Source organism: Artemia franciscana, chromosome 13, assembly GCF_032884065.1.
Source record: "Artemia franciscana chromosome 13, ASM3288406v1, whole genome shotgun sequence".
In the NCBI taxonomy this organism is placed as follows: Eukaryota; Metazoa; Arthropoda; class Branchiopoda; order Anostraca; family Artemiidae; genus Artemia; species Artemia franciscana.
In genome coordinates this window covers 4,550,736-4,622,824 of record NC_088875.1, presented here as the reverse complement: position 1 = coordinate 4,622,824, position 72,089 = coordinate 4,550,736, and the positions used below count along the sequence as shown (strand labels likewise).

General features: G+C 34.7%; 3 protein-coding genes and 1 long non-coding RNA gene across 13 annotated transcripts in view; 1 reads left to right on the top strand and 3 right to left on the bottom strand.

Annotated features, from left to right (window-relative positions):
- The window catches only part of LOC136034420 (uncharacterized), a 16,147-nt gene extending 3,650 nt beyond the window's left edge, over window positions 1-12,497 (bottom strand). Inside the window, exons 1-2 of one of the 4 annotated variants that reach the window (XM_065715591.1) lie at window positions 12,363-12,497; window positions 1,072-1,252 (exon numbers count right to left, since the gene is read on the bottom strand). In XM_065715591.1, the coding sequence (XP_065571663.1) occupies window positions 1,072-1,239 (168 nt within the window). In that variant the 5' untranslated portion in view covers window positions 1,240-1,252; window positions 12,363-12,497. Of the gene's footprint in view, window positions 1-1,071; window positions 1,253-8,991; window positions 9,030-11,948; window positions 11,969-12,252 lie in introns of those variants that run through there. The other 3 variants (XM_065715592.1, XM_065715590.1, XM_065715589.1) reach the window with 3 other exon arrangements.
- A 16,570-nt stretch (window positions 12,498-29,067) lies between these two features.
- Window positions 29,068-33,900, top strand: LOC136034419 (uncharacterized). Of its 7 annotated transcripts, none has more exons than XR_010619181.1 (3): window positions 29,068-29,175; window positions 30,828-30,998; window positions 33,271-33,900. XR_010619181.1 is itself a non-coding variant. In XM_065715588.1 (3 exons), exons 1-3 carry the CDS (start codon window positions 29,333-29,335, stop codon window positions 33,312-33,314), a joined length of 261 nt encoding a protein of 86 aa, XP_065571660.1. In that variant the 5' UTR covers window positions 29,288-29,332; the 3' UTR covers window positions 33,315-33,900. The 7 variants fall into 7 exon arrangements, 2 of the variants coding, with proteins under 2 accessions (XP_065571660.1, XP_065571659.1); XR_010619182.1 differs by having other exon boundaries at window positions 29,167-29,290; XR_010619180.1 differs by lacking the exon at window positions 29,068-29,175 and adding an exon at window positions 29,271-29,326.
- Window positions 33,901-35,084: 1,184 nt separating this feature from the next.
- On the bottom strand, window positions 35,085-47,229 carry LOC136034418 (uncharacterized). The gene is made up of 3 exons (XM_065715586.1): window positions 47,098-47,229; window positions 45,149-45,285; window positions 35,085-36,149 (listed from the first exon to the last, which is right to left on the bottom strand). Exon 3 carries the CDS (start codon window positions 36,075-36,077, stop codon window positions 35,118-35,120), a length of 960 nt encoding a protein of 319 aa, XP_065571658.1. The 5' UTR covers window positions 36,078-36,149; window positions 45,149-45,285; window positions 47,098-47,229; the 3' UTR covers window positions 35,085-35,117.
- A 24,554-nt stretch (window positions 47,230-71,783) lies between these two features.
- The window catches only part of LOC136034417 (uncharacterized), a 6,042-nt gene continuing 5,736 nt past the window's right edge, over window positions 71,784-72,089 (bottom strand). The window contains exon 2 of the long non-coding RNA XR_010619178.1: window positions 71,784-71,894. This is a non-coding gene — a long non-coding RNA (uncharacterized LOC136034417). The remainder of the gene's footprint in view (window positions 71,895-72,089) is intronic.

The following is a 72,089-nucleotide window of genomic DNA, read 5'->3' as shown; positions in this document are numbered from 1 at the left end:
GCAAATAGGTGTGACGTTTTTTTAAATTTTATTTTATTCGAGTCTAAATATATTTCAATCCAAAACCACCATCTACAAAATTATGTTTTTTGGGGAACAATATGATGAAATATTTGAAAGGAATTCAAATATAACATGGAGTGGGAGGGCAGGAGGATTTAGGAATTTTTTCGGCCAGCTTTGAGCCTTCTAATTACACAGAACGAAATTACAATGAAATAAAAATCCGTATTGGTAATCCGACATTTTTTTTAACATGTAGGCTCAATGATGTGTTGTTTTAGGATGACCACGATGCAACTTTAGCCCTATGTTTCTTGGAGTAAAATTATCAAAAACCCCCATCTAAACTTTAATTTGAAATTATCTATAATTGGTAAATGGTAATGTTAATTGTCAATGAAGACTAACCACTGAAGCAGTAAACATACATTTTTTATAGAAAAAAAATTATAGTCACAAAGTTCCAGAATAACAAAAAAATCCAAAGATGACAAGCTACTACAGTGGACCGGAAGAAATTAGATTGCAAGATCATATAAAGGGGTTAGGGTTTTTGACCCCCCCCCCTCAAGATTTTTGTCCGACTCGTAAAAACGTAGCAAAAGTGAATAAAAACAAATTTTTGATGTTTTTTGTGACCCCCCCCCCCCCCCCCCCCCCCGAATAAAAAATCCTGTGTATTGCCTTGTTAGATTTCCTTAGCGGTTAATTCCAGAATAATTGTGACAATCACATAGTAATTTGCGATTTTCTTCTTTTTTGCTCTTTTAAGTTTTGCTATTTCCTGACAAACCATTTTTTTGCCCTTAGTGTTTTGACGCAAATTTCCCCATTTTAATCCCTTTTTATTATCTTTTTTTATTTCTTTAACTTTATAATGGAAAGTAGAAATAAGCACATAGCAGAAAACAGAAATGAAAAAGTTTGACAACTTTCCACTGTGCAAAACAAATAAAAGAAAAAATGAAAAACAAAAGAAATTAAAGGTAACCATACATTAGCAAGACAAAAAAAAAATACATTTGCCAGTTTAATTTTCACAAAATCATGATCAAATTGCATACTTACTACATTTTTATCATCACCCGAGGTCGAGTATGCTAATTCTAGACAAATATCAGTAAGCAATGAAAGAAGCAAAGATTTGTCCTCTTCTTCATCTGTATTTGTTGCTGGTCCCTTTTCGGTTTCTTTTGTCTCTGAATCTGACTTGGGGCTTAGTTTTTCTTCTTTCATATCTTCATACGGTCTGAAAAAGGGGGGGAATTCTTTTTTATTTATGAACTGTTCAGACGAAAGGGAAAACCGATGAGAAAGACAAATTGGTACGAGGGGAAAACAATTCTCTAGGCCAAGTGTATTTCTTACCAAGTATCTCCCTTTTCATGCTAGTTTTATAAAAATCATTACTTGTGTTGGACGATTCTGAATAAGAACCACCATATCTCGAACTTTCACGTGCTCAACAGTTGACATGCTTTCCACTTTCCAAAATACTTGCTCAGTTTTGCTCAACAATACAAAAATATCGATAGCTACCACAGAAGAACTAGAAAAAATTACTAGCCCCAAAACTCGTTGGTACCGACCGGTTTTAGAGCGTTACCCCATGCGTCTGAACGGGCTATTATTTAATACTGACGGTTTCACAGCTAGAATCGAATATGTACACACTCTTGCAATCTGTGTTTTTTTTTTCAAATTTCAAAATTTGTTCAAACAATTTGCCTAGTTTTAGTGGCATTTCAATGTGTAGATCCCTCCCTCAAAACCAGTTCTTGAATACCCACGTGGCAGAAGCTTTCCATACACAAAATCACCCATAAAAAACAAGTGCAACACAGAGCTAATAATATACAAGAGAAAAACAATAAAGAACAATAATAAAATTGAATGAAGCTTAAGGTGTCACTAAACAAAAAAAAATAACAGCAAGTAAAGAGCAATAATAAAACTTAAAACGAACAAAAATAATTTCGTATATGAGGGGAGTTACCCTTCCTTAACCCTCTTTCGTTATGCGCTTTAAAAAAATCTTCTTATTCCAGTTCAACAGCACTTGTATTTGACCACCTATTCTTAAAGAATGTTGACAAAAAGTATAACCTTATCATAAAGAGCAGTCTTTCTTGAAGGACTGAGACAAAAAGTCAAACATAGCATAAAGAGCAGTGTTCCTTAAAGGATTGTGACAAAAAGGAAAACTTTATCAAAAAAAACAAGAGTCGAGGAAGGTGGTCCCCTCATACAGAGTAATTTCTGTTCCTTTTGAAGTTTTAATATTATTCCTTAATTTCAATTGAAAAACAACTTGTTTTTTTATAATTGATGACTATTTCTCAAGTCATATCAGGAAATCCTCTTACCCCCCCCCCCCTCATGGGTAAAATTTCCTTCGACCCCCCCCCCCTGGACACTTCTCTCCCACGGAAAATCCTCCCTTTCCTTACAGCGGAAAATACAGACCTTTTCCCGGGGGCTATGGGGGTCTTGTCACTGTCAAGTGATGAAAGTGTACAGATGCAAAAGGGGAATAAATTGCTATGTGGATGGTGGGGCTTTATCCTTGCCAGATTCCTTGCATTGGCTTTCAGTATGAAACTGTACAAAATATACTCACAAGCAGTAAGATATTCTCGCTTTATACTGGGAATCTTTTAATTGAAAATCCCCCACATGTGGATGACCATGTAAAAACTCTGACTTACTTGACTTAGTTCTCTTGTAAACTTGGCACCAGGGTTAAGAGAGCAGACGCCGTCCTCCTCCAGGACACCCAGTCTGGAGCAACCGCAGGTGCACCTTCAGGCGTTATTCCTACCTTGCTTAGGAGCTGATGTGGACTACCAGGCCATATTGTTCTAGGGCGACCAACTGGTCGTTTTTACCTGGCAACCATGGGGTTGAAATCAGAGAAAGGAATGAATCCTATGAAGCCTTTTTACATTCAAATAACTAGGGTAAAGGCACAGATGATTCAACAGTGAAATTTTGGAACCACTGTCGAAATTTCCCTTCAAAATAGGACAACTCTGCTTAGTCGTGACTTGGAACACCATCTCTTGAAGCTTCGTTACATTTTCACAATGCAAAACGTGGATACTATATCCAAGACGCCCAGATAAGAAAAGAATATTCAATTCAATCAGTTTCTTATTTTCAACACAAAATAAGCTCCTGACGATTTTTTAGCCATGTAATATTCAAACCATCATTACTTTTTTTTTTGCAAAAAAAGTTGGGATTTACATCAGTGCATCAAGATGCATTTGATCTTCTCTAAAATGTAGCCATTTTGGCTTTTTCTTGATAAAATTAAGCTAAAATGGCAGCTAATATTGTATTGACGAAACTATATTCCAATTGTCGAAATTTCTTGTCTGATGTAGGGGAATACCAGACCGACTCAAATGTAGATATTAGCTTCTATTATGAGATTCATTTCTTTTGAGAATATCTTGTAGTAATCTTGTCATAATTTTCGACAGACAGCAACAGGCCCTGTCAAAATATAGGTGACTCTGTCGAAACTCCACTGAACATGTAAAACAGATGAGAAATAATTGGTGTCAAAAGTCAAGGGCTCTCTGTCAAAAACATAGTTGTCAAATTTGCAGGTACTTTCTCAACAACGAGAGGTTTTGATGATAATTATTTGTAATAGTATTTCACATGAAAAACAACATTTTTTTTTAATTGTAGTTTTACAGGTTTGATGCAAGATGCTAGATATTCCATCATCTGTGGAATGCTGCCTGGCCTCATGCTATGTTCATATTTTTAAGCATTCAACTTGGTTGACCACAACAGCCTAATTCGTTTATCCTTGAATAAATTTGAAATTTAAATTCAAATTTACTTTCTTAGTAAATTTTATACATGTTTTTTTTTCAAATGGATCCCAAATGATTATGTAAAATACAAAATATTCTCTAAGAGCCCCCCTCCCCCCTAATTAGCATGGAATTCTTATCCCAACCGAAATGCTAATGAAAAACGTTAAACTTCTTGGTGTCACAAACTTCTAGTAATATTAGTTATGACATATTATATTTACATACATATTTAAAGAATTCTGGACTTTCCAGACAAAGGATATTCAAAACTAAAATTATTTAAAGGGGATTAAACTGGTAGATTAACATTGAATGGTCAAATGTTAGCCCATAATATGATTTTCAAGTATAGGTCAAAGTCCTATTGCTAAGTTAGTAGTTTTGCAATAGGCAAACTTCCCAGCTAATTCTATTTTGTCTTCCTGGACTTGGCCAATGATAATCAATGATATTCAAAATGCCTTTAACTTTGTAGCTTTCATTTATAAAATTGGCCAGGGTCAATCCAGGGTCCACCCTTACAAAAAGTTCTATGTATAGAAGTGGTGATTTTATTAAATGTATGTATACGTTTTATTGAAGATGTTAAAAGTTTACAAGTGAGTTATTTTCTACAATTATGTTAGATGATTTTCCACATACCCAGGCTGAGTAGGAAAAGAGTTCGCGAGAAATATCATCATTAGTATATCAACAGGGGACAGGGGCATTTACCCCCAAAGAAATAGCTAGATATATTCGACTGTTCATTCACGTTACTATACCTAACGAAACCACCAGCATTGGCCCCGGATATATTTGTGGTACCAGCAGTGGTCAATTCATTACAGTATTGGTACCAGTGGTGATTCCACTCCAATACTACCCCTTTGGGCTCAACACTACCCAATACAACTTTCTAAAGAAAAATGGAAGTCTTTTAAAAACACTAATCTGGATCTTATAATCAATGACTTTGTTATTTGCACTTTTGATGACAGCCGAAAAATTATGCTGTTACAGAAATGTTATTAACTGGCAACAGCAAGTAGCTTGAAAAACTTTTAGTTATGCTGAATTTTTTAATACTAAAATAGCTTTTAGTAATTACTTATCAAGGTACATAATGCTATTATCATCAAACAAAAGCCTGGGATAGCTGACACATGTTGCCTTTTGCAGGAACTTAGTATACTTTGACCTGTCTGAGTGTCAACGATCTTACCCTGGGATCTATCAATTCATTCATGGAGATTTCAATGTCCTAGCACAACCATCTCCCAATATATGAAACAGCCTCTCGCTTAGAATTTATCAAAATAAGTAAAGTATCCAAATTTAAAATATCAGCAAATTTTGGTATATAGCCTAGTGCTATATCTGCAAGTTGGGGGTGGGGTTGTCTGGGATACAGTTGTAACAGTACAGTAGGCCTAGGATAAGACTAGTTGGGATTGGCTGACTAGAATCTGATAGGCCTAAACTTTTTTTTTATATTTGAGTTTGAGCAAAAGTTACCCTCATAGCCTACTGTATTGTTCTTTATGACACTTATTTGGGTTGGATTTGTCTGTCATTGATCATATCTGCGATTGAGATACTTTTTTCCAACTTTAAGGTCCTATGTCCAATTTTTTAGGCAAACTTTTTTTAAAGATTAGGCTCAGGGGTTTATATTTTGATTGGACCCCACTACTAACTGTGTATAGGTCCACTTAAAATACAAGGTAAGCAGATAAGTTAGTGATCTTTCTTTTTAATTGAAAATTTATTGTGTAACATTGGTTACAAATTCAATGTTCAAAGAATTCAATATTACTAGCCAAAACTTCTTCCTATCGTTTTGGCAATTTGTGGATAATGTCTCTGAAAAATTTTACTGGTATAGCCACTATCTATGAATTAATCCATCATAATTGGAGGAGTGCTAGTCAGCCACACCATGTTGCATTAATAAGAAGAGACTGTAATCAGAAGGAGCAATGCCTGAGCCTGGAGTACAAAAGTGAGGTAGCATAGAAGCTGTGCTACTTGGCAGTTTTCATGACCTAGTTAAATTTGTTGGCAGATTTTGTCAGAATATGCTAGTGCTTCCACTATCCCTGAATATGTCAACAGCTTTTGAAATTTCGTTGAGTTCTGCTACTGGCAGCTTTGGAGCTTTTCCGTACCTGGTCTTGACTATATGATGGGTGGGGTAGGACTTCTCGTTTGAACATTTCAAAGTATGTTTTAATGGGCACTGCACTTACATTGCTTCAAGGGATGGGTATTGCAACATGTAGCCAAGTATTCCCATGTTACAACATAACTTTGTTGTGTCTATTGGCTTACTATGGCCATTCTTCTTGCAATACTTGGCTCAAAATCAGGAGACATCTTACATGATTTATTAACTTGGATTCAGGAGTTCATAATAAACTATGCCAAGTTGTTCCCACCAAACACATAGCCTGACTTTCTTGGCTCAAACAAACAAAGCAGCAATGGAATAAATTGGAGAACTAGGTCAACTGTTTTCTGATTTTAACCTTTGCATTTCTCAAGGATACCCTTTGAGACCTAAGGGGTTGATGATATATTAGATTATGTGAAATTAGACTAATTTATTCTTAAATCACCTGAATCTCTGTCCAAGGCTAGACCTAAATGTCGGTATTTATATATTTCAACAGCTTTTGTGTAGTGCTGGACATTATATTGGTCATGCAAAATTAGCCTAGCTTGGTTAACTAAAACAGTATGGTCTGGATATTAAATATGTGTTCTGAGAGGGCAAAGTCAAAATTTTATGTTTTTTTCTGCTTGTTAAGGGTGTTATTAATTGAGGTAGAGTGCTGAGTTAATCTATGTGTAAGTCATTGATCAGTTATTCTGATATACCAAAGACCACAAGAGCAAGGAATTCTGTAGACACCAGAGTTTTCACCTATTGGGATAGGGTCTTCACCTCGGTAGATTTGGGAACTGATACTTTTTCTGGGCCTATAGTAAGTGAAAATATTATTTTTCCTTAGATTTTTCACAAAATGATATATGCTTCGAGTTTGGAGTCTATAGAAAACCCACACATAGTGACCATTACTTAAATTATTCCTCTAATCATTCTCCTGCTGTGAAAAGAGGAATGGTCACTTATCTAGTTGACAGATCTTTGCAAATTTGTTCTCCACATTTCCTGGATTCAGAGCTTAACCACCTTAGACATATTTTATTTGGGAATGGTTATTTAATTAGTTTAAAAAATTCTGTAACTGCAAAACATATTAAAAAATTATCAGATAGTGACACAGTAAACACAAATCAAAGGGAAAATTCAGTTTATCTTGGTCTCCCATATGTTAAAGGGGTTTCAGACTGCATTTCCAAAAATCTAAGGAAAAATAATATTTTCACTTACTATATACCCAGAAAACTATCAGTTCCCAGTAAAGGACACATTTAGCATATATGGAAGGAGCATAAAAAGACACATTGACTGGTGCATTAACTTATACCTACCTAAGTAGTGGGAAAAAACTTGATATTTAGGTTTTATGGTGATTAAATTGTTGAGATGGTGATCAGCTTTCCAACTAGCATAATGCCCCTGGTACTCTGTCACCTAATGTTAGACAAATACTTTGATTAAAATGTATCCCTCATAAACATGACAGTAGGTCCCTAATCTTGGACATGATGAAGATACTTGGTATTTGCTGATGTTGGGACTCAACAAGTTAGAATTGGCAGACTAGAATCAAGGAAACTTTTTTAATGTTCAAACTTATAGTTACTAATTTAATCAATTCTGGAATCTGTTGAGCAACAAACAACAAAATGTATAAGAGGTTTGTTAAGTTTGCTATATTCTAACTGGCTCCAAAGGCTCATAATAGTTGATCCACAACCATGATAAACCTGTTCCAGATAGATAATTCTTCAAGAACAACAATGCCCTGGTGTACAGCAAGCCATCATGTACAGTTTGGGATGTCCCAATGAGCTGAGTCACCATCATCATTTACTGGCATCTACAGGATTTTTTACTGGCAAGTTTGATTGAAGGTAAAAAAAAAAGTTACATTTACATCCTAGGCTAGTCTATCTAAATACAATTATTTTGCTTCACAACACTTACCTTAGATTGAGCGTATCCATGGTAGTCTATCTGTGATTTAGATAATTTGTTCTAAACTTAGACACTAACACTCAGGATTTGACAGTATTTTCTGAGTAATATTCAAGCTAATCATGCACTTATTAAGAGAACTTAGACAAATCCAATGGTTGAAGAATCCACTTTCTAAATAATATAATAGACATATTAAAGCAATTTAGGCAAACTTGGAAATGTTTCCATTACTCACAGAGAGACAAGAAGAAAACATCATTTATGCTTTTTTATTATGTTTCCAGATACAATAACTGTTTATCTAATTTAAGGCCCTAAAAATGGACCCCCTAATTCGCTTTTTCTTAGCTTGAAATAGTTTAGGATAAGTGCTTAAAAATATAACATTCAATGATTCTAGATTCAGAGGTGGCAATCCAAACTATGTCTTGAAGGCTTAGCATCCTATTGTTTGTCAAACCAGGGGGAGAATAAAAGAATGTACCAAAAAAGGCTGGAACACAAGCTAAATTAAACTAAAAACATAAGCTGAATTCCAAGGAGTCAGCCAACAGTGCCAACACCTTGGAATGTTGAGGGGGGCATCTCCCCTGACCCTGACTCAAACTGTTAAAATCACTGATCACTTTAGGCAGAAAATAATCTTGGTTGATTAAAAGGTTTACTGAGGGCTTATGAAGCTTCTTTGAGCAACCTCAAGTTGGTCTTTGATTGTGAGCTTTGTAACAAACACATTTGGTTTGCTATGAATCAATTTTTTCCAAGTCATATATTTAACTGATATTGATTTATTATAATCAAGTCTAATCAACTTAGCAATATATAATTTTGTTAATTCTGCCATTTCAATTCTTTCCTTATTAATTAAAGGTAAATTTCCTGATTAGTAGACTTTGTTATAAAATTGTTGCAGCTGTTGTTGTTTGTTTTCCATTTTTTATTTAATTTATTCATTTGTTTTCACTTTTTCAATTTTGTTGATTAAAGTAGTGTGTAAATTAATTTGTTTTCTGTCATTTTGTTGAAGGAAAATAATTTGTAAATTGTTCACATACTTACTTCATCTGCTCATAATGTTCCATCTAGGGCTGTCTTGTATGAGGGGGGAGGGGGATATTTCCCATATGTTTTTGGGAACTCAGTAAAAAAAATCAGTAGAATTCTTGTTTTGTTAAATAAAGACCATAAAAATACTGGGATGTCATCTACAGAAATCTTTAACTTGGACAGTAAATGCACCTCACTACCCCCCCCCATCATTTTGGATAGCAATGACCCTGGTTTCATCTACAGTCAAGCCTAGAGTATCTTCAGAATTGGGTGGCATGAGCACCACAAATAATTGAATTTCATGAATAATCCATATATTAAAAAAGAAAAACAAAATTACACTTAATGAATGTGTGCTTAAAACAAAACGACAGGAATAAGTAATAAATGGAATGACATTATAGTATCAATAAAAAAAAAGATGAACAAATCATAGTATTATTTACACTTTTGAAGCATGCAACATAAGTTCAAAGTCCTAATTAAACTTTCTGCTGAAAGTAGTCACTCACTTTATTTTTCTCTGAATATTTATTTGTAACAAAAGAATCTTCTCCAAACTCACAAACAACCCTAAGGGACATTCACAGGCAAGACATATTTTTGTAAAATATATATACATAATTTATTGTTACAAGCAAAGTACCTTAAAATGATTTTAAAATTATTATGCCTTTAAAGATGAAATAGATATGTTTTCTTTATATTTTTCACAATTTTTGGACAGTATCTATAACTTTTTTTTTAAATTTACATTGTTGTGGTTAATATGTATTGCAGATAATCAAACTGTGGATAATTGGGAGTCAACTGAATTTGTAAATTTAACCACTCAGAGAATACATCCTTTATTACAAGGAAAATAATTAAATTGGTATTACTTTTGGCTCATTAACTGTTATCTTTTCTGTATTTGATTATCATAGATCAATGCCTTGGCTATAGCTTGAAAATAATTGATTTAAAATTGATGGTATTTTTTAACCATATATTTAACCCATTTCTAGAGCAAAAACATAAGGAATTATGAGTCACTTAAGGGTACATTTATTTAACTAATTATTAAATCTAAAAAGAACAAAGAGACTAAAAAGAAATCAATTATTGTATTTATCTTGTCTCTAAGTAAGTAATTAAATTATATTTAAACTAACAGATTAATTTAAAATCTTCAGCATGCCCTTTTCTTCTATAAAGCCTAGGGCTTTACACAGATACACAGGGAGGGGGTTCACATTTGGAATGGTTAGCAATTATTATGGTGAAGTTCTAGTTTAGGGCCTTTTTGTGATCTTGAAAAATAGGCTACTTGACTAAATGAAACTTTCAGTAATGAATCCAAGGTCAAAAATATAATTGTCAAGCTACTATATCAATGCTTTTCTCATTTCTAAGGCTTAGAAATTGGTAAACATTGAGCAGTCCACATTTCTAATCTACAAATAAAGTGAACACACCACTCAATGCTCTTTTTTATGCTATTTCTCAATTATTTGCCAAAAAACTAACTGAAGAGAAAGAAACATGTTAAGAAAAAAAATAATTACTTCATATTATTCAGGAGAGACATAGTTAACACATCTTGCATGCAGCCTTGCTATACTTCACCCCCAACCCCTTAATGTGCAAATATATAGCCCAAATTATATATTTCCTATCTATATCTATCTATAATATGCAGAATAATCATGATTGACAAATTTTGTATACAGCCCTGCTATATTTTACCCCCTCTCATAATTTGTAAGTATATATCCCAAATTATATATTTCTTATCCATTGTCCCATTGTATCTTAGTTGTTTCAACCTGTGTACCAGAAAATTGAGCCAACTGTGGCAAAACAAAACTGGAAAAACAAGTTACAGGTGGCAGAAAGCATTAAAAATATATAACTTGGGTTATATATTTGTGTAAAATTATGGCAGTTCATATAACTGGCTTACCAATAAAGTGAACATATCACTAGATAACTTTTTTATGCTCTTTACAAATGTATTAATTGCTTCTACCTTAAATTCAAATTTAAGCTCTATTTAACCTAACCTAAGCTTATTATAAATAATTTTAGCACTGAGAAAATGTAGCATTATTTTTCAAAAACAATGTGAAGGATGGCGCTGAGAAAACATAGAATTACTTTGTGGAAAACAAGCAATAAGTCATACTTTAATTAAAAGTTGTCATTTTTAAGAGCTCAAAAAGTGCTTAAACCTCAATTTAAGGTAGAAGCAATTATTATATTCATAAAAAGCATAAAAAAGGCATTGAGTGATATGTACACTTTATTAGTAAGTCAGTTATATGAACTGCTATAAATTTACCTGTATTGCTGCATAAAAATGTGTTAACTAAAAATTATTCAGAATATAATGAAGTAAGAACTATTTTCTTCATATGTTTCCTTTTCTCTGGTTAGTTTACTAGGCAAATACTCTTTCAGAACATAATAATTCTTATGGTACAAATTTAATTTTCTAACCCTATTGAAATATAGGCTATAGTCCATATTATACATTTCTTGTGTGTTTTAGATTCTAAATTCTGGAACTATTGATTCAATTTAGGGTAAAACTGGTTTTAACAAGAGTAATATAAACAGAGGTAGGCTACATAGGCTAGACTATATTAAAAATAAGAGAAAAAGGTATAATCTTAGAGGGTTTACTTTACTTGTAGGTCAGAGATGTGAATCTGGTCTAATATCTACCTGGGTCTACTTCACAAGTCTATTCCCAATTGAAATTAAAAAAAAAAATGCATTGGGCATATTCCTTAATTTTCAGTTTCTTTTTTCTTTGGCTTCAGTTTTGAAAATGCATTCCTGTTACTTCAGTAGAATTTTAAGCCTTATCAATGATTTTTTTTTCCTAATTAAAAAAATATAGGCTAGGCTATTAGAAGATTTTTGAAACCTGATAAATTTGGATTGAGCAAAGGTGTGAATTTAAAATCCTTTTCTTGTACCTCATTTAAGTAGAGGATCTGTTTTACAAGGTTTAAATTTTATAACACAAATATTTTTTAAGCTCACTAATGGTCCGTGCCTTTTAGGCTAGAGGGAGGACTGGGGCAAATAATTCAAAAAAGGTTACATTCCAAGAGATCATGAAGGCTCTGGATACATTCCTGAGATATCTATTCACCTAAATCAACTACTTTTTAAAAAAAAAGTCACAAAACTAGAATTCTACCATTATTACAAAATGGTTGGCTTATTCTAGACCTAGGCTAATTAGGTTCAACTAAGCTGGTCTAATGTAGCAGGTACCTTTTACTTGGATAGTCTATAAAATAATTCAGTTGAGGATATTTATAAGTTAAAAAACAAATTTATAAGAAACGTAGTGCCTATAAAACTAGGCCAATGACAATTCTTACAAGAACAATTAATTTTTGTTTGAAGCGGGACTATTTGATTGAATTTTTCTATAAAAGCAAGTATACGGTACGGGGGCAGCGCTGCCGGTCTTGATAAACGTCTTTCTAAGGTCCTAGTGGAAATTTGCAATAAAAGAATGAGCCAAATTACAAATTTGAGACAAAAGGCACCTAACGAGAAGAATTAAAGTTAAAAGGAGATGAATCTCAACACTTATTAATTTCAGACGAAAAATGCCTGGAATTTTGTCGAAGAATCGAAACTGAAATATTCCAAATATACTCAAAATTGTTATTTCCCAAGTAGGGGTGGCTCTGTGCTGCGGTTTGTTGAGTAAATACCAAAGGGCTCAGCCCCTGGGGTCCCTGACGCCAGTATACTCATTTTGTTGTGCATTTTTGCAAACTCAACTAGAAAAATAAAATTCGGTCTTGCTTTCGACTCAGTTTCCCGAACCTATTCTTCAAAAAGTTTGGTTTTCCTTTTCCATTCACAATCTTAAAATTAATGATTTTTTGCCATTTACAAATTTCCATTAAAATCAAAGATCTATTGTGACCGTTCTGTTAAGCTTCTAATCAAATTAGCCAGAGCGCCAGAATCTGTGTCTCGCTTATTTCGATTAGTATCCATGTCGGAAGGTACAAAATGTTAAGGGTGGATCCCATGATAGTCAACCATGCTAAAAAGGAATATCGTAGGGCGCATGTTCGCCGTTGGGGTGTTTCTGAGACATAGGCCAAAACACCAAATTTGGCCTCTAATGGGGTTGGACAATTCGAATTTTTTTACAGATAAAATTGGTCAAATCCAGCGTACTCTCACATCAATAGAAAGAAGAAACTTGGGGCTACATGAATATGCTTTTTGTTTGTAAAAAAAATAGTACACTTTTTACTGTAGTTTTTTTTTAATCAGATTTTTGTCAACGGATTTCTAACAGAAAAGCTAAAAGCTAGAAATTTTTTCTATATTAAAAAAGAAAGCCCGTTTAATACCGAACACATTGAGCTAAGAAAAAAAGTTTAAATTATTGTATCTGGGGGGTCTGCAACTTTTTAGCGAGTGTACCTGATAATAGGAATTTTGTTTAGTAGCCTGCTACCTAGCGGGAAGTTGATTGATAAGCCAAGCAGAACAAATTGATAAGCAGATGATGAAACAGAAAAGTGAGTCAGGTAGGCTAAGATAAAAAAAAAAGTTACTTCAGGTTGATTCAACATGTGATTCTCACGCAAATACTGATTTGCTGATTGATGATAATGAAGAATAAGACACAAATTTGGAAGATAAAAGAAAAAAAAATTGAAAGAAATAGAATTTTTAAAAGCATTTATGGTATTTTAAATTGGCTGGCAAAAGGAGTGTAAAATTTTTTACACTTGACAATACAGTGGTCACGCAAGATCTCTTCATTTATCAGCTAGCACAGGGAGTGAAAAGTAAATACCCGGATGACTTCAAAAGCGTGATCCTACGGATGAAAGGCTTTCACCTCCTGCCCAACTATCTCAAGGCAGCTGGTGAGATAATGGACAGCTCCGGAATCAAAGAGATTATAGTGCAGGCAAAGCTGCTGCTTCCTGGTACTTACGAAAAGGTATTTCAAGGGAAATGCTACTACCAAGCTATCAATGCCTACTGAATACTGTACGAGGTCTTGCTAGCCCTCTACTGGGAGTCCTTGGAAAAATATTACTCCGAAGCACATGAAGACTTATCCTGTATGGACCAGCTGGGTAGTGTCATTGAGTTATTCAGGACTTCACTGGCAAACGGTGCTAACGTGCGAACTGCACTTCAGAAGGCAAACGATACCTTAATCTCTTTGGCTCCCATAATGAATGACTTCGACACCCTGTGAAATGCGTCGCCTATGCTTGCTTTCTGGCGGCAGTTCTTGGAAATACTCGAAGTAAGCGATGCAATCCATTCATGCTGAAAGAGACTGTGACTGGGAGAGCGTGTCCGAAAGCTCAAGTATGCAGAATTAATTTCGCATCTGTCTGGAATTCTTCGAAGAATTCTCAGTCCGGACTAGAATTTCATCTGTAATTATTGCAGGGTTATGACGTCAAAAAAAACCTACGAAAGATTCTACGAAATTGCAGCATTTATCTGAGGTTTGTCAGAAGAAACTAAAGAAAGATAGTGGGGATCCATATCTAACCCCGTGTTTGTTTACTTGTCCGATTACTAATCTGATTAATCCAAGCGTTTTTTGAGACGCATATGACATCAGAGGTTAGTCGGATTATCTCCTCGAACGCTCAGGATTACTTGTCCGTGGGCTGGCACTTTATAGCCCCCAAATAAAAAGATTATTTGAAGATTGTGACGTCAGTCCCGTATATTTTTAAAATGGGACGACCATGTGCACGTGACTCCCCTGGAAAAGCGTTTAAGTTCATACTTTCACATGATTTGCAGATAGAGAAGAAAAAGCGGCAAGGAGAAACTCATTACAGGAGAGCAAAACTTTGAAGAAAAAAAGATTAAAGCAAGTTATTGAATGTGAATTTTAAACAGTAAGAGTTATCCAATTCAATCGTCACAGAAACAATTCACTGGCTGAGCTCTGGTTTAACCAGAAGTGAACTGTCGCCGCATTGTATTGTTAGAATATAGCCTATCAGTTGGTTTTAGATGTTTGTGACCGAGTTTTAAAGACCGTTTCTTTCTCGGACAATACTTTTTGTGACCGAGATATATTAACAGCTTATAGTAATGAAGAGAGGACATTGATAAAAGAATTTTTATCAGAGAGAGATTCGTGTAACTGTGAGCTACATTTTGGTGTATAATTTGTGTAGACCCTGAAGGGACAATCATGGACTTGGGCCAAGTGCCTCTGGTGGAACTTGGTCCAGTGCAATACCAGAATGTGAGAAGCCCAAGTGGGTATATGAACTGCACAGCCAACCAACATCAGTTGCCAGTGGACGAAAGCAGAAGTGAACATGTCCAGGCTGGCCAAACCCAGCTTTATTATAATACTGTGTACCAGGGACAAATGCAACCTAGTAATGTGTATTCAAATCAAGGACAGATGATGATGCAAAATCCCAATGCAGGATCAGTAAGCTACCCCCCACAAATTTATTACACCCCGGTCCAAATGCAATGGCAGCAACCACAGCCACAGTTGATAAGAAACACGGTGAGAGACAATGTGAGAATGATGCCATACGCCAGACAGAACACAAGAACAAGGCATGACCCAGTGTCAGTGTCCACTAAGAACAGGTTTGAAATCCTTGAAAGTGACGAAACTGCAGGGGCAGAAGACAATATGAGTGATATTGGAGATACTGTGAATTGTGCTGTTGCAGAGGGTATTATTTCAGACGAGGACTTTCCTAAACTTGGACAGAACCCTAGCACAAGTGCAGTTTTCAAAAGAAGAAGGACTGAAAACATACCACCCCTCCCATCACCTACTGTAACTGAACAGGTTTCAAGCAGGGTCAGAGCAGTGGGAGAAATGGACATTCCAGAGAAGGAACTGAACAGTGAATGTGTGATCTTCACACCAGTGGAAGAAGATCAGACCTTTCCAAACGATATGATATTGTTGAGAATACTGAAAGGAGTTGTGCCAAAAGAGGACTTAGAATTTGTGTGCAACAAGGAACGGAAAAAATTAAGTGTACACATGAAGAAAAGTGAAACAAAAGACAAACTACTTGCAACAACCAAGCTAGGCAAAATTGATGTGATGTGTCAAGAAAGGAAAAGGCACTCTAGAGGAGTCATCAGAGGAATTGACAAGGAATATTCAGTGGAAGACATTAAAGCAGAAATTGTCAGTGAAGCAAAAGTTTTGGAAGTAAGACGACTCAAGAGGTTCAACAAGGAATTGAAAAAAATAGAAGACAGTTTTGCAGTGATGGTTATTTTCGAAAGTATGTCTCTGCCTGAGTCAGTGGGATTCATTGGACGTAAAAGAACCGTTTCTCAGTATAACAGACCAGTATTACAGTGTTTTATGTGTCAGAAATTTGGACATAGAAAAAATGAGTGCAGAGCCACAACCCCAACGTGCTTAAAGTGCAGTAAAGCACACCATTCCAAAGACTGCCCCCTCAAAAATGAAGAAGCTACAGTTAGAAAAGAGTTGTATTACTGTAGGAATTGTGGGGAAAGCATGCAACAACCTCGGCTCAATGCCCAGCGAGGAATAAATCTCAGATGGTCAATAGGATTGCTGAGCAGCAGCAGATGGGCATTCGTAGGGCAAATGTGACTTATCAATCATATGCAGCAGCTCTTAATAAAAAAGCAAGTACTGCACATGCTTACACAACGACGATAACTGCAAGAAGCTCACAGACAATGGTACCCGTTGAAAAGGTGGAACAGATGAAAAAGGATGCAGTGCAGACTGCACTTGATGCAGTGACTGCAGCATTGGTGATAAAGCCAGATCTCATTAATATCACCAATCTAACAGTGGACCAGAGTGTTTTAAAAATATGTACAGCGTTAGAGTTCATAACGGGTGTAAAACCAGATGCCACCAAGATTGCTGCAGGAATTGCAAGATCTAACAGCATTGGAAGCAACTCTCAGGGAGTCACAACCTCAGAAAACTGAACTTGTCCCTACTATCTTGGAACGCACAGTCGATACTCACACATAAAAAGGACATGCTACTAGAATACTCATCCAAGAATGATTTGGATGTATTGTGTATCCAAGAAACTTGGCTACACCCGTATATACAAATGAATTTCAAGGGCTACAGCGTGATACGGAGAGACAGGATTGATCAGAAAGGAGGAGGAGTGATAATAGGGATAAGAAAAGGAATAACTTTCAAGAAAATAAGTTTCAAAAATTCAGGATTGTTGGAGAAAAATGGAATAGAATTAGTTGCTGTGAAAGTGTTTTCGAAAAACCTACATGCATTGAATATTATTAACATTTATAATCCACATGGAAATAACAAATCAGTGGGTACTTCAATGCAAGCTATTATAGACGAAATTCCAGGTAACGAGAAACATATCATTGTAGAAGACTTTAATGCTCATTCTAATGTTTGGTGTAGTTGTGGAATAAATAATGACGCAGGAAATAGCCTTCAAAGATTCATGTTAGATACCCCTGAATCGTGCCTGTTAACACCCAAAGACTTCCTGACACGCATTAATTATTCCAATGGTTCATACACAACAATAGACTTGGCTTTTGCCTCACCAAGTTTGGCAAATAGTCATACAATATATACTGTGAACGAACCCACACTTTTCAGCGACCACAACCTATATGTCATCCAGTGGAAACAACAAGACCAGGACAGCGAACCATCAAGCCCCAGATTTTCGATCCAGAAAGCTAACTGGTCAGAATTTGATGAGACACTGAAATCCATGGAGATAGATAAAATGCTTATGCTTGCGGAGGAAGTAGACCAAAAAATAGAAATCTTTCAGGGGAAATTGCTGGAGGCAGCAGAAAATACAATTCCAAAGAACAAGCATAACCTGAAAGGACAGAAAAGTACACCCTGGTGGAATGAGGACTGTGAGGAAGCTAAAAAAGAACTGAAGAAGAAAAGACACGAGTATGACAGAATCCCAACCCTAGACAGATATATAAAGGTGAAGCAAGCTCATGCTAGATTTAGAAAGAAAGTGAAGGAGGCAAAACGGCATTCCTGGCACACATTTGTGGAAAATCTAGATTTTAGAGAGTCCAGTACAAAAGTATATAGATTCATCAAGTGCATGAACACAAGAAACCATTGTCGTAAATGGGGAAATGTTAGTGGATAACATAGATAAAGCAAATGCTGGAGCAGAATATTTGAAGAATGTAATAGGAAGACAGGACCCCTCCAAAGACGACTGTAACAGAACAATTTGGAAGGTCAAGAAAGTATCCCAAAAGAAAAGAATGGAAGATTATAACAGACCATTCACAGAAAGAGAAGTAAATGAGGTCGTGAAAAACCTGCCAAACACCACACCAGGAGATGACCTTATTTACCCAGAATTTGTCAAAAGGTTGCCTGAAATATGGATGAAGGAACTGCTGAAGATCATAAATATAGCATGGAAATCCGGATATTTCCCCAAGATTTGGAAAAAAGGGACAGTGATTATGATACCAAAACCAGGAAAAGACTCAGAAAAGATTGAGAATTTCAGATTCATAACCCTTTTACCAGTATTGGGGAAAGTCTATGAAAGGCTAGTAAAAAATAGACTCTCATGGTTGATAGAAGAAAAGAAAGGGCTCAAAGATTATCAGTGTGGATTTCGGCGTAACAGAAGCACTTTGAAAAATTTGGTCTTACTCCAAAGAGATGCATTATATGTATTACAGAATGGCAAAATAATGATAGTGGTATTTTTGGATGTGCGAGGAGCTTTTGACAATTTGGTTCATCTAAAAATGCTAGAAGGAATGATGGCAATGGGATTGGTTGGAAACATTGTACAGTTTGGAATGAGTTACCTGACAGAACGTGCTGTTGTTGTAAAAGTTGGCCAATCAGTTTCCACAGTTGAAGTAGAACCAAAGAGAGGAGTTCCGCAGGGGTCTGCACTTGGGTCAGATTATTAAAATATTGGAGTATATGACATGCCATTAGATGATGATGAGTGCAGACCATCCATTTTTGCTGATGATAATGCATTCTGGGTAATTGGAGATAATATGAAGGAAGTAGTAAAGAAAGCACAGGCAATGATGACACAGTTAGAACATTGGGCAACGTCAGCTGATCTGCAATTCTCACCAGACAAAACCCAGGCTATGATAATAAGCAACAGAAGAATCGAAACACCGGAGAAGTTGACAATGTGTGGAAAGGAAGTGCAATACGTAACAAATGCGCGTTTCTTAGGATACACAGTAAACAACAAGATGACTGGAAAACAACATGTAGAACAGACAAAGAATAGTTGTATCCGAAGAATGAACTTGCTACGAATGATCTCAGGAGCAAACTGGGGACCTAAACCGGAATTTCTCCTAGAGTTCTATACTAAGTACATACGGGCAAAACTCGAATATGCGTCAATAATCAGCGCGTCAGATTGTCAATCAACATTGTCAAAGTTGGACACAGTACAAAATTCAGCACTTCGGATTGCATACGGGGCAAGAAAATCTACACCCATAGGCTTCATGTTATCAGAAAGTGGCTTAGAAGATCTTCAGACAAGAAGAAATATGCATATCCTCAGATATACGTCAAAAGTATGGTTGGCAGACAAAAACCATCCAGTTAAGTCCCTGATTGTAAAGCCCGGACTAGTATACGCCAACAACCAAACAAAGAAAAGGAAAAACTACTATGTCCTTGAAAAGGCTGAAGAACTGATGAAAAATCAAGGAGTGCGACTAAAGTTTTCAGAAATGCTGAGTGTGTGCAACCCTCGACGTCCACCACCATGGGAGGTGAACAAGTTGGTTTGCGAGACCAATTTTGTAGAAAGGAAGGCCATTGTACCAGCATTTTCAGCAATGAAAGCTGAAAAATATCATGGGTATCTAGAAATATATACGGACGGTTCGAAAACGGAAAACGAAGTTGGTGCCGCCTTTGTCATCCCTAATTCTCGGATAGCTGAAAAATATAAGCTGCATCCCAGGACCTCCATCTTTCAAGCAGAACTCCTGGCAGTCAATAAAGCAGCAGAGCACCTCATTCAACACAGATATGGCTGCAACGCATTCTTGATATGCACTGATTCGAAGAGTGTGGTATCAGCATTGAAGAATATTCACGCAAAAAATGTAACAAGTCCTCATTACATATGAAACGATAAGTAAATTGATTGATGAAGGAAGCAGTGTGGTTCTGCAGTGGATTCCAGGGCATAGAGGGATAGAAGGAAATGAAGCGGCAGACCAGGAAGCCAAAGATGCACTTGCTAATGGAACATCTGTGGAAGAATTCGCACCAACAGTCATCAACAACATTCGATCGGCCATGCAACAGATGCGAGTAGCTAGAGCACAACATATCCAAGACGTTACTGGAAATATGTTTGCTCTTAAGAAAACAAAACTTCAGCCTACGAAAATCTGCTCGAAGCTCAGTAGAAAGCAAATAAGAATAATCTTCAGACTACGTTCAGGTCATGCTGGATATGGAGTATTCAAAGCAAGAACGTTTGGTGAAGATGGGAATTGCAGCATATGCAGTGTACCAGAGACAAGGGAACATCTACTCCTGAGGTGTCCTGCGCATGAACAACAAAGACTAGAAGTGAAAAGATATTGTCGGACTAGGAATATCCATCTTACAGTGGAAACTATGTTGGGAGAATGCGAAAATATTGAAGACAGTGTAGAGATGTGTAAGCTGACATGTTCATGCGTATCGAAAATTAAGTCAGTGATTTAGTAGGAAGCTATATAATTAAGTGAAGTGGCGGACTGTAAAGCTCAATTTATTTCAATAGAAGAGAAGGAATCAACCAAGAGAAGAAGGTCCTGAGGCTCGAGAAGAAGCAGAAAGGACCTTAATTCGACGACGACGACGACGTGACTCCCCTGAGATGGGTTTTGTAGATAAGCTATGGGTGTGTTCCAGCTGACGGTTTTTCAGTAACTGCGCGGTAACTGCCCATTTCTAACTGCGATAGAGCCAGTGGGAACGGCACAGTGAGCTGACTAGCAGTAGCGTCATTTTCGAATTAAATGCACGTGTTTAAATTTAAGGGACAGTTTAATGCTGATTAGTATAATTTTTTTATTCCTTCTGTTTCATAGCATTTAGAGAGGTTCTAAGCCAACCATGGGCATTTGGCTGTCACAAATGATTTTGCTCAAATGAGCTGGTGAAAAATAAATAGATCATATACTTTTTCTCTTTTTTTATTATTTGAAGACTAGAATATCACATAACTAAGCATTCAAATAGCTTGATTGTATCTTAAGCACATACAATCCCTGATGGAGTTCTTTTGATACCTGTCTTAAATTGATTTGTCTAAATAAAATGGGCCTATAGCATTTACAGGATAGTAGTGGGACAACTATAGCAAGTTTTTTTTCTATATTCTACTTTTTTTAAATAATTATTATTCCCTGGTCAAATTTGTGTTCCCTGCTAAGTGGTAGGCACTCTGGACTGGAATGCTTTGTCCAAGGGGTACAGGTTTAATTCCTGGCATTGTCAGTTTATTTTTTTTTTTTGGATAGGGGTTGGTGATATGACTAACCTCAGCTAGAATTGGCCTAACTTTAAATGAGTACAGATGGAAATCTAGGGACAGTAAGAAGGAAGGGCATGCAAGAGCATAGGCTGACTGGTCCCTAGCTTCCTATTGCACTACCTGGCTAAAGGACCACCAGGCCCTTTACTGGCCTACTGACTTAGCCATAGAAACTTTCTTTCAAACCCATTAAATATAAGTAAAAATGAAGAATACCAGCATGATGGTCCTTCTATTTCCCTGAAATGCGGATGTATGGACAAGAGTGTGGGTCATGAGAGATAGCTTGTGAATGTAATTGGGGTGAATGTTCTGCAAGATTTAAAAAATTTATGACTGTTGCTCAGGTTGGCAACTGAACACAGAAGTATAATTTTGTTATTTGTTTTTCTTTGTGACTATCATGATTATTTAATGTCCAGTATTTTAAAGTTAATCTTCTTTAATTTGTCTTTAATTGCCATGGCCCTAGGGCTTAAATACAATAAAACCTACTTATATCCATTGATTTTCTTTAAATAGATAGTAGCTCTATGTTTCCTAGCTTCAGAAAATTTAAATGTAATTGTGAGACCAGGGATTACAAAGTATGTGAAAACTTGCAAATGAGCCTCTGGTATCAATAAAAATTTGTAAGAAATGGATATCAATTTAAAGATTTAAAAAATTGTTAGGAAACAAAGAAGACAAATGAATAAACAAAAGTAACCCCTTTACAACCATTTAATGAATTGTCACAAATATAGGTCACCCTTAAGATTGAAATGAACAAAGCTTCAATTATGAATCCATTTTCCTTTAAACAGACTGAAGGGGCAAAACCTCCAAGCTTTGACAAATTCAATCTCACTTTTGGGCATTCTCACCTTTCCTTTTCAAAGGAAACTTTCTTTGGATGTTTCCCACCCAACTAAAAACAACACAGACAGAATCAGGTACAAGTGACCTTCTACTTAGCCTACATACACAAGGGAAAAGCATGCATCTCTATACTATAATTTACCTCCAACCTGCCTAATGTGCAAATATATAGCCAAAATTATGTAGTTCCAATGTATTCTGTCACCTGTTACCTTTTCCCCCATTCTTGCTTTGTTTACAGTTGCTTCAATTAACAGGGAGTTAAAGGTTGAGGGATAGATTGGCAGAATCAATGGAAAACATGTAACTTCAGCTATAAATATTTTTGGAGGTCATCAAAGGTCAATGCCCTCTAGAGCAAGAATGAGTAGAGATGTGTACTTTGAAATACCTTCCCAGGACATACTTTAGCCTGTAGACCCATCCCTGAAAGTTTCATTTTCCTAACCTAACCCATTTCAGTGATAGCAAGAAGTCAATCAACTAGAATTTTACTGGATAAAATTACCATCCTTTGGAATAGACTCTGAATAGTCTACCCTAGCCTACTTCTTCAATAGGATTAAAGACAGTCTCAGAATAATGATTTGGCAGCCCATAAATCCTCAGCTTATCTGTAATACTTCACCTAGGCCTGTTTACAGAGCCTAAAAGGAGTTAATGCTTAAAATGCTACCATGTAGCAATTTAATGGAGCCTCAATGTTACCTGGAAGAAGTCAATCCTTAGAATGATTCCAAATGGCAATTTAAGGTAATAATTATGCCTGGATATGCCAGAGAACATGGAAATCTTTAAATTAAATAATAAGTTTTTCATTGATTTAACCTACTTGCTAATAGATAGCCTACTACTCAGGGTGTCCTTTCATGTTGATCCCAAAATATGGTGATTTACTAACCTGGCTCATATCCCTCTTTCTTTTGCAAAATCACTGTCCCACCTTCTTCCAAGCAAATAACTTCATATTCCATTACTTCATTCTCCAGTTCCAAAAATTGTAGGGAGGTATATGGACTAACAACAAGTCCTTTCACCTCTTTGACTTCTTCTTCAGAAAAACTAGCTACTGGAAGCGTTATTCTGCTCCAGTCTGCGAACAATGGATATATACGATTATGAACAATAATAAACTGTTATTGATTGTGGGAAGTGCGAGTACCTGAGCTACCTGTCCCCAGCAGTTTAAGGCACTAGGCCGGCCGGTACCAATACGGCTCTTCCTACTCATTCCCGCTCTCTTCTGCACAATCAAAAACTATGGATAAATTGCGTCCCATTAAAAATTGACTTCTTCAAGCTTTAATCCTTATTAAACAATATTTCTCTTCTTTAAGGTATCAATTGCTGCCTTAAATATCTTACGATCAATTTCCCATGGCAGGTTAGAATCCAGGATAGCTGTATAAGTATTTGGAATCTTAGCCAAGGAGCAGAAACGCTTAAGAGCAACAGTCTCCTCACTCTGAGCCTGGCAATCAAATAAAATATGCTGGATTGTTTCCTCTGTTGAAAAGCAGATTCGGCATAAAGGGGAATGATGTAGCTTCCAATTAAATAACAAGCTATTTAGAAGTAGGGCACCTGATTTCAGTCGGTAATATAGCACTGTATTTAATCTTGTATGAAATGGAGATAACATTAATGTACTGTGATTAACTTTGGATCTTTGCCTGATAATATCTCGTGAATTGAGGTCAGAGGAAGGACTAGGAGATAACATGGAAGCCTTTGCTGCTAGAGAATCAGCCATATCATTATATTTTATACCTTTATGACTAGGAACATGTTGAAAATAAACTTCATTTTCCTTGATCTTAAGATTAAGAAGCTGTCTTCTAATATTATATAAATCTTTGTCATTAGCAATTCTATTAATATTTTGGATCAGTAGTAATGCTGATTTAGAGTCAGAGAGACAGAGTATATTTTCAGATTCAATGTTATAATTTATAAGAGCATCCAAGGCCAGGCGGATGGCACATAATTCAGCAGACAGGATAGAAGATCCCAATGGGAGAGGAGAATAAATATTCAAATTCAGGGATGGGATACATGCTCCTGCTCCAGCTCTTTCCCTCTGGACGGATCCATCAGTATATATTTTTCTATAGTTGGGGTAAGCCTTTGAGATGTGTTCAGCCAAAATAGTCTGGATCTCATAATTAGGAATCAAATCTTTACTAATAGAGATAAGTTCTACTTGACAGCTTGGAGGACTCATTTCCCATGGGGGGGACTCAGTAAAGGGATATGCATGAAGCGAATGTTGATTCCAGTTTGGGACCTCCAGTTGAAACTGATTCCATGATGAATGGGCATTGGGACAGGCTGACTTCTCAGCAAAGGTATGTGCATATACAGCATGCTTGGCTCCATAAGCCTGGATTTGCGAGAAATACTTTATCCTTAGACTAGATGCTCTTTCACTTAGGGACACCAATCCCGACAGTGTTCTTAACTTTGACAGAGGAGTATGCTTATGCACACCCAAAGCTATTCGAATAGCAGAATTTTGTAAAGATTCAAGGATTTTGAATGAGGATGGGGGACGAGCTGAAAATATTTGAATCCCATATTCTATATTTGAACGAATATATAATTTGTAAAAATCCAAAATAATCTTTGGGTGACATCCCCACTTACTTCCAGCAAGTCTTTTTAGAATACAAAGTCTCTGAATAATCAGAGATTTCAAAGAATTAATATGTTCATGCCACTGCATTTTAGAATCCATTAATAAACCAAGTAACTTCACTGAATTGCAATATGGGATCTCCCTTGAGAAAATTGTCAGTGGATTAGGAGGATCTAGAGTACCATTAGTAAATATAATGGCTTTAGTTTTACTGATTGATATTGGAAAGCCAAATGCTAAAGAGAATCTCTGGACTAGACTTATATCATGTTGAATAAGGCTTTGAAGAAGGCTAATATCCCTTCCTGACTTCCAAATGATCAAATCATCTGCATAAAGGCCAAATGATGCATGAGATACTTGAAATTCAGAAACATACAAGTTGAATAGAAGAGGACTCAATATTGCACCTTGAGGAAGTCCTCTCGTAATGGGGCATTGCTCACTTCTAGACTGATTTACTTGAACGTAAAAATATCTATCAGTTAGAAAAGACTTTATAAAACTTATAAAAGGATACGGGAAGTCAAGATTTATTAGGATTTCCAATAATTTATTGTGGACTACATTTCCATAGGCATTCGACCAGTCAAACAGAACAGCCATTGTGACATGTCTTTTTTTGAGGGAGTTACAAACATCAGTTTCTAGCCGGGTAATGTTATCTAAAGAGCTATGTCCTTTTCTGAAACCTGTTTGTTCACTAGGAAAGAGATTGTTGACTTCAGAAAACCACTCAATTCTTGATAAGACAAGCCTTTCCAGAACTTTACTAAAGGAAGGTAATACTGATATAGGACGGTAAGACTTGAGATCATTAGATGAATAAGAAGGTTTTAAAGCTGGGAATACCTGAGCAATCTTCCAGGCATCTGGGAACTTTTGACTTGACCAAATAAGATTATAAAGACTTAAGAGGGCTGTATGAAACACCTTTGGGGACTCAAGAATCCACTTCATATAAATACCGTCATAACCTGGGGAAGACTTGATGTTAAGAGAATTAAGTGCTACACAAAATTCATCTTGGGAAAAAGGTTTCATCAGAGTACCCTTATAAGAACAGGTAAGAGGGAGATTACAAAAGGGAGGTCGGCTGGGATGAAAGTCTGAGCAATCATTTTTAAAAACATTGGTAAACAGATCTGCCTTCTTTTTATCTGATACAATTGGATATCCATCCTGAATGATATCATATCTACGGTCATCATTAGGCTGCTTTCCACTATTTAGTTGGCTAATGAAATTATGGACCTTTGAAATTGGGGTTCTAAAACTGATACTTGAGCTGAAATTCAGCCATGTACTCTGTTTAGCTCTCCTACAAATTAGTTTCACCTTAGCACATGACTGCTTATAAAAGATTGCTGTTGACTGAGATGGGTGCTTTTGAAACATTTTACGAGCCTTTCTTTTTGCCAGAACTGCAACCCTACACTCATCATTCCACCAATTCTTGGGTCTTTTGGAGCCATTGTAAAAACGTACCCTAGTCATTGGAATTGCCGATTTAGCTGACTCCAGCAGGATTGATCTCAAATTAGACTCAATGGCATTAATATCATAATTAGGAGAAACAAAGGAAAAATCTACTTCATTTAATATCTCACGAAAAAGGGACCAATTACCTTTGGAGTTGATAAATGTAGGGACGTAGGGTTTGGGAGTGTAGCATAAATCTTGAAATGATGTAAGAATTGCACAATGATCAGATTGGAGAGACGACACCTTTACCATCTGAACTAAATCATAATATGAAGAAGGACCTAGAAGCAAATCTATAGTTGAGAAAGAGTTAGAAGAAATATTATACCTGGTCTGAAAGTCAAATGGAGTGAAAATCAAGGTGTCAGGAAAATTGGACAATATGTACTCTATTCCTCTTCCTGCTTTGTTGCTACCTGCTGATTGTTCCCAGAGAGGACTGTGGGCATTAAAATCACCAAAAATAAAGGTATTATTACCTGATAATTCTGTTTCCAAGATACTTTGGATGTCCTCACTCCCACATGGATTATAAAAGGATTTTATGGCAAGATGGTTACCATTAGCTAAGGTAATTAATATGCCTACAACATCTATTTCATCCCTGTAGATAGTTAAGGGTTGAGGGGAGTGTTGGATTGAATCATGAACAAAAATTGCCACACCCCCTCCCTTTCTGTTAGTTGATCTATCCTTCCAGTAGCACTTGTACCCAGGCATTTTGATTTTCTTGTACTGATGAAGATTAGTCTCTTGTAGACAAATAATTCCTATTCTCTTATCATTTGCACATTGGATAAGATCAGCAAGTTTATTTGAATTTAAAGAGACGCAATTCCATTGTAGGATCTGCAGCTTAGTTAACTTAGGAAGGGTTGAATAGGTGACATGCATGATATTTTGAGAGAATGGATGATAATTCTGTTCCTATTTCATTGAAAATAGAATTGGAAAAGTAGTATTCTGCAATTTCTTTTGTTATACTGGCTATTTTATCTTTAGCCATATTTGATTGTAATATTAGGTCCACTGATGCAACATATTTAATTAAATTAGTAATATGAGGTCCAACTCTATCTTGCATAGTTATGGCTTGAGTAGAAATATTAGGAAAAGCTGCCACTCTTTCAGACCAAGATTTAGGCTTAGTTTTAGGATTGTTGAGGGATGGGCTAGCTTCAGCCACCTTGGGATGCTCCTTAGCCAATGGAGGGTAAGAAGTCTCAGTAGGAGGTATGAGTGCCTGATTTGGGTGGTTCTTGTGGACCTGTAGCCAGGGTTTTTGAGGAAGGGCTAAATTCCCTTCTTTGGCCTCATTACCTCTTGGACCTGATGGTACTTTGGACCGCTTGGCCAGCTCCATTGCAGCTATTGGGAAAGGAACATTTTCTTGAAGAGCAATCTTTAAAACTTTAGCTCGTTGAACATATTTAGGACATGAATTGTGATCTGTTGATTGATGTCTACCATCACAGTTTGTACATTTAGGCACTTCAGTGCATCTACTTTCTGTAGACAGGGAGTGATTACCAAGGCAATTAGGGCACCCTGGCACAGAAGAAGAACAATACTTAGATGAGTGACCAAGCTTAAAACATTTTGAGCATTGAAGAGGTTTTTCTTGGTATATTTTATGAGCTTTTTGCTGACCAAAAAGGAATACTGAGTCAAATTGGGAACTAGCAGGTAAGATAAAGAGGACACTCTTACTACTTCTTGTTCCCTTAGAATCTAGTTTGCCCATACGATGAACATCCAGAACCTCCAGCATTTCCCCCTTATTGTTCATAAGGCCATCTTTCAAGTCGTCATTTGACAGTTCCAATGGTATGTTGTACAGTACTATTTTCTGAGAATTTTTCAGGGTTGGTTTCCACCATTCAGGTCTAACAGGGATATTGCCAATTTTATTTAGGCTAAGGGCTTTGTAGGCTTCATTTCTGTCTAGAAACATAACCATTAGTGAACCATCTCTGTTCACATTCACAGTGAAGCTGCATCTAAAAGTTTTGAAAAGATTCATTCTAATGTTAGTAATATTTTTGATAGAGAAGGATTGATCTTTTACTGTTGGAGCAAAAAGGATAATGGATTTGTCCTTTATCTCCACAGCTGGATTTGGGTTTGAGAGTCCCATTATTTCAGGAGGACTCATAGAAGGTTTTTTTCGTTTCTGTTTTCTGCCTACTGTCTGAAAATCCTCATTTAGCAGGTTGTCAGTTTCAGAGATTGGTGGCTCAGAGACAGTAATCATGGTTTCATTCAGGCTATCATCATTGGATATTGGAGATACAACAATAGGAATATCAGCTTCTGATATCCAATTAGATGCTTGGCCCCCTTCCCTGAGGGGGCTAGAAGTGTTAGGAAACATTGGGTTCAGGAAAGGGAAATTCCAGAAACTCTAACCACGCAATAGATTTATATGAAAAGGCAAAATAATACTTCTCAAACAAAAGGAGTAGCAAGAGCTTTAGTTCCTTTCACTCAGAAAATAAATGAAATCAATAATTTAAATTTTTCATCAATTGATTTCTTCTTTTCTTTTCTTTCTTTTCATTCTTGTCCATATTTACTTTTTGTTGAATGAGATTTTTGTTGAAGAAGGTGAATTATGTACTTACTCCGCTAACCATTCTTTTGAGCACGGCAAGAAAATCACTTACTGCGGTTACTGCCGGCAGTAACTATTCTCGTTCCCAGTGGGTTGGGCAGTAACCATTTTCCCGCTAGGAACGGAAATAGTAACCATTCGGTTACTACAGTAAGTCCCTGGAACACACCCTATGTTTATAGTGGAGTAAATATGATTAATATTTCTAAGGAAGCCTATCAAGTCCCTTGGGAAGAGGGTGGGATTCAAGTTCTATTTGCAATTGAACTGTCTATTGAGTCTGAAAGTTCAGTTCAGAAATTTCAGATGGAATATACTGACAAGACTTATAAAATTATATGCAGAGAGCATACTAATACAGTTATATTGGAGATTACTTCAGATTTAGGAGTTTGTAAGTAGGATAATCTTGTCTGTGCTTATAAAATATTAAGGTTTTCTAGAGAGCTAGGCCGAGCTTTCAAAGGCTAGTAGGCTAGGCTCTGATGCACAGAACAAAGGTTTTTTATCAGTTAGAAAGGTGTGTTTTTAGGAATAGAGCTTGGGAATGCACATTTCCTATTACCACTGTTTCTTATTTTACCCTAAATTTTCAATTTAAACAATCTCAATTTTAGATGTATTTTTTCCCTCTACTCATTACTTTTCCTAATCTCTAATCTAATTTTCTCTCTAAGATAACAAAAAGTAGCTTTTCTAATAGTTTACGCTATTTAAAATTTTATACTAATGGCACAGCTAAGAAATAGCCTAGACATAGACCTACATTTAGAATTAATTTCATCCTGAATCCTAATATAGACCTATCATTTGTTTATATCAGAGAACTTAATATATGTGGTAAAATTCTAGTTGTGTGATGACTTTTTGCTGTCTTGAAAAGGGGTTAGATTAGGTTAGGAAAATGAAACATTCTGGGATGGGTCTAAAGGCTGAAGCATATCCCAGGAAGATATTTTAAAGTACCCACCTCTACTCCTTCTCCCTCTAGAGGGCCCTGAAATTTGCCTACATGACAGGTCTATACCTATTGAAATTTTGACAAAAAAACATTTTACCTTAATTTTCAGTTACCAGTTGCTTTTTCTCTGCCTTTAGTTCTGAAAATGCAATCCCTGTTATTTGAGTAGAATTCTGAGCTAAAATTTTATGATTAAATCACTAATGGGACAGCTATGAAATAGCCTAGACATAGACCTACGTTTAGAATTAATTTCATCCTGAATCCTAATATAGACCTATAATTTGTTTGTATCAGAGAACTTCAACTGCTCCCCCTAATCTATATATATATATATATATATATATATATATATATATATATATATATATATATATATATATATATATATTATGGAACTGAGCAAAGTTATGAAGCTGAAAACAATTTTGTTGTATTTCAATTAAGTAGAAGATCTATTTTGCAAGGTTTCACTTTTATAACACACATATTTTAAAGGTCATCAAAGGGCAGGGCCCTCTAGAAGAAGAAGGAGTGGAGGTAGGTACTTCAAAATACCTTCCCGGGATATACTTTAACTTGTAGACCCATCCCTGAAAGTTTTCTTTTCCTAACCTAACCCCTTTCTGAGATAGAAAGAAGTCAATCAACTAGAATTTTATCCATCAGTTTTGTTGGAATAACCACAATGGGTTTTCCTCATAATTCTCATTTCTTTTTTTCTAGCATCTTTTGAAAGATGGCCAATGGCTGATGTTATCTCTTGGGAAGTAGATTTAAGTCCATATCCAATTTCAAATAAATTTTGTACAGATGAATTTACTCCAAGTTCATCTTATGCTGACACAGTTCAAGAAATATCTGCTGTTCAAGAACCTGCTTCAGATGTATCATTTGGTAATTAGTTCAAAATTTGTTTTTGTTAAATTAGCCTGCTCTTGCTACCATGGTTTTTCAAAAATACAAGTAAATATTTTTAATTCTTGTTTTCTCTTTTTGTATGCTCTTCTCCTATTTAAATTTAGTGGTTACTATTTTGAACATCAATTTTTTTTTCTTTATGGCTATGGGTTATAAAATCATTTCCTGAACCAGTATGATTAATCTATGTATAGCCTGAAGTTTTCTATAAATGTTTTAATGAATTTTGTTTTCTTTATTTCGTATCTCTGTCTGTAAAATACTTATAAATAATATATACATTACATTGTCTGTTGATTGTATCTTAGGGAAGAAAATTAGGAATACTGCTAGAAATATTAGTGAAAAAGCTAAATGTTAAATAGAGAGGAGAAAGGGCTTGTACAAGTATTTCCCAAGTGATAAATTAAGAGGGGATAGTCAATCTGGACTTGTTCCCACAGAAAGGAGCAAGGACACAGGTAAATAAATTTTGAGAAAACGAGAAGCCTCATTCTTGGATGTCAGAATTTTGTCCCAATTTTCAGGGGTTTGAGTCATATTTTTGTTGGATTTCAGACAAGCACAGTGAAACCTCATTCATTTTGATCCACACTTAAGTGCTTTCTTTATGAGCTTTGTGTTGAATGCCAGAAGCTTCCAGGCGTTTTTGTTTCCTGCCCTTTTACTAGAAGTAACAACAGAATAGAAAAAGCTTGAGTGTGCAATGACAGAAAATTTTGTGAGAAATTAAAAATGGAACAGTATGCCATTCTAACATTTATTTTTGGAGTATCTTAATAGACCTTGAGTGGTTGGTAACTTGCCAGAAGCTTCTTAAATGTTGCAATTGGTAGAAGATAGTCTTGAGCATACTCAATGCAGTTTTTGCTGGTATTTGAAGGTGGACTTGTATCCAGAACAATTCTCAAGCAGACTCACTTCACCCACTAGTTTGGTAAGGGGATTTCCTCTATTTGAAAGCAATATTGGAATATAACCATTATTCTTGTAGCAAATTCATTTAATTTGATTGGGTAATTAAGAAAAGTATTTAATTTTTACCTATAAAATGCAATGTTGTATTCAAGTGCTATAAACCCTAATGGACAATCATTAAAAATTTTGTTCTTAAAGTTTGTTATACTTGGTTTTGATGTTAAGTGTTTTTCTGTTTATAAGACTTGGTGAAGAAAATTCCGAATGTTTGGCCTGGGATTTTCAAATTGTGAACGCGGGAAGTAAATGGTTTTTGGAACTGGATGGTGGGAAAAAATGCAGTTCTGGATGTCTAATTTAAAGATAACTTGAATCTAATTTAAAGATTCCAGTGTTAGAACAATCAGCTAGTTCTCTGTGCCTATTGTGTATTGTTTTCTAAAGTATGGATTATAAACTTTTTTTTTAGTAAACTTGACGTTTTCCAGGAATACTCAGCTGGTTCCATTTAAATGTGGTTCACATTCTGATAGTGTAAGGGTATTAAAAAAATAAGCCGAATTTTGTAATTTTTTTTGATTTTTCTATTACAATGGATCTTTCTGCATACAATAATTTCCATAATTACAATATATTTTCAATATAACCTTCTTCAGTGTCAAATAACTTCTTTAGGTGATGCTTCCTTCCTTTTACACTATTTTTAGGGAAGTCTAGACATCGCCTCAACCTTCTAAAAAGTCCACAAGTAAATCTCCTTCACAGTCATAGAAAACGGTTACCAATGCCTTGGTGACAAAAAATTCACGTATTTTTTTAATATACCTCGTACTATTGCATTTTGTGGTACTAGGAAGGTAATTTAAAGATTAACTGTATGCTATACTGGTACCAGCAAACATAGGTTTTTCAGTAGCTTCATGACATGGTCACTATTGGACAGTTTGAGCAGCTTGTACACTAAAAGGTATAGGACTGCTTGAGTCTCAGCTATGGTAAAAAGAATGTAGTATGGTAGAATTTTAGGACAGCAGTGACAAGGCAGTCTTTATCAACTACTTGAATAAGCAAGTTAGTTGGTACAACAGTGTTTAGATTTTTCCATGGACTTTCAAGGATTGTTCAATTATGGTTTCTTTTATATTAACCTGAAGATCCTGACGGGTACTGTTCTTTGGTTTATTAACCTGGTAACTTAAATGCTATCCCAATCTGGTCTCTTTTTCGGTGTTATGGAGGTCCCTAACTCCCTAATTTGGGCCATTGCTGACTTTACAACCTCCCGATTTCCCCATGAATGTCTATTTTTGAACATTCTTATTTTTTGCAGCTAATGATAAAAAGTCTTGGCCAAGGAAGCATCGAAACCAGTGAATTCTCTGTGAGTCTCTGCTTCTTTCTTAGAAGATGGAATACATTACTCTTCAGCACAATGCCAAACAAAAATGAAAAACCTGAAAAGGCAGTACAGGGATCAAAAAGACAAGACAGGAAGGAGTGGAACAGGGAAAGTAACATGGGAGCATTTTGAATTAATGAAAGGATTGATGGCCCCTAAGCCAGAGGGCACTGATGCAATAACTGCATCGAATAGGGGGAGTTTGAGAACCCCTACTAACTTTACTTCACAATCAAGCCCAGTGCCAGAAGCAAGTGTAGGCAGTAAAGATGCAGAGCCTAAGAGGGCCAACAAACGGCGATGTTTTAGCAACCCAGAAGGATTTCAACAACTCAGTAATGATGCCAATTTACGGCATGAGGAACGATTACGATTTGAACAGGAAGTTCATCAAGAAAAAATGAAAGTTCATCAAGAAAAAATGAAAGTAAAGCTTGAATTACTTGAAGTGAAAAAAGAAGCATTAAAAACAGTGAAAAAAATGAATAGTTATTGATTTCCTAAATTTAACTTTTATTAGAATTTACTTTTTTCTTTATTAAATTTGTAATGTTCCCTTTTTCCAGTATTTCTTTCTCACAAGGGGAAAAAGTGTCGTTATTATGTTTTGACATGCCTATGAGGGTTGGTTCTAGGCATTTATCCTCTTACCCAAAGAAAATAACCCCCTGCAAAAATTATGGTTTTCCAAATTTGAGTTTTTTTTTTTTTTTTTTTTTTTTTTTTTTTTTTTTTTTTTTTTTTTTTTTTTTTTTTTTTTTTTTAGTTGAGAAAATTTAAGGAAATTGAAGAAAAAGGAATTTACGCACAATATGTATGTTAAAAAATAAACCGCAATCCAATTTTTGTTGAAAAGACTTTCATGTGAATCTGCAATTTTTGGCAGTAGCAGGTGGTAAAAAAAAAACACCAAAAAGTTTAACAGGGTTTAGATTTTGCTTGAAAGCATAGTTGGATTTTGGGAACAAGCACATTCTAATTGTATAAGTTTCATGGGCGAAAGCGTTGTCAAATTCTATGAGTAGTTTTTCTTATCTTCGAAGTGTAAAACTAACAAAGTTCGCTATTATTATAAATAAACAAGATTTAAAAGCTCATATGGCACTTTTGAAGAGGCCAAGAGCTCATATGATATTAGCTCTAGCAAAATTCTAAGAACCAATACATTGATTTAAAAGGAAAATCAGAGGCTTAATGCCGGTCGGGATTTAAAATAATAGCTCTGAGACACGATATCCTTCCAAACATGAAATTTCATTAAGATCCGATCACCCGTTCGTAAGTTAAAAATACCTTATTTTTCTAATTTTTCCGATTAAAAAATTATTGCCCGACAATTTGATTTCATTGAAAGGAATTATTCCCAAACATTTTCTTCCCGCTGAAAATTCTATAGACAATCCCTTCACCCCCCTCCCCTGGAGAAAAGTTCCTCGCGAAATATGTCCGTAGGTTTCCGAATTAAAAAACTTAAAAGGCACTTAAACTTCTACAATAAGGTTCTCTGTTTTTTTTCTTTTTAGTTTGGGAGGGATATACCTCACAGGGTAACGCATCGAAAACGGGAAATTGATATCTTGTTCCTTATGATTTCTGGGAATATTTCGGGTCTACGCTGTTATTATGAAAGTAATTATCTTCAAATAAATTTCAAGAGAAAATTCCACTTTACTGTTGATTAATATTAGATTGTGATACAATTAATTATGCTAACAAAAGTTTAAACATAGAAAGTAACCTACTAATAAGTAAAAAACGGTAACTATTTATTTTAATAATTATAAAAGTCTTGCAATGCGGTCCCTTTTTGCTCTGGCAGTGACTGTGGAATTATAGATGTTATTTTCTGAATTAATTGTAGCAGCTCTGCCTGAGCTCAGCTCTTCTGAATTTTCAAAATGGAGATCATTCTCGTCAATACAAAAATTATGCAAGGAACATGCTGCAATTACTGATTTGCAAATAAATGCAAGGTCAGGGGAATCAAAAAACTTAAGTCTTCTAAAACGACCCTTTAACATTCCAATCGCCCTTTCAACAGACATTCTTGTAGAAGACAGTTTAAAGTTGTACCTAACCTGATATCTGGTTAGGTTACCCGTATCTCTATATGGTGTTAGTAACCGGTCAGAAAGTGGGTACGCTGCATCGCCGATTAAATGGCTATCCTCGGGAAAAAATAAAGTACTATTTTGTAGGTCAGTACAAATTTCTGAATGCCGAAAAACACGGGCATCATGCATGGACCCTGGATGACCTACGTAACAGTTAGTAAATTTCAGGTTATGTTGGCACACAACCTGCAATTGGAGAGAGTGAAACCCCTTTCTGTTGATATATGTTCCCGAAGAATGTTGAGGGGTTCTGATTGGGATATGGGTTCCATCTATAGCACGAAGAACCTCTGGAAAGCCAGCAGTAGAACTATTGGCAGAAATTATGTTTTGTGCTTCTGTAGCCCCTGGCCACTTTATTGTTGTTGATGCCATTTCGTAAATGGCATCAATTGTTCTTCTTATAACTTTGAACACTGTTGTCTTACACACACCGAAGCGACATCCAACGGACCTGTAGGACTCTGGGGTTGCCAGAATCCATAGGTTTATGAGGAGTATCTTGTTTGGTGATGGTGATGTTGGTCTTGTCTGATTCTGTAGGTTTATGTTAATTTTTCCTAAGAGAAGATCGAAAGTACTTCTATGAAGTCTAAAATGAGTTTTAAAATCATAATCCTGCATTCTCTCTGTGACTATTTCTTCATATCCTGCTACCTTTGGTACATTTCGTCTCGATATGGTTGAAACTCTTGTCTAAAAAGGGAAAAAAAATATTAGGAAGTATTTTGAAGCAACGGATAAACAATGATTATGAAACCGAGAAGATATTATTTCTGAATTGTTTGATTTCGCCATTGTTATGAAGAAGAGCCTATTGTTCTGAAACCGAGCTGGAAAAATTCCAACTGGTATTAGATTCAAATTAAATTACAAAAAGATTTTCATATTTAATTACTTTTATAAATTTGACTTAATAAGGCATTCATAAAATACCCTATGGTGCGCAAAAAGTACAGTTTGTGTTGTTTTCCCATTCTTTAAAATTAACATGTCAAAAAAGGGTCATATTACCCCCCCCCCCCGTGTAATGTTTGTCCGACTCGTAAAAACGTTGCAAAACTGAATATAAACTAATTTTTGATGAGTTTTCTGAAAAAGTTCCCCCTCCCCACCAAAAAATTTCTGTTTTCTATGGGTAGAGGGAATTATTTCCCTTTGGGCGGGGGGGGGGGGTATATATAACCCCCCGTTGGGTGGGGGGAGGGAGGTATATATGTATATATATATATATATATATATATATATATATATATATATATATATATATATATATATATACTAGCTGTTGGGGTGGCGCTTCGCGCCACCCCAACACCTAGTTGGTGGGGGCGCTTCGCGCCCCCCCAAGCCCCCCCGCGCGCGTAAGTCGTTACGCGCCATAATAGTTACGCGCCATTGTAGTTGTGTCCCTATGTCCCACCTGTGAATATAGATATATATATATATATATGGTTTTAACTACGTAAAACTTGCGAATATACAACATTCTTTGCTGTCCCATTGTCTTTGCATATAAATAGATTGTCAGGTTATCCCCCTGTTTCCCCCGGTGTCCCCGTTGTAGTTGTGTCCCTGTGTCCCGGTCGTCATTTATATTCCCTGTGTCCCGGGTCCCGGTCATCATTTGTATCCCGGTGTCCCGGTCTGTATATACATTCGTTTTTTAGTTTTGTTTTTCTCCTTTATTTTTTTCCTTTTTTTTTCTTTTTTAGCTTATTTAGATTTTTAGATTTTTTAGTTTTTTTTATTAGTTTTTAGTTTTTATTTCTTTTTAGTTTTTTTGTCCCGGTCGTCATTTATATCCCCCTGTTTCCCCCGGTGTCCCCGTTGTAGTTGTGTCCCTGTGTCCCGGTCGTTATTTATATTCCCTGTGTCCCGGTCGTCATTTGTATCCCGGTGTACCGGTCTGTATATACATTCGTTTTTTAGTTTTGTTTTTCTCCTTTATTTTTTTCCTTTTTTTTTCTTTTTTAGTTTATTTAGATTTTTAGATTTTTTAGTTTTTTTATTAGTTTTTAGTTTTTTTTTCTTTTTAGTTTTTTTGTAGTTTTTACCTTCTTTTTAGTTTTGTTTATTTTTTTTTTTTACTTGTGTCCTGGTCGTCATTTATACTCCCTGTGTCCCGGTGCTTTGTTGATTGCTAATCGAACATTCCTTTTGTCCTGGTCGCTTTCTCTTTGAGTGTCGTCATTTATTTTTTTCTTTTTTAGTTCTTTTAGTTTTTACCTTTTTTAGTTTTTTTTTAGTTTTTAGTTTTTTTAGTTTTTTACCTTTTTTTAGTTTTTTTAGTTTTTTAGCTTTTTTATTTTTTTTATTAGTTTTTAGTTTTTTTGTAGTTTTTGCCTTTTTTTTAGTTTTTTGTCCTGGTCGCTTTCTCTTTGAGTGTCGTCATTTATTAGTTTTTTCCCTTTTTTTTAGTTTTTTATTGGTTTTTACCTTTATTTTAGCTTATTTTTCAGTTTTTTCCTTTTTTTTAGTTTTTTTTTATTTTTTATTTTTTTTAGTTTTTTACATTTTTTTAGTTTTTTTAGTTTTTTTAGTTTTTTAGCTTTTTTACTTTTTTTATTAGTTTTTAGTTTTTTTTTGTAGTTTTTGCCTTTTTTTAGTTTTTTCAGTTTTTTTTTTAGTTTTTTATTGGTTTTTACCTTTATAGTTTTTTTAGTTTTTTAGCTTTTTTATTTTTTTTATTAGTTTTTAGTTTTTTTTGTAGTTTTTGCCTTTTTTTAGTTTTTTCAGTTTTGACGTCACCTAATCCAGTTTTTTCAGGTGACGTCACCTGACACATCCATCCACACATCCACAGACAGACAACTTATTTTTATATATATAGATATATATATATATATATATATATATATATATATATATATATATATATATATATATATATATGTATATATATAAAATAAGTTGTCTGTGTGTCTGTCGAGTGACGTCATGTTTGTGTGTCGACTGACGAAATTACAGACCGGGACACAAATGACGACCGGGACATCTATCTATATATATATATAAATAAGTTGTCTGTGTGTGTGTGTGTGTCAAGTGACGTCATGTTTGTGTGTCGACTGACGTCATGAAGTTAGTTGTCGTCATGTTTGTTATGACGATGACGTCATTAAAGGTATTTAAGACATTCGTTCACGGAAAGATGTTTAATTGCAAAATGACTGAAGAACCTACAATGGCAACAGCCGAGGAAGCTGCTCAAAGAGTCTATGCCAAAAAACTTGCTGCTGATAGAGAAAGCAAGAAAAGAAAGCGTGCCGAGGAATCACAAGAATAGCAAGAAAACAGGCTTGCGGCTGATAGAGAAAGTAAGAAAAGAAAGCGTGCCGAGGAATCACAAGAACAGCAAGAAAACAGGCTTGCGGCTAAAGAACGCAAAACCGCGCAGTTAGATGAAAATCCACCTGGACAGCGAGAGTCAAAACATATCAAAACTGAAAATGATAGCGATGATGATTGGGTTTGGGATTTTGACTTGGATAAGGTCATCAATGCCTACCAGATTTAAGTTAAAAAAACAAAGGTTCGGCGATATGTACTTCATAGTGACGCTGAAAAATAAAGAAGAAAAAGAAAAATAAAAAAAGAAAAAAGGTAAAAAACTAAAAAAAAACTAAAAAGAAAAAACACTCAAAGAGAAATTACAGACCGGGACACAAATGACAACCGAGACAGAGGGAATATAAATGACGACCGGGAACCTCAAAGAGAAATTACAGACTGGGACACCCGGATACAAATCGCGACCGGGACACAGGGAATATAAATGACGACCGGGACACAGGGACACAACTACAACGGGGACGCCGGGGGCAGAGGCGGGATATATATAAATGACGACCGGATCACAGGGATTGTTCGAATAGAAATTACAGACCGGGACACAAATGACGACCGGGACACAGGGAATATAAATGACGACCGGGACATGTTCAAGAGTCAGTAAACCTGACAATCTATTTATATGCACAGACAATGGGACAGCGAAGAATGTTGTATATTCGCATAGCGTGCCGAGGAATCACAAGAACAGCAAGAAAACAGGCTTGCGACTGATAGAGAAAGTAAGAAATGAAAGCGTGCCGAGGAATCACAAGAACAGCAATAAAACAGGCTTGCGGCTAAAGAACGCAAAACCGCGTAGTTAGATGAAAATTCACCTGGACAGCGAGAGTCGAAACATATCAAAACTGAAAATGATAGCGATGATGATTGGGTTTGGGACTTTGACTTGGATAAGGTCATCTATGCTTACCAGATTTTAGTTAAAAAACAAAAGTTCGGCGATATGTACTTCATAGTGACGCTGAAAAATAAAGAAGAAAAAGAAAACTGAAAAAAGAAAAAAGGTAAAAAACTAAAAAAAAAAAAAAAAAAAAAAAAACACTCAAAGAGAAATTACAGACCGGGACACAAATGACGACCGAGACAGAGGGAATATAAATGACGACCGGGAACCTCAAAGAGAAATTACAGACTGGGACACCCGGACACAAATCACGACCGGGACACAGGGAATATAAATGACGACTGGGACACAACTACAACGGGGACGCCGGGGACACAGGCGGGATATATAAATGACGACCGGGACGCAGGGATAGTTTGAATAGAAATTACAGACCGGGACACAAATGACGACCGGGACACAGGGAATATAAATGACGACCGGGACACTCAAAGAGAAATTACAAACTGGGACACCGGGACACAGGGAATATAAATGACGACCGGGTCTTATTTTATTTATTTTATTTTAATTTATTTATATGCACAGACAATGGGACAGCGAAGAATGTTGTATATTCGCATGTTTTACGTAGTTAAAAACATATTTATATCTATATAATTATATCTATATATTATATCTCTATTCACAGGTGGGACACAGGGACACAACTACAATGGCGCGTAACGACTTACGCGCGCGGGGGGCTTGGGGGGCGCGAAGCGCCCAACCAACTAGGTGTTGGGGTGGCGCGAAGCGCCACCCCAACAGCTAGTAGGGAATATAAATGACGACCGGGACACTCAAAGAGAAAGTGACCGGGACACAAGGAATGTTCGATTAGCAATCACCATCATCAAAGCACCGGGACACAGAGAATATAAATGACAACCAGGACAATCAAAAGAAATTACAGACCGGGACACCGGAACACAAATGACGACCGGGACACAGGGAATATAAATGACGACCGCGACACTCAAAGAGAAATTACAGACTGGGACACAAATGACGACCGGGACACTGGGAAACAACAACAACAGGGACGCCGGGGGGCACAGGGGGATATATAAATGACGAAGGGGACGACCGGGACAATCAAAGAGAAAGCGACCGGGACTATATGCACCGACAATGGGACAGCCAAGAATGTTGTATATCTGCAAGTTTTATGTAGTTAAATATATATATATATATATATATATATATATATATATATATATATATATATATATATATATATATATATATATATATATATATATATATATATATATATATATATATATATATATATATATATATATATATATATACTAGCTGTTGGGGTGGCGCTTCGCGCCACCCCAACACCTAGTTGGTGGGGGCGCTTCGCGCCCCCACCAAGGGAGCGACATTAAAACTTAAAACGAACAGAAATTACTCCGTATATGAAAGGGGCTGTTCCCTCCTCAACGCCCCGCTCTTTACGCTAAAGTTTGACTCTTTCTCTCAACTCTACTTTTTAAAACAGTAAACTTTATAAGTAAACTTCCCCCCAACAAAAAAATCCCCCTGATAACGTCTGTACACTTCCCAAAAACCATTACTATATGTAAACACTGGTCAAAGTTTGTAACTTGCAGCACCCTTTCACGGGGACTTAGGGGGAGGAAAGTCGTCCCAAAAGATATAGTTATTAGGTATTTCGACTATGCTGAATTAATGGCTCTCAAGAGTCACCGGATTTTAATCCGGTGACTTTTGGAAAAAATTAACGTGGGAGGGGGCCTAGGTGCCCTCCAATTTTTTGGTCACTTAAAAAGGACACTAGAACTTTTAATTTCCGTTAGAATGAGCCCTCTTGTGGCATTCTAGGAGCACTGGATTGATACGACCACCCCTTGAAAAAAAAAAAAAAACAACAAATAAACACGCATCCGTAATCTGTCTTGTGGCAAAAAATACAAAACTCCATATTTTTGTAGATAGGAGCTTGAAACTTCTACAGTAGGGTTCTCTGATACGCTGAATCTGATAGTGTGATTTTCGTTAAGATTTTATTACTTTTAAGGGATGCTTCCCCTCTCAGGCTCGTAACTCTTAATGGGTAAAACTAAATTTGATGAAAGTTATATATTTAAAATCAGCAATAAAATGCGATTCTTTTGTTGTAACTATTGGCATCAAAATTTCGTTTTTTAGAGTTTCGGTTACTATTGAGCCGGGTCGCTCCTTACTACAGTTTGTTACCACGAAGTGTTGGATAAGACTACTTTTCCTGAAACATAATGTGCACTGTAGAATCTCATTTGTCATATTCCTGAATATAGATTAAATCTAATCAGTTGGCAAACAAAAAAATGATTAAACATTTCTTTAAATGCCAAATTCTTTGGCAAAAAAGGTACTTTGAATGACATGATTTATAAGTTTTTGATGCAATATATTTTGCATTATCAAATTCTGTAGCTAATTAAAAGTAAATCGTGGTGTAGATAAGAGACTATAAGGAAAGTGTTCGTATGACGGTTCTACAAAACGTTCCATAAAAAAGAACTTCCAGAATTTTAAATTCCAAAATTTCCGAAACTTCCAGAATTTTTCAACGAGGAGTGTACTCCGGAGTTTTTTTTGGGGGGGGAATGAAAAAAGATTATAACTTCAATAAGAAATACTTCGGAGGTTTTGAAAGAAAATAGGAGTCAGGGAAAGGGCGTATAAGAGGCATCCATACTCACATAGCTGAATTTACCTCTTATTTCCTAAAGCTTTCAACTTTACTCTAGTTTTCCCTTTTATTATATTATTAATAGAATATTTATTGAAATATTCATAATTTTTTTGATTCAAAATTTAAGGGAAAACTTAGTAGGTATTCGTCATTAAATCAAAGTTCCTGCATACACATAAAAAAATAAGAAGAGAAAAAACACCCTTTACTGGTGTTGAAGCCCAAAGATACCCGGTCCCTGCGGAAATGACTGTATACTATAAATGAGCTTTATGTCAGGAGGGGCGGATGAGTCAACGACGATGACTCATACGATGAGTCAACAACGTCTATTGTTCTTTTCGACTTACCAAAGCGCTATACGACGGTTTATTCATTGTATTTACTCTAAATTCTAACAAATATTACAAACGGAGGGGAGGGGAGTTTTTAAGCTCAGATTAACTCTTCCCAACTTTCATGCGAGGATTGAGAGATACTTATTTCTGCCACATTTTGGTTAGAAAGTTTTAGAGCTGTCAGAGAGCAAACGACAATGCAAAAGACCAAAAGAGAAATGAAAAATAGTGCCTAAGAAAAATAAGAAAAAGAAAAAAGAAAAATAGAGCTTAAAGAAAATAGGACAAGAATTAAATGAATCAACCATGCAGACGGATAATAATCTATCATATTTACTTATATACCCATCTTTTTCAAAACTTTACATATAAATATTGTCTTTTAAATTATGTTTCCTTTTCACTATCTCTAGATGCCGCTTGAAATATATTGCTAAGGTTTATTTATGCCTAAAACTAATAAACCATTAACCCTGATTGACCCTCTTGGGCATGAGAAATGGTCAGAGTTATGCTACCAGGAATTTTGACTTCCGATTTAGTTTTTAACTACGTAAAACTTATGTTTTTTATGTTTTTAACTACGTAAAACTTGCGAATATACAACATTCTTTGCTGTCCCATTGTCTGTGCATATAAATAGATTGTCAGGTTTACCGACTCTTGAACATGCAACATATAATGGTCCATGGGAAAACAATCCGTATTCAGATCTATACCTCATGATTCTAATGATTGCCCTTGAGCTTTGTTGATGGTGATTGCTAATCGACCATGCCCTGAGTCGCCATCGTCATTTATATATCCCCCTGTGCACCCCGGCGTCCCCTTTGTAGTTATGTCCCTGTGTCCCGGTCGTCATTTATATTCCCTGTGTCCCGGTCGTCATTTGTGTCCCGGTGTCCCAGTCGGTGATTTTTCTTTGAACGTCCCGGGTGTCATTTATATTCCTTGTGTCCCGGTGTCCCGGTCGTCATTTATATCCCCCTGTGCCCCCGGCGTCCCCGTTGTAGTTGTGTCATTTATATTCCCTGTGTCCCGGTCGTCATCCCGGTATACATTCGTTTTTGAATTGGTATATGATGAAATAAATTTTTAATTTTTTCCCTTTTTTTCTTTTTAGTTTTTTTTTTATTGGTTTTGACCTTTTTTTAGGTTTTTTAGTTTTTTTCTTTTTTCTTTTTAGTTTTTTTTGAAGTTTTTATCTTTTTAGTTTTTTTATTTTTATTTATATTTTTTTAGTTTTCTTTTTCTCCTTTATTTTTCAGGTTTTTTCCTTTTTTTAGTTTTTTTTTCTTTTTTAGTTCTTTTAGTTTTTACCTTTTTTAGTTTTTTTTAGTTTTTTAGATGAAATTTTTTTTAGTTTTTTACCTTTTTTCTTTTTAGTTTTTTATTGGTTTTTACCTTTTTTTTAGCTTTTTTAGTTTTTTTTTTCGTTTTTTCTTTTTACTTTTTTTTAGTTTTTATCTTTTTTATTTTTTTTTATTTTTATTCTTAATTTTATTAGTTTTCTTTTTCTCTTCTATTTTTCAGTTTTTTCATTTTTTTTAGTTTTTTTTTAGTTTTTAGTTTTTTAAGTTTTATTCCTTTTTTTAGTTTCTTTAGTTTTTTTAGTTTTTCGGCTTTTTTATTTTTTTATTAGTTTTTAGTTTTTTTGTAGTTTTTGCCTTTTTTTAGTATTTTCAGTTTTTTTTTAGTTTTTAGTTTTTTTACCTTTTTTAGCCTAACCAGGATTTGAACCTGGGACCTTCATTCTCCGTTCTGACACCCTCTCTCACCGAGTGACTACTCCAGCATGTTCATTTTGGTGTTTTAAATGGTATATTATTAACCAAATTAATGTGTTTTACAATATACTAAGCATCGTCATAACAAAAATGACGACAACTAATTTCATGACGTCAGCCGAAACATGACGTCACCTGATCCATCCACAGACAGACAGACAACTTATTTTTATATATATAGATATATATATATATATATATATATATATATATATATATATATATATATATATATATATATATATATATATATATATATATCTGTCTATATTCACAGGTGGGACACAGGGACACAACTACAATGGCGCGTAACTAATATGGCACGTAACGACTTACGCGCGCGGGGGAAGCCAGTGAAATCAATTTAATGCATTTGTAAATTAAGTCGTAATAGCACGCACATAGTCAACAGTTTTGAGTAAGGGAAGGAAATCCTCCAACTAAGAAAAAGTAATTCTCAAATAATTAACATCTGCAGTTTCCGCATTGATTGTATCGGTTAGTCCCAGAGATTGATTGCATGCAAAAACGTCAAACAAAACAATTTGCTTCCTCATGACAGTTGCTTAATTATGTAATATGCACACAAAAACTGATAAATCATAACATTGAAATACCGTTAAAATACTTGGCTCATTCAGCTATTCCTCATCTTGATATAATTCATTCTCCGAGTCAAAAATTTCATTGACCAAAATCAGTGCTGAAATAAGATTTCTCGGCGCCGTCTGGGACATTTCGGGAGAGGTTGTACCTAAAATAAAGTAGAAAACTGAGCATTCAGAATAGTGAAACAAAACAGGGGAAAATCACATCTAAACGAATAAATTTTAAAAAGCACGTTTGTTTTCAATAAAAATAAGAAGGCAAGTTTTTCAGCACTTCTACAAAAGCTTCTAATTCCAATTAAATGGCCTTTAAGTTTTCTTAAAGAAAATTTGGAAAGAATTGGGACCAAAGGTCAAAATTTAATGTAAAGAATGAGGCATCGAGAAGGGGCTAACCATTCATATACGGAATTTGGGTTTGTTGTAAGTTTTAGCGTTGCTCCTTATTTTCAGTTCAAAAAGCGTGTTTTTTAGTTGTTGTTTTTTCTGAGCTTGAAACCTCTGCATTAGTTTTCTCTGATACAGTGAATCCGATGGTCTTGCGGAATGTGTTTTCCCTTATTTGATAATCAGGCTAATTCTCTCAGGCCTGTGCCGTTTGAAGGGTAATATTAAACATAATAAGTATTATTTATTTTAAATTTGTATAAAAAATTAAATCTTTTGTTGTAACTACTGTTAATTTTTTTTGTGCAATTGGGCCGAGTCGCTCCGACTTACAGTTAGTTAAATTAAAACAAAATTATTTTTTTGAAAGTAAGGAGCAACATTAAACGTCAAAATGAACGAAAATTATTCTATATACGAAGGTTTGCCCCCTCCTCAATACCTTACTCTTTATGCTAAAGTTTGTCCCAATTTTCGAAGTACGGCAACTGAAACTCGGGGGCCGTTTAATTAGAATAGGAAATTATTTACTGTTAATAACTTTAGCGTTAAGATCAAGGTATTGACAGGGGGCAATCCTTCATATGCGGAATAAATATGCCAAAATTAATATACATTTTTCATTACTTTTTCATGTACATTAACCAAAATTCAAAGCTGCATTAGTTGAAAAATATTTATAAATTAAATAAAAGAACAAGTTTTTCAAACTGAAAGTAAGGAGCGACATTGTAACTTAAAACGAATAGAAATTATTCCGTATATGAAACAGGTTTTCCCTCTAAAGCTTCGTTCTTTATGCTAAAGTTTCACTCTTTGACCCAACTCTACTTTTTAAAACAATGAAAACAGACTTTAGCATAAGGAGTGACGTGTTGAGGAGGGGGCAACCTCTTTTATGTACGAAATTGTTTCTGTTCGTTTCAAGTTTTAATATCGCTCCTTACTTTCAGTTAAAAAAAAACTTGTTTTTTATTTAGTGACAGAAAGGAAATGTGGCGTTTATCCTTATTTAAAGATCAATTAGCACGCAACTAGCCTCCTTCCCGTGTTCCTTTTTCTTCTGAAGACATCCGAATGAAATTCTGAGATGGGTGTTTGATTCACGCTAAAAAAAAAAACATTTAAAAAAAACTTCAAATGTAAAATTAATATTTAATCGTCTCGATTTCTGGGCAATACAGTTATTATGGAAGTAAAGAGAAATATTACGCGCTAAAATGAGCAGAGTTTATTCTTTATAGGAGGGAGACTCCCCTTTCCATCCCCAACTCCACCTCGCGATCGCAGAAACTTCGGAGGGTGCTCATTACATCAGAATTTCAGAGCTCTAATCCATTTCAAAGAAGTCAAAAGTGATTGAAGACCAACCACCTGCGATGGGGGAAGGGTCTGTTGAGGGGGATACTCAGTTTATTACCACGAACTATGAAAAACAAATTTTGAACTAGCTAAAAAGCAACTAATAATAATCGGTAACATAATATAACAGTTTCGTAACAACAACAGCAGAGCAGTAACAGCTGTGCTGAAGTAGAATCTCCCCCCCCCAAAAAAAAATGCTTTATTACCTGGTATTTGTAACTTAGGATGTACACAATAAAAATTTTACTTATTTCTGCCTCTAAAAATCAGTTAATCAATTCACGCTTTGTTTACACTGAACGGGGTCAATGACATACACGTGACCGATGTTGCTATTCTCGCAATTAATCTTGCCGTTTTAAAGTTGCGTTTGATTCACTTTTCAAGTTGACTGAAACCAGCATTCCGACGTTTTATTTGCGATTCTTCGTTAACTTGGAGCGTTCGATTTGTAAAAGTTAACTGAAAACTTTTACATTTTGTACGTTCGTCTCAAGTTAACTCGGAAAGAAGGCAGAAGTTTCAATTATAGCTAATCATGGAGTATGTCTTCAGATGGATCCAAGATGAAGGCACCACTCTTGTGTACCAGTGTGGTGAGTTATTGATCTTGATTTTTTGTTGTTGGGTAGGTTGCACTAAAATAGACTTAAAAACTATGTTATTAGTCTAGTTAAAACTGGCGCTTTTCTTGTGTAGGTGGGTGGGTTTTTTCTTTTACTGGGTGGATGGGATAGGTAGATAATAAAATGGTTAAGAAAAATCTTATAAAGTTATTGCAATATTAGTTAAAGTTACTATTAAGCTACTTGAGCAATTATTTCAAAGCTGGGTATCCTAATACAATTTTGTGTGGCCAGAAGTTTAATTGTTATATTGCAAATTGTGATTTTCATTTGTCTTCTTATAGTCATTCCATTCAAGATGCTTTGGATGTTTTTTTTATTGTGATAGATTGTCTTAATGCTCTGAAAAAGGAAAATATTTAATTACATAGGATAGGAAAATTTCAGTAGGCTAATCAATTTAAAGTCCTAAATTAGCAAGGGAAGTGTTTACTTCACTAAAAATTCACTTGTATACAGTGATGTTTCAAAAGTCACTGTATAATTGGAGTTCTTTGAACTCCAATTATACAGCCCTGTTTTTGGCCCCCTTTAGCCTGTATCCAGTTCCTGATTGCCATTTAGCCTAAATTTCATTTTTTCTGTTACTCATTTCTTGTCAATATTACTAAGGGTTCATAGTTAAGTTCTAGAGAAGTCACTGTTAAATAACATGTGCTTATGTAGCCTATATATAGCTTGTTGCTACTTATTCTTCTCTGGGTATACAATGCTTGATGTGGTAAAAGCCAAGGGTGGTAAAACCTGTATGTCTATAGAAGAAAACCTGTTAAAAAAGGTTACTCTTTATAATTTACATAATAATTATAGCTAACATGTTCTACATGCAGCCCTGCTCTACTTTAGCCCCAACCCTCCTAATGTGGAAATCTAAAGCTGAAATTACATATTTCCTATTGATTCTGCCAATCTATCCCTCAACCCTAGTACCTGATAATTGAAGCAACTGTGGCAAAACAAGAACTGGAAAAACACTTAGGCTAAAAGGTGGCAGAATACATTGAAAATATATAATTTGGGCTATATATTTGCAAATTAGGCAGGTTGGGAGTAATTTTTTTTTGTTCATATTTGACTTACAAATAAAGTGAATATACCACTTGATGCCTTTTTGTATGTTCTTTACAAGTATAATAATTGCTTATATTGCTAATTCAAATTTAAGCACTTTTTGACCTAACCTAACAAATTTTGGCAGTGAAAAACATACATTATTTTGTCAAAAATGACCAAAAATACATAGTTTAATTGAAAATTTGGCATCAAAGAAGAAGAAAATTGCATAATATTGTAAAATTTATTAATTCAACTTAATTGTAGAAAATCAGTGCTTGTGGATTATATAACATTTAGAAAATGGATTAAGAATGAAACAGTAAGTTTGAGACCAATGTTTTAAGCTTTTTTTATACCCAAAAATTAGAAATATTTTGGTCATTTTCAAGAGCTCAAAAAGTGCTTAAATTTGAATTTGCAATTGAATTAATTATTATGTTTGTAAAGAACATAAAAAAAGGCATCAAGGGGTATGTTCACTTTATAAGTCAAATATATGAACAACAGAAAATTTACCAATTATTAGCAAAGAGTTGCATGATTTTCTCCTGGGTATGTAGGCTAAATGGAAGGTCACTTACACCTGATCCTGTCCCTTCTGTTTTTACTTGGTTGGAAAAAAATCCAAAGAAAGTTCCTATTAAAAAGGAAAGAGCCCAAAAGTGGGATTGAATTTGTCATAGCTTGGTTCCCATCGAGAAAGTTCCCATTGAGAAGGAAAGAGACCAAAAGTGAGATTGAATTTATCATAGCTTGGAGGTTTGCCCCTTCAATCTGTTTAAAGAAAACAGATTCATAATTGAAGGTTTGTTTATTTCAATCTTAAGGGTGACTTACATTTCTGACACTTTATTAAATGGTTGTAAAGGGATTACTTTTATTTATTTGTCTTGTTTGTTTTCTACATGATTGTCTTTTTGAATCTCTAAATTGATATACATTTCTTACCAGTTAATTAGTCACACCACAGTTCCATTTGCAAGTTTTGACCTACTTTGTAACCCCTGGTCTCAAAATTGCATATAAGTTTATTGAAGCTAGGAAACATAGAACTCCTGTATGTTTAAAAGCAAATGAATGGACATAAGTAGGTTTTAATGCACTAAATTCCTAAGGCCATGGCAATTAAAACAAAACAATGAAGATTAACTTTAAAATACTTGACAATACATAAATATAACAGTCACAAAAAAAACCATTCACAAAATCTTACTTTTGTGCTCAGTTGCCAACCTGAGCAATTGTCCTAAATTTTTAAACCTTGCAAAACATTCACAAGCCATTTCTTATGACCTACACTCTTGTCTATACATCAACAATTCATTGAAAAGGAAGGCCCACCTTACTGGCATTCTTTCCTTTGTATTTATATTTAATGGGTTTAAAAGAAAGCTTCTATGGCTAAGTCAGAAGCCCCGTAAAGAACCGGGTGGTCCTTTAGCCAGGAAGCTAGGGACCAGTCATCCTATGCTTTTGCAAGCCCTTCCTGCTTACTGACCCTAGATTTCTCTAGGTAACCTTTCAAGGTTGGGCCAGTTCTGGCTGAACCTACATAGTCACATCACTGACCTTTGTCCCAAACCAAATAAACTGGCAATGCCAGAAATTAAGCCTGTGCCCTTTGGACAAAGTATTCTCAACCTAGGGTGCCAGCCACTTAAGAAGGAACACAAATGTGACCAGAAAACAAAAATTATTTGAAAAAAGAAAATATTGGAAAAAAACAACTCAAGTCATAGTTCCTACCATTTTCCACTGCTGTCCCATAAACAATATCTATTTTATTTAGACAAATTAATTTTGAGACAGGTATCAACAAAACTCCCATCAGGGATTGTATTTACTTAAAATACAATTAGCAATATGAATGCTCAGTTTTGTGATATTCTAGTCTTGAAATAATAAAAAGAAGAAAAATTATATGTTCTTTTTGTTTTCCACCAGCTCACTTGAGCAAAATCATTTGTGACAACAATATACCCATGGTTGGCTTAGAATCCCTCTAAAATGCTTTAAACAGAAGGAATTTTAAAAACAATTATACTTATCAGCAAGAAGAATATTTAAATACCTCTCTAAACTTGGCACTTTTTAAGACCATTTTTTAGCACAGCAAATGCAAAACTTTAATAGTGTCCTATGTATTCTAAAAAAAAAATTAAAATGTGTCAGATGTATTTTGATAGAAGCTGCCTCAAAAACTTGGTCAAATCTATGAAATGAAGGGCCAGGCATTCCTTTACATTTAATGCAACATGTAAAAAGAAAAACAATTCAAATTTTTTTCACAAAAGAAGATTGATTTAAAAAAAATAAATGTATTTTTAACAGAAAGCAACTGACATCAATAAAATCAAATAAAACAAAAATTCATGGAGAATAAATAATATCAGCTATATATTTGACCTACAATCAGGTGGTATAAAATATTATTTCTAAATTTAGAAAAACCCAGTGTTATGACTTAAAGTTCTGTTAAATCAAAGGAATTGTCTTTTCAGAACTAAGGCCAGAGAGAAAGAAACTGATAACCAAAAATTGATTTAGCCAAAAATTTCAGGACCCTCTAGAGGAAAAAGAAGTGGAGGTAGGTATTTTAAATACTTTCCTGGGACATACTTTGGTTAATTTATAGCAAACAGTATTACTGGCTTTTGTATAGAGTGAATATCCCACTTGATGCGTTTTTTATGCTCTTTACAAATATAATAATTGCTTCTATTGGAAATTCCGATTTAAGCAGTTTTTGGCCTCTTAAAAATGACCTAAATATGGGGTATAGAAAAGGTTTAAAATATTGGTCTCAGACTTTAAAACATTGGAGTCAAACTTACCATTTCATTATGAATCCATTTTTTTAATTTTATATTTTATATAAAGGCAACAATGGTTAGTTTACATATTTAATATATGATATGCTTTACCCCCATCTCCCTGATGTGCAAATACATAGCCCAACTTTGTTTCTAAACTATTACAGATTTGTGATTTCAAATATCCTATTATTTTGTAAAAAACGACCAAAAACGCATGCTTTAATTGAAATTTTGGCTACAAGGAAGAAGAAAACGCCATAACATTGATAAAATTTATTTATCCAATTTAATTGTGGAAAATCAGTGCTTGTGGATAATAAACATTTAAAAAAATGGATTTATAATTAAACAGTAAGTTTGAGTCCAATGTTATAAAGTTTGAGACCAATGTTTTAAGCCTTTTTATACCCCATATTTAGGTCATTTTTAAGAGGTCAAAAAGTGCTTAAATCGGAATTTCCAGTAGAAGCGATTATTATATTTGTAAAGAGCATAAAAAAACGCATCAAGTGGTATATTCACTTTATACAAAACCCAGTAATACTGTTTGCTATAAATTTACCCATACTCTAGACACATCCCTGAAAGTTTCATTTTCCTAACCTAACCTCTTTCAAAGATAGTCAAAAGTAGCTAAAGTAAAATTTTATCCCTACTTTATGTTAAAAATCCAGTTTAGACAGCAATCTCACTGAATATAGACTATATAATATAGGCATTGACCTAACCATTCTAAATTTTTTTCAAATAAAAATTATAGGTTGGTTTAGAAACTAGGCCTGTTTGTTTGGTAATATTTGAATAACTCACTAATGTGATAGCTGCCTTCCTAAGAACCAACATTTTTAACAACATAAAAATTTTCTTCTGATTCCTTATTAAGCTTAGCCTATGCAAGATGGGCTTAGAACACCAAAAACCCTTTAAATCCTAAGGAATATGCATAAGATTTCTTACAGGTCACCGAAAAGCTAAGATTATTTCCACTATTAACAGTTTCCTTGTCTTTTCTTTAGACTAAACGATTTCACATGTCTAAATTTTTTGCCACTGAAGCGTTCGATTCGCAATTCTGTGTTGACTTTCTAGGTCGACTTCTTACTAAATAAAACGGCAGCAGAGAAAAAAGTCAACTTTTAAGTTAACTTTTACGAATCGAATCAAACGCATCTTAACTGACATGTGGCCAGACAAGTATTTGTTGCTATCTTTTAGGGGTTAAACCTCGACTAGTAAAAATCCCATTGGACAAGTAAACAAACACAGGGTTACCCCTGTAAAGCAAAAGGAAGGAAGATCTGTTTCCAAAGAGATTTCAAGCTCCAGAAATGTGTGATAAAAAAACTTCCAATGTAAGTGGCTAAAAATATCTCAGTTTGAAAAAAATTGCTTGTGATCAGCAGCTTTTAGATGATTATCATTAAGGATATAGATCTTCACCTTGCTCAGTGATCATAGAGCTTTAATTGTATGATAACTGCTAAATACAATGATCATTCACTTCTTGTTCTGTTATTCTTGAAGCAAAAAGATAAGCTGTTTTAAACAAAGAGAAAACATAAAATTTCTCATGCCCTGCTAAAGGATTATCTCTAAGCATAGTGACAGCTGATCAGCAGTTTTTTGATAGTTGTTTAATAAAGTGATTGTTAATATTCTAGTTGAGTGACTTCTTGTTATCTCAGAAAGGGGTAAGGTTAGGAAGATTAAACTTTCAGGGATGTGCCTACAGGCTAAAGTGTATCCTTGGAAGGAATTCTAGAGTACCCACCTCCACTCCTTCTCCCTCTAGAGAGCCCTGAAATTCGCCTACATGACAGGTTTTGACAGGTTTGAAAATTTTAACAGGTTTGTCAAAATTGAAATTTTGACAAAATAACATTTTATCTTAATTTTTAGTTACCAGTTGCTTTTTCTCTGCCATTAGTTCTGAAAATGCAATTCCTGTTATGAGTAGAATTCTGAGCCATATCAATGTTTTTTTTTTCAAGATTTAGGAAATGTATTGGCATGTCTTTAAAACCTTATAAATTTGGATTGAGCAAAGTTGTGAAGCTGAAAACAATGTTGTTGTACTTCAATCAAGCAGAAGATCTATTTTGCAAGATTTCACTTTTATAACACATATTTTGAAGGTCATCAAAGGTCAGGGCCCTCTAGAGAGAGAAGGAGTAGAGGTAGGTACTTCAAAATACCTTCTCAGGACATACTTTAGCCTGTAGATGCATCCCTGAAATTTTCATTTTCCTAACATAACCCCTTTCTGAGATAGCAAGAAGTCAATCAACTAGAATTTTACCAAGTGATTTCCTTTCAAATAAAATTGATCTACCCTAAATTGGGTGATAATCCTGTCTTCAAGCAATCATCACATCAAAAGCTGCAAACCCATTGTTAACATCACAATGCAAATAAGCTGAAATAGCAGCATAATTGACTAAGTATCAGTGCAGTATTAGCATTTTAACCATGGTCTAGCTCCTTTAGAATTATGTTTGAGTAACCTAGTGTGAGCTACCTCTTCTAATCAGGATAGGGCTTTAAACTAATTTCCCAGGGATCAAAAATATGATAGCTTTTCCTTTAACTACATATCTTTAACTATATTGTGTATCGGACACAAATTTATTTTTAAGCCTTTTGATCTAAAGGATTTTTTTTAAACTTGGTCAACTATCAGAGACAGCACCTTACCTATTCTTGAAATTATACTAAACAAATCTGATAAATTCTAGTAGGATCCAATTTGGTGATATTTTGCTATGTACATTTATTCCATCTTTCATTTAAATTTGATACTCCTTTCACTAACTTCAGCAAATCAACAAAAAATTCTACTTTTTGTGTATAGAACCCCCTCCTTTTTCCCTATTTGACCTAAGGTCAATGAAAAAAAAAGTTTAAAAGCCTTAGCCTTTTTGACCTAGGGTCATAGTCTCAGAATCTCAATCAAACAGATGGATGGACAAATAGATATTCCAATGTCTGTGTTATTTATAGCTAACACACTTGATCCCAGAAAAGATTTAACAAATTTTATCATTGTCACATCAAATTTAGCATGCTGATGAACCTGATATTTGCCTTGTAGTGTCCTTTTTCAAATAATGTCCTTCCATTTGTGGTACCACAGAGTATTGAATCCCTGAACTCCTGAGTGAACTGTCATATTTGACGTATGTAAAAAAATGTTTTTTTTGCTCCTAAAGGTGTGATTGAAAATAGTCAAGAGCTTAAGGGTGTGAATCCCCTTATTTGTCCTGTTGGAAGGAGACTAGGTACTGTACTTGCAATTTTCATAGTTTCTTGTTAATCTTATAATCTCAATTCTTGCAATTTTCTTGTTTTTTTACCACTTCAATGGTATTCTATGAACCTGTTCTTGTTCTTTGTATTATGCCTTTACTGTATTTGGGATATACCTGTAGGCTTCTCTTTGATACTCTACAATAGCATCCTTATTTAGATCAGGTTGCATGTAGCTTTTTCTAAATGTTGTCAAGTCTCTTAAGTCACTTATACCTGATGCTTTCCCTACTATTTTTAGTTGGTAAAAAAAAAATCCAAAGAAAGTTCCCATTGAAAAGAGCCCAAAAGTGAGACTGAATTTGTCAAAGCTTGGAGCTTTGCCCCTTCAGTCTGTTTAAAGAAAACAGATTCATTATTGAAGCTTTGTTCATTTCAATCTTAAGAGTGACCTACATTTGTGACAATTCATTAAATGGTTGTAAAGGGATACTTTTATTTATTTATTTGTCTTGTTTGAATTCTAAATGACTTTTTTTTTAATCTTTAAATTAATATACATTCCTTACAAATTAATTAGTCACACCACAGTTCCATTCGCAAATTTTGACCTACTTTGTAGCCCCTGGTCTCAAAATTGCATATAAATTTATTGAAGCTAGGGAACATAGAACTCCTCTCTGTTTGAAGAAAATGGATGGATGTAAGTTGGTTTAATTACACTTAAGTCCTAGGGCCATTGCAATTAAAACAAAACAATAAAGATTAACTATGAAATACTTGACATTACATAAGTATAACAGTCACAAAGAAAAAACGGTGTGCTTATAATCTCTCTAAAATGCTTTAAACAGAAGGAATTGTAAAGACAATTGTTCTGATCAGCAAGAACAATATTAACATAACTCTCTAAACTTGGCACTTTTTAAGACAACTTTTTAGCAAAGCAAATGCAAAACAAAAGAATTCAGCTAAAAGGTGGTAAAATATATGACAAATCTAATTGGTCTAAATAATCAAGGCCTATAGACACAACTGCCTTCTAATCTCAATTCTTTGTGTTTCTGATTCTTAGCAGCAGCTTGGTAATGGAAAATCTTAGTTCTATTAGCCTACTAGATATGGTCTAGATGGTTCTGGAGACATTTATATTTTATATTATTTTCTCTAGAGATATATTTAGTGCATAAGTGGATATGCACTATGTTACAAATCTAATTATCACCCAATTTGCATGACCAATAGATTTCAAGGGCCAAAGGAAATTCAATCCTTGAATCTAGTGATGACCTTTGATCTTGATTGCCATCATAAGAAAGTCATGGGCCTTACTTGTTGTTAGGCATAGGCCTACGAAAGACTATAGTAAATGCTAGATATACCCAGTGTCTGACCTAAGCTATCCAAAATCAAAGTCTTGACAATTGTGCATACATTATCTGTAAGAGAAAAAATTGCTCCTCCATTAGACAGAGCAAAAGAATGTCCAGTACTTTCATTTGCAGTAGTAGCAAAGTGATCAGGAGCTACATGGAAGCTGTTTTCCATCTGATGGTTGATTTCTGTTTCTTCCCCTGCTACTGAGTTGCTGCTGAGTAGGGATTTGAGGTTCAAAAAACAAATGACGAAAACAGCTTTCGGAATGAGTATTCAGAATTAACCCTGCATCCTGATGCAGCATTCTTTGTGAAATAAGCTTTCGGGCACGCTCGGAGTCTCATTCGACAGCAACTGCTCGGATGCTGCCATACTTGGCGGCGGCTGACCATCCTCAGTATACAAGATGTCTCATACAGTGCCGATCAGACATGCGAAATTTACCACAAACCTTTCCTGATGTACACAGGAAGTTCATGAAAGGATACTTCGCAGTGAAGAGAACGCACACCAGGTTCACGGCCACCTGGTCCAATCAGATACTGGAATGTACAGTGAACAAGGATACAAAGACGACGCCCGGAATAATATGAGACCAAATGGATGAGAGACAGACTGAAGCTTGGATTCTTACCTTACCGATTTCCACTGCCATCGACAATGGTTTCCTGCAAATAGTCAACGTATCCACAAAGACATTGAAACATCATGAAGACAATCAGTCGATGACGACGTGATTACATGTTTCGCGAGATAGAGTTCGAGACATTTTTAATTCTTGTTGGTTAGGGGGTAAAAGGCACTCGACTGTGCCTGAGAGAAGTTCACTTTCCAAAAAAATTAGAAAGTATGTAACAAAAATAAGATGCGAGTATAGGTGGAGGAAGTCTCAATAACGTGTAACTTTCCAATATTTATCAGATACATAGTCAAGGTACAATAGTCTTATTTCACTTTAGCAGAGTAAATTTACTTACCAAAAGCAATCAGGGCTAATAAAATAGTTAACTTGAACATTGTTATCAGACTAGTTACTACAGTTTTACTGACACACTGCTACCTGCCAAATTAGCCAAGAAACCTGAATAAAAAATTCCGTTATTTCTACGCTACCATGGACCCGCCTATGTTTCGGGTATATTGAGGCCTCTCGGGCATATTTGGGCTGCTTAAAGGCTTTGAGAAAAAGATATGTATCTTTTATTCAGCAGATGTAACGGACATTGACCCAGTCATAGTTCTTGTATCAGTTGATGATTTGTTAAATTTAGGACATTTAACTGTGATTATTCATGTGTTTACAATTTAATGCAGTGTAGGCTACAGGCTAAAATTAGTTGTTACTGCCAAGTACTATATGGATATCTATTAAGGGATAATTGAGTGAAAATCATTGGCAGTTCTGGCCTCTGTTGCGCCTGGGACAAAATCTTGATTAGCACCCCTCTCCTCCAGAAATTTTCAACCCAAATTTTAACAAAATTATCATTTATTAACGAAATTACTGTGCATTTGCTAATTAATCAATATTTTTTTATTATTATTATATTAACTTAAAATTATTACTATTTAATTCTTTTTATTGTTTTATTTATTTGATTGATTTACTGCAACCTTTACTTTGTTTTAAGAAAAATAAATTTAAAAAAGTTTCAAAATAATTATAACCGTTAGATTATTTATTTGAAATTATGTGGATAGCTGGAATAGGAATGGACAACTCAATTGAATTAAGATGGGAAGCGTATAATGCATATAAAACTGATAAAGAATTAACATGGAGGGTTGTCAGTGAACGCCATAATACAACTAAAATTGTTGTTTTGCTATAAAAAAATCTGAAATAGATAACAGTTATACACACAACTATGTGTATTTGATCATATGAACACTGATAGAATTGAAGTGAGAGTAAATGAATATAAATATCCACAGGAAGATATGGAATGTGATTTCAGTAATTCCAATGAAGACTATTCTAACGCTTATCAACGATTTCTAAAGTTAGGATATAAACATAAAAATATTGATAGTGGAACCATTGTAAGTTACAATGATTTTAAACAGTATATACTTTATTTTCTTTTGATGTTTCAAAGCATAAATCGAATATTTATCGAAGTGGATCAACTGCTGATATAGAAATAAATGTTTTATTACATCAGGTACCTTCTAATCCCTATAACATTTATGGCGTTATATTTTGAGAAAGAAAAACAATCATGGAGGTCATTGGTAGTGAATTACATGTTAATATATGAATGACTTTCGATTTGGTAATTTGTTTAATAAAATTGGCAACTAATAAATGGAGAAACTTTAAGGCGAAGTAAAATGGAAAATGAATGTAATCGAACTATTAAGAAAGAAGATTTAGACACTGGAATGGAATACACGATACGGGAATGAAATATGTTACAACTAAATACGGAAAGAAACGCGTTATCATTATTGATTTTAAAGGTGAAATGGTGGATCTATTTGCACCTAAGCGCTTTAATTCTCAAGCATTTGATCTTGAAAAGCAATGAAATAAAAATTAAATAAAGGTATGATTTTAAGGGTTATTGAAAGAAAAATAAAAATAAATTAATAAAAAGAATAATATATAACAAATAAATTATTTAGATATTGCCATCAAAATATCCACTAAATATTAGATTATTATATTTTATTGGTAGTATAGGAGATTTGGAATAGAATAAATCTCTTATCTCAGAAGACTTGTTTTGATCTTAAAGCTCAGAATGGGATATCTCAAAACTGTCGGAAAACTTAATTTTAAATAGTAAGAACTAAATTAAAAATGGAATAAATTGATGGGCTGCTCTAGGTGGGGTCTAGAAAGCGTATTTAAATTGTGAAAAGTATAAAAATGAGACCAAATTTGATTTCCAAGAACCTTTTTTCATTTTGAATGTAGGAATGGAAAATGTTCAAAATGTGCAATATTTGATATTAAAATGATGAAAAATGGATTGAAAATGTTGTAAGTTAATGGGGTTATCTAGATAAGGCGGAAACCCCATTTCCAATACTGCTCTGGATGTCTTGCAAGCCTGACTATTTGACAAATGTCTCAGGAATTACACAAACAAACGTCCTAGCATTTCAATGGAGAAAGGCATCGGGTTTGCAAAATTTTCAAGCTGTTAGTTTGACATTGCTGACGCATTCGGATGGGAGATTAAGTCTGAAACGGAAGTGGATGAGTTGATAAGCGCTGGCCTTCCTATTATATCATACAAGACATCAGCCTAAACAGGCTCAAATTATACACCAAAACCGTGGACGGATGTTGGTTCATTGCAAAGTTCATCATGGGTCGCATTTATAATTATTTTGTAGTGTCGGAGGTAGATGCTCTTCCATACTAAACAAAAATTATTCTTACAAAACAAAATTACATCCCAAACAATCACAAACTGTTCTTACAAAATACGAAATACTTTTTACAAAACAAAAACACTTCTTACAAAACAAAAAAATGACGAAAAAAAATACTTCCAAAAAGATCACAAATTTCTCTTACAAAATATAAAATAGTTATTAAAAAAAAAATGCTTCTTATAAAACAAAATTACATCCTAAGAAATCACAAATTCTTATTACAAAACAAAAAAAATACGTCAGCTAATTTTTAAGCTAGGTTCGTTTAGGTTCAGTAAGCGTTTGGGCACGCTTACTGAACCCGAATGAACCTAGCTTAAAAACAGTTAACATAATGTAACATAGGTAAAAATAGGTTTACTTCAGGTACCCAAGTGCGGTTGATTGGCCTTGAGAACACTTGGTGTGGCAAGATGCCAGCACTTGGGCTGATAAGAATCATCACCATAAATGAATAGATGATAGTAGTAGAGGCTCTAATATGAGGCTGTTAGAAATCTCTTTGGGTCTGAACCTCGATAAACTTCCACTTCATATGACTCTAACTCTAAACACATGAAAATTATTTCTTGTTTTGTAATCTTGTTACTTTGAATTCTTGGACTTGCGCCTGAGTCATCACAAGGGCTAGCCAAATCTTTGGCTATTGATTCTAAATTTACAGACTGTCAATTCATAAAGAAGGAAGGCACAGTCGCTGGAGCAAAGCAGGTCCGAAGCACTTGATGGTAAATCCGAAAAATGCACAGCTGTCTTCTGCCACTTTTTTGTGAATGAAAGATTACCTGTATAAAATTGGGTAAAGCAAAATTAAAACAACTAATTTAATAAATCAAGTTTGTTTTTTTGTAAGCAGGCTTTTCCCAAAATAACAGGTTATGTTAACCGTTAATCCTATGATGCCATTGAATACCCAATATTATGATGTCATATCTTCTCCACAAAATTCCTGAATTCCTCTATTCTTGATTTTATCCTTCATGATGATGACTTGAGTTTTAAATGTAGCAAAACCATTCATAAGATGTTGTTGACTCTATGAAAAGTAAAAAGATATGACGTTACAAAAGTTTCAGCTGTTAAGAAGCAACTATCAAATCATTAAAAAAGTCAGAACAATACTAATTTGGGGGAAAGTGCAAAAAGTTTTCTGTCAATGTTCCTGAATTAAAATTATAGCGATCAATCAACAAAAACAAAACAAAAAATAATGAAATATAAATTATCGTTATTGTAATCATTTTTGAATTGCTTAATGTTTTGATTTCACACCATCTTCAGAGAGTTAATTCTTGAGGTTTTAAAAACATGAATTCAAGCGTAATTGATATTAATCCTATTCAAGGTGATTTAAGTAAAGCAATTCAGGCAACTCAAGGCAATCAAGTGCCTATAATGACTGTACAACACAAAGAGTCTGTCTGTAATAAAATATCTACGCAGTGTAGGGAAGCTCGGGATAAAGAGGATATAATCCTAATTGAAGTACCCGTCCCCTTTCAATATGACGAGGAAACTGATACATGGAAATGTGTTCCCAGTCAAATGAATATACCCGATATTTCTCACAAACAATCCAGGTTAAATGGGAATCAACCCGAAAAACACTGCGACACTGTGTGGACTCGAACTCAGTCTCCAGACGCTGTTACAAATGTAAATTCCGTTGCAGCAAAAGAAGTAAAGTGTTCAGACATAGAAACATTTGAATTGCTCGGAGAAGAACTCGTCGAAAAGCAAGAGGAAAAACCCAAGAAGAAGAAAAATTCTGTTTTTAGACGGATAAAAGATAAATTCAAAAGGAAAAGCAAAGAAAAATCATCAGATATGTCTTGTATTCAGAAGTTACTACGAAGACTAAGTTTTGGGAAAAAAAGAAATAAAAACGTTCGCACAGAAATCGAAGAAACATTTTGCAGCGAATCTATTTCAAAAAGACAATTTAAAGGGAAGGAAACAGAAATATGATTTTCCGAGTTTATAGAGTCGATCTTACTTCTCTGAGTCTTAGGTAGGGGAAGGAGAGGGGATAAATTGCTGTCATCAGGAAATCTGCTAGAATGGATTATTTCATGAAAAAGATTTTTAATTTTGACATGGGCTTCCAGGTTGGGTATTTTAAGGTCCATGATGCAGCCTGTTCAGTGTAAGGGAATCCCTAATCATTTTTTTAAACTGAAGATTCCAGCCTATCTCTGTCATAAGTAATAGTTAATGTCTTAGTTATTGTTTTTCAGACTCTATAATCAAATCAACGGTAATGGAGGAAGAGGAAGAAGGGTTTCTAAGGAAGAGGAAGAAGGGCTTGAGTGCGCTTACCAGTAGGTGAATTAATCTGAAACCATGCATGTAGTCTATTCATGCATAGTTATTGTAGAGGTTTCTAGCTCTTTTCTACAAAATTTGTAGAATTTTGTATATATTTCCCCCAGGAAGTTAATGAATGCGTGAATATTTGTTTGTTTTGTTTGTTTGTCAGTTGTTTTTGGCTTTTTTTTCCAGGGTGATCATACAGAACTGATTTTCCCCTTTTTGTAAGTGACCAAAAATATTTTTCCCCCTTGAAAGTAATGTTTTCTGCAATCTTTAGTGTACCAAACTATGATGTTGTCCCAAGGGAAAATAATGGAATTTCAGCATTAGAGTGTTTGAAAAAATCTTCTCATGTTAGTCTTCGTGCTGAGAACCTATAATGAGGTGGCATAAGATATTATTTCTAAAATTAGAAAAAACCAGTGTTATGGCTTAAAGTTCTGCTCAATCAACAGGAATTGTCTTTTTAGAACTAAGACCAGAGAAAAATAATCTGATAACCAAAAAATAAGGCACCCAAAAATTTCAGGACCCTCTAGAGGGAAAAGAAGTATTAGTAGGTACTCTCAAATACCTTCCTGGGACATACTCTAGCCTGAAGACACATCCCTGAAAGTTTCATTTTCCTAGCCTAACCTCTTTTAAAAATAGCTAAAGTAAAATTTTACTGTTGGGGTGGCGCGAAGCGCCACCCCAACACCTAGTTGGTGGGGGCGCTTCGCGCACCCCCCAAGCCCCCCCCGCGCGCGTAAGTCGTTACGCGCCATAATAGTTACGCGCCATTGTAGTTGTGTCCCTATGTCCCACCTGTGAATATAGATAGATATATATATATATATATATATATATATATATATATATATATATATATATATATATATATATATATATATATATATATATATATATATATATATATATATATATATATGGTTTTAACTACGTAAAACTTGCGAATATACAACATTCTTTGCTGTCCCATTGTCTTTGCATATAAATAGATTGTCAGGTTTACCGACTCTTGAACATGCAACATATAATGGTCCATGGGAAAACAATCTGTATTCAGATCTATACCTCATGATTCTAATGATTGCCCTTGAGCTTTGTTGATGGTGATTGCTAATCGACCATTCCCTGTCCCGGTGTCCCGGTCGTCATTTATATCCCCCTGTTTCCCCCGGTGTCCCCGTTGTAGTTGTGTCCCTGTGTCCCGGTCGTCATTTATATTCCCTCTGTCCCGGTCGTCATTTGTATCCCGGTGTCCCGGTCTGTATATACATTCGTTTTTTAGTTTTGTTTTTCTCCTTTATTTTTTTCCTTTTTTTTTTCTTTTTTAGTTTATTTAGATTTTTAGATTTTTTAGTTTTTTTATTAGTTTTTAGTTTTTTTTTCTTTTTAGTTTTTTTGTAGTTTTTACCTTCTTTTTAGTTTTGTTAGTTTTTTTTTTACTTATGTCCTGGTCGTCATTTATACTCCCTGTGTCCCGGTGCTTTGTTGATTGCTAATCGAACATTCCTTTTGTCCTGGTCGCTTTCTCTTTGAGTGTCGTCATTTATTTTTTCTTTTTTAGTTCTTTTAGTTTTTACCTTTTTTAGCTTTTTTTTGGTTTTTTAGATGAAATTTTTTTTTAGTTTTTTCCTTTTTTCTTTTTAGTTTTTTATTGGTTTTTACCTTTATTTTAGCTTATTTTTCAGTTTTTTCCTTTTTTTTAGTTTTTTTTTTATTTTTTATTTTTTTTTAGTTTTTTACCTTTTTTTAGTTTTTTTAGTTTTTTTAGTTTTTTAGCTTTTTTACTTTTTTTATTAGTTTTTAGTTTTTTTTGTAGTTTTTGCCTTTTTTTAGTTTTTTCAGTTTTTTTTTAGTTTTTTATTGGTTTTTACCTTTATTTTAGCTTATTTTTCAGTTTTTTCCTTTTTTTTTAGTTTTTTTTTAGTTTTTAGTTTTTTTAGTTTTTTACCTTTTTTTAGTTTTTTTAGTTTTTTTAGTTTTATAGCTTTTTTATTTTTTTTATTAGTTTTTAGTTTTTTTTGTAGTTTTTGCCTTTTTTTAGTTTTTTTTAGTTTTTTAGCTTTTTTATTAGTTTTTAGTTTTTTTGTAGTTTTTGCCTTTTTTTAGTTTTTTTCTTTTTAGTTTTTTTGTAGTTTTTACCTTCTTTTTAGTTTTGTTAGTTTTTTTTTTACTTATGTCCTGGTCGTCATTTATACTCCCTGTGTCCCGGTGCTTTGTTGATTGCTAATCGAACATTCCTTTTGTCCTGGTCGCTTTCTCTTTGAGTGTCGTCATTTTTTTTTTCTTTTTTAGTTCTTTTAGTTTTTACCTTTTTTAGTTTTTTCAGTTTTTTAGATGAAAATTTTTTTTAGTTTTTTCCTTTTTTTCTTTTTAGTTTTTTATTGGTTTTTACCTTTATTTTAGCTTATTTTTCAGTTTTTTCCTTTTTTTTAGTTTTTTTTTTATTTTTTATTTTTTTTAGTTTTTTACCTTTTTTTAGTTTTTTTAGTTTTTTTAGTTTTTTTAGTTTTTTAGCTTTTTTACTTTTTTTATTAGTTTTTAGTTTTTTTTTGTAGTTTTTGCCTTTTTTTTAGTTTTTTTCAGTTTTTTTTTAGTTTTTTATTGGTTTTTACCTTTATTTTAGCTTATTTTTCAGTTTTTTCCTTTTTTTAGTTTTTTTTTAGTTTTTAGTTTTTTTTAGTTTCCATATTAGTTACGCGCCATATTAGTTACGCGCCATATTAGTTACGCGCCATTGTAGTTGTGTCCCTGTGTCCCACCTGTGAATATAGATAGATTTATATATGTGTTTCAAACTACGTAAAAATTGCGAATATACAACATTCTTGGCTTTCCCATTGTCTGTCCATATACAAAGCCGTATGTACTAATAATGACGTCATATGCAAACGCTCTTTTTACAAACCAACAAACATGCATACACACAACTCGTTTTTATATAGATAGATAGATAGATAGATACAATACAAATTAACTATGTAAAACTTGTGAATATACAACAGTCTTCGCTGTCCCATTGTCTGTGCGTATAAATAGATTGTCAGGTTTACCGACCCTCAAAGATGCAACATACAATTGTACATTGGTAAAGCAATCTGTATTAAGATCTATACCGCATTTTTCTAGTGATTGCCCTTGAGCTTTGTTGATGGTGGTTGCAAATGCTAATCGAATTGGGAATTGCAATCTTTTAAATTGAAAAAGCAGATCCGTTGGAATCATGGGAATGCGAGGAATAAGAACAGCCTCACCCTCATAAGGCCCTGTCAAGATTGTGGCATCTATTAGGTTTTCCATTGTTTTTTTTACGGCAAGTCGCGTGCCATTGCAAAGCTTTGGTGGGTTGATATTTCTTAAAAGTATTATTGGTACGCCTATTTTTAGTTTAGCAGGTGTGGTGGACACCCTGAAGGATCTATGGAATTTAAAAATTCAGATGGATAATTAACCGCTTCATTTGGTTCCGAAATACAAATTAACTGCGTAAAACTTGAGAATATACAACATTCTTCGCTGTCCAATTCTCGCTGCATATAAATAGATTGTCAGGTTTACCGACCCTCGAACATGCAACGTACAATTGTCCATGGGAAAAACAATCAGTATTAAGATCAATACCACATTTTTCTAATGATTGACCTTGAGCTTTGTTAATGGTGATTGCAAATGCTAATCGAATTGGGAATTGCAATCTTTTAAATTGAAAAGGCAGATCTGTTGGAATCATGGGAATGCGAGGAATAAGAACAGCCTCACCCTCAAAAGGCCCTGTCAGGATTGTGGCCTCTATTAGGTTTTCCATTGTTTTTTTTTACGGCAAGTCGAGTGCCATTGCAAAGCTTTGGTGGGTTTATGTTACGTAACAATATTATTGGTACGCCTATTTTTAGTTGTAGCACGTGTGGTGGAAACCCTGAAAGATCTATGGAATTTAAAAATTCAGATGGATAATTAACCGCTTCATTTGGTTCCAAAACTGTGTCGACTGACTTGTAAAGGACTGCCTGGTCTTGAATCTTGGTCAAAACAATATTGTTGATTTCGTGGACGTCTATATTTTTGGGTGCGAGAATCGCTCTTTCACTTAGCCATTTATTATTTTTATAATTTTTTAGAATATTCGGAAATATATTTTCAATCAATTCATTTTTGGACGTCACTAAATTACAGAAATCAGCAGGTAGTTGTATACGTCCTGAAATTGAGTCTACTGGGAGCTTTCCGTTTCCCATTGCTAGCAATTGATCTGAAAATGTTTGACCAGAGTCATCGTTTTGCAATCGGACACGCATATTTGTAGTTAATTTTAATGTTTTTACGTGTGTCCATAAATTAGAATTTTTCAGGCAAGCATTCATTTCGTCTGCAGGAGTTGATCTAGGTATTATAGGTAATGTTTGCCTGAAATCTCCTGCAAGCAATATTAATGTGCTGCCAAAGGGTTTCGAATTCCCTCTTAAATCTTTCAAGCATTGATCCAGAGCCTCGAGCGATTTTTTGTGTGCCATTGTGCACTCATCCCAAATAATAAGTTTGCATTGCTGCAATACTTTACCCATCCCAGATGATTTGGAAATATTGCACGTGGGAGTTTCTGTAGAATGCAAGTTCAGAGGCAATTTCAAAGCGGAATGAGCAGTTCTTCCACCAGGCAGCAATGTTGCGGCTATTCCGGACGACGCAATTGCCAACGCTATATCATTTTTAGATCGAATTGATGCCAGAATCAGTTTTATCACAAACGTTTTACCAGTACCTCCTGGCGCATCCAAAAAGAAAATTTCTCCAACGTTGTTATCGACACAATGCATTATCGTATCTTAAATGTCTTTTTGTTCCGACGTTAACTTGGAAATGTTATTTTGTACATACGACAATAGATCACTCGTACTGTAACTTTGTTCACGATCCAATTCTACACATGTCGAAACAGCAGCGATACGGTTAGGTGAAGGCATTCCCAAACCCTGAAGAGGTTTGTTTGCCATACTTATGCAAATATCTTCTATAACAACTAAAGTGTAGTTATAAATTTCTGGTGTAAAATCAAAAGTCATGTCTGACGTCTCTAACTGTTTTCGATGAAGTGTATCTTCGGACATTTTTGACTTATATTTTTCCCATAAATCTGTAGGAGCTGATGGAGAGCAAGTTGTTAAAATGATGCCAAACAATGCACGAATTTGACTTGGGGTTGACGTTTCGCACGCGTCATTGATGCAGTTATCCCAGTGTTGGTCATTCTCCAATAAATTCAGAGCTTGGCATGCACTACGGTAAGTGTCATGTATAGTACCATTTACAGTCCTCAAATACTCAAAGGATGTCGGACCGGGTACATTCACCAAAAGCAGGCGTAGAAAGAAGCATTCATGTTGATTGGGGTGAACGGTGTAGAGTCTTCCTATCGTGGTATCTTTGAAGATGGTAGGTTGGCCGTCGACTGACTTACCCTGTTTTCGACGTTCAAATACTTTATTTTTAGTATTCCACGTGTAATACGAAGGCACTTCAGTATACAGCAGTTTTTTCGCAAAAGAATCATTTTTGCAAAGCGAAAAAAAAGCTGTTAATGTTGTATCCGGTGGATTCAGGACTCTTTGTTGCACGTTGGTTTCCGTGAAATAAACACGTTGACCATTCTGTAAATGTACCGCTAAGTGAACAACAGCTGGACTACGTTCATGTATCGGAAATGAAAGAATTCGCCAAACAGCTTCATTACTGCTTATGTATCTTCCAGCCTGATATTCTACGATTTCATCGAAATCTTTGATTTCGGACTGCAAGCCAAAAACTGCCATGTCACTGCCTTTGTTGACGTATTTACATATATATTTGATTGCCTTTACGGAGTTACAGTATTCAACGTTTATGTGTGCATTAAATGTTTTTGATAATAAAGGGGAATATGGAACAACCCACTGGTTATCTACTTCGATGGTGGTACCGTTACGCTTCTTTATTATTGCTGTTTTACCGCCATCTTCAGTAGATCTTCTTCTATATTGTGGGTAACCATCATTGCCAGTAATTGTTTTGGGTACTAAAAGTCGAGGATATTGCTTTGTGCACCTTCCTTTGGCCATGCATGGTGAATTTTCGTTCAGTGCACCGCAAGGTCCATATATCATATTTTTTACAATAATATTTCAGCGGAAATCACATCATCAATTTCGTTTGAAGTAATTTTTTTATGTAGCACATCCAGCATCGCACTGACCCAAACACTTCATGTTTTACAAGGTAGTTTATCAGTGATTTCAACTTTTGCCGGAAGACAGGTGCCGTAATGTCATGCCTATGAACCGCCGATTGTCCTTGAAGTAAAAGCTGCAGTATCTCGTCCCAAGATTGATTACATGTAAATGTAATAAATAAATCTGGACGACCATAGAGACGAACAAACGCAATAGCATCTTGAGCATATTCATGCATATGACGGGGACTGCCAACATATGACGAAGGTAAAATTGTTAATCTTCCAACGTTTGTGGTATTACCGTCATTTATAACTGCATCTCGCAAATGAATGTATTGTTCAGAGCGGAGCTTGGTCTGATTCAGGCGGATATATAGCAAACGTTCTGATTCAATTTTAGCATACATATCAACCATAAATTGGTGAAACAATTCACGGCATTTTAAAATATAATTTTCTTCATCCTGCCGAATCATTAGTCTATAGGAATAATAATGCATTGCACTGCATTTCTTATTCATTTCTTTGTTAGTGGCTGGATTCATCAATTTAATATTAAAGTGATAGCCGTCGGCTCCATCCCAAAAAATGATAGGATATTGTAGGGCATCGTAGCATCGATGAGTTTCAGCAATTCTTAACAACTGAGCGTTTCGCTTATGTAGAATAATATCTCGAGGTAAAAACTGATCACCGACCATAACGATTGCCACTTCGTCGATAGTCGGAGCATTGTATCTACGCACATGTTGGCCAGGAGGCGTTTTGTCAGCGGAAATAACAATTTTATGAGTATCAGTAGGCATCAAATCGATGGCTGTTTTGAACAGACGCACTAACTTATTATTTTCGTGGAAAAGATGTTGCAATTGGGAAACGATTGTCCTTTCAACGTTGGGAGAAATTTCGCAACGTGCATTCAATTCAGAATTTCTATCACTGATGAAGTACAATTGTAAAAATTTATGATTCTCGCCTGAGAATGGTAGAAGGGACCCTGCTTTATGATAAATTTGCCCTTTTACTTTGAAAGTAGACATAAATTGATCTGGATTTTCGATTTGGGCTCCAAACGACGTCATTTGGAAACATGAGTTGTATTGTCTGATTTTTGACAAAAAACGCTTAGATTCTGACGTAGTTCCAGTAAGGAAAGTCTTCAATGGCTCTGGTGGTGCAGCCAATAGAGGAAGTTTAACTTTTCCTGAGGCGCAACACATTCCCATTGTTTCACCATTGAATTTCAAGGCCTTGCAATAGGGACAAATTTTAGACATTGTCCCGATTTGAACACATCTACTCAAGCTATAATCATCGACTGGGTTGTACCTGAATGCCAGGCGATAACTTTCAGATTGCTCTGATTCCTCGGCACGCTTTCTTTTCTTACTTTCTCTATCAGCAGCAAGCCTGTTTCCCTGCTGGTCTTTTGATTCCTCGGCACGCCTTCTTTTTTCACCTTCTCTTTTAGCAGCAAGTCTGCTTCTGCGTTGCTCTGGTAGTTCCTCGGCATGCTTTCTGTTCTTTCTTTCTCTATCAGCCTCAAGCCTGTTTCCCTGCTGGTCTTTTGATTCCTCGGCACGCCTTCTTTTTTCACTTTCTCTTTTAGCAGCAAGTCTGCTTTCGCGTTGCTCTGGTAGTTCCTCGGCACGCTTTCTTTTCTGACTTTCTCTATCAGCAGCAAGTTTTTTGGCATAGACTCTTTGATCATCTTCATCAGTCATTATAAACTTAAGCATTAATAGAATTCTACGCGAACATACGCCTTATATAACTTGAATGACGTCACGCCTTCAAAGCAAAAATGATGGCAGCTAATTTCATGACGTCAGCCGAAACATGACGGCGAACATATGTCTTATATAACTTGAATGACGTCACCTTCAAAGCAAAAATGATGGCAACTAATTTCATGACGTCAGCCGAAACATGACGTCACCTGATCCATCCACAGATCCACAGACAACTTATTTTTATATATATACTAGCTGTTGGGGTGGCGCTTCCCGCCACCCCAACACCTAGTTGGTGGGGGCGCTTCGCGCCCCCCCCAAGCCCCCCCGCGCGCGTAAGTCGTTACGCGCCATAATAGTTACGCGCCATTGTAGTTGTGTCCCTATGTCCCACCTGTGAATATAGATATATATATATATATATATATATATATATATATATATATATATATATATATATATATATATATATATATATATATATATATATATATATATATATGGTTTTAACTACGTAAAACTTGCGAATATACAACATTCTTTGCTGTCCCATTGTCTTTGCATATAAATAGATTGTCAGGTTTACCGACTCTTGAACATGCAACATATAATGGTCCATGGGAAAACAATCTGTATTCAGATCTATACCTCATGATTCTAATGATTGCCCTTGAGCTTTGTTGATGGTGATTGCTAATCGACCATTCCCTGTCCCGGTGTCCCGGTCGTCATTTACATCCCCCTGTGCCCCCCGGCGTCCCCATTGTATTTGTGTCCCTGAGTCCCGGTCGTCATTTATATTCCCTGTGTCCCGGTCGTCATTTGTATCCCGGTGTCCCGGTCTGTATATACATTCGTTTTTTAGTTTTGTTTTTCTCCTTTTTTTTTCTTTTTTAGCTTATTTAGATTTTTTAGTTTTTTTATTAGTTTTTAGTTTTTTTTCTTTTTAGTTTTTTTGTCCCGGTCGTCATTTATATCCCCCTGTTTCCCCCGGTGTCCCCGTTGTAGTTGTGTCCCTGTGTCCCGGTCGTCATTTATATTCCCTGTGTCCCGGTCGTCATTTGTATCCCGGTGTACCGGTCTGTATATACATTCGTTTTTTAGTTTTGTTTTTCTCCTTTATTTTTTTCCTTTTTTTTCTTTTTTAGTTTATTTAGATTTTTAGATTTTTTAGTTTTTTTATTAGTTTTTAGTTTTTTTTTCTTTTTAGTTTTTTTGTAGTTTTTACCTTCTTTTTAGTTTTGTTAATTTTTTTTTTACTTATGTCCTGGTCGTCATTTATACTCCCTGTGTCCCGGTGCTTTGTTGATTGCTAATCGAACATTCCTTTTGTCCTGGTCGCTTTCTCTTTGAGTGTCGTCATTTATTTTTTTCTTTTTTAGTTCTTTTAGTTTTTACCTTTTTTAGTTTTTTAGATGAAATTTTTTTTTAGTTTTTTCCTTTTTTTCTTTTTAGTTTTTTATTGGTTTTTACCTTTATGTTAGCTTATTTTTCAGTTTTTTCCTTTTTTTTAGTTTTTTTTTATTTTTTATTTTTTTAGTTTTTTACCTTTTTTTAGTTTTTTTAGTTTTTTTAGTTTTTTAGCTTTTTTACTTTTTTTATTAGTTTTTAGTTTTTTTGTAGTTTTTGCCTTTTTTTAGTTTTTTCAGTTTTTTTTTTTAGTTTTTTATTGGTTTTTACCTTTATTTTAGCTTATTTTTCAGTTTATTCCTTTTTTTTAGTTTTTTTTAGTTTTTAGTTTTTTACCTTTTTTAGTTTTTATAGTTTTTTTAGTTTTTTAGCTTTTTTATTTTTTTTTATTAGTTTTTAGTTTTTTTTTTAGTTTTTGCCTTTTTTTTAGTTTTTTTAGTTTTTTAGCTTTTTTATTAGTTTTTAGTTTTTTTTGTAGTTTTTGCCTTTTTTTAGTTTTTTTAGTTTTTTAGCTTTTTTATTTTTTTTATTAGTTTTTAGTTTTTTTTGTAGTTTTTGCCTTTTTTTAGTTTTTTCAGTTTTGACGTCACCTGATCCAGTTTTTTCAGGTGACGTCACCTGATCCACGATCCACAGATCCACAGACAACTTATTTTTATATATATAGATAGTTTTTTTTTTTACTTATGTCCTGGTCGTCATTTATACTCCCTGTCTCCCGGTGCTTTGTTGATTGCTAATCGAACATTCCTTTTGTCCTGGTCGCTTTCTCTTTGAGTTTCGTCATTTATTTTTTTCTTTTTTAGTTCTTTTAGTTTTTACCTTTTTTAGTTTTTTAGATGAAAATTTTTTTAGTTTTTTCCTTTTTTTCTTTTTAGTTTTTTATTGGTTTTTACCTTTATTTTAGCTTATTTTTCAGTTTTTTCCTTTTTGTTAGTTTTTTTTTATTTTTTATTTTTTTTAGTTTTTTACCTTTTTTTAGTTTTTTTAGTTTTTTAGCTTTTTTACTTTTTTTAT

Coding starts and splice junctions, on each gene's coding strand:
- LOC136034419 (XM_065715587.1), top strand. CDS start 29,447: ATGGAATATACTGACAAGACTTATAAAATTATATGCAGAGAGCATACT. Junction 29,535..30,827: donor TACTTCAGATTTAGGAGTTT/GTAAGTAGGATA, acceptor CTTTTTTTCTAG/CATCTTTTGAAAGATGGCCA. Junction 30,999..33,270: donor TGCTTCAGATGTATCATTTG/GTAATTAGTTCA, acceptor TATTTTTTGCAG/CTAATGATAAAAAGTCTTGG.
- LOC136034418 (XM_065715586.1), bottom strand. CDS start 36,077: ATGCAGGATTATGATTTTAAAACTCATTTTAGACTTCATAGAAGTACT.